Here is a 60,948-nt window from a genome sequence, read left to right as displayed (position 1 = left end):
GAAGCCTTTACTCTGTTTCGTCTCAGTATTGACTCGAGCAAACTCCCACTGAATTCAGATGGAAGTCTGCCAAAGTAAGCAGTGAAGTAAACCCTTAGTCAGGACCTCAGGAAGTACTTTATGATTATCATTACCACTATTTAAAGAGGAAGTGTGGGTGAGTAGCTCTCTCCCCCAGCAGGATACTGAAAAGATCTGGGTTCTATTCCCAGCTCCTCTAACCTGATGTGTGACCTTTGGCAAGTCCCTTCTTCTCAGTATTGTCTATTTAGACTGTTGGCTTTTTGGGGCACAGAATGTCTATGCAGCACCCAGCACGCTAGGGCTCTGATCTCAACAGAGACCTGTAAGTGCTACCACTCTTCAAGTTAATAATTACTATTTGAATTTAGTGCCACAATGTGCATGGCTTTCTACGGAGCGGAAATCAAACATATACTGATGTTTTTATTGTTGGGCCTTATAGGTTGCAGAAGTCTGTACATTTCAGCATGGCCAATGCCAATTGTTCAGATCATGGCTTTAAAATCATGACATAGATTTAAACACACACACACACATACATTCTGGGTTCTTTTTATTTGCCTTCTGTTTTTGAGCCTTCGAGCTTGTGTTGCGTTTTCAAGCTTTTCTCTGTAACGACTAGGGCTAGCTATGTCCTTTTAAAATATAAAATCAAATTAAAAAAAAATTAAAGCTGGGATTCTGACATATTCACATGAAGTTGAGTCTGGGGGGGGGAAAAATACACCCACCAAATATTACAAGGCTCTCAATGAAACCCAGAGATTTTATTATTTCTAAATCACATCCTGGAGAGAAGGAGGAACGTACAAATATGTTTATGCTTTGCCAAGGCACATTCCTCAGAGCCGCTATGAACAATAAAACGCAGAGGGGGCCGTAAAAAAGATATCAGACGTACCCGATGGCGCTCAGACTATTTCATATTTTGTCATTCTAACTTTCGAACACAAAATAAATAAATTAAAAGGCAAATTGACAAAGTGCACCGAAGGGAAGGCAGATTGCAATGGATAGCTTTCGAAACACAAAGGGGAGATTATGGCACTATGCAAAATGCATTACTGTGTGCCTTTTGGCCAGCCATACGCTTCATCTTCTTATATAAATAACGGAAATTTATGGCAATTTCCCCCTCTCTCTGTGCTGTATTTTGTTGAAGGAGGCAGCGGCAAAGCCTGCCTCTTTGTATATCCTGGAGAACTCCAGGAATAGATACAGAAGGTGATTCAAAGTTTACTGACCTTCCTAAACGCAAGAGAACAGGTTTTTCATTGCAACGTGCTGGATCGTTAGAGCTGGATCTTTCTTCCTTTGCATTCTTTCTATTTTCAGTGTACAAAGAAAGAAATAAGAAAAATTCTTTTCCTGGACTTGGAGACATCCCAGGGTCAATGTCTGGGCTTGTTCTACCAGTGACTTGGTTAAGAGCTACCCCCACCTAAAATAAACAGAAAACACATTTTCAAAAGCTTAGGGAAAGGTGCAAGATTTGGTGCTTGCATTTGCACACAGGATTCTGCTATGGCATTTTCCTAGTGTCTAGGAGAACATTTTAAAAGGAAAAGGGGTTTGCCTGTAAACCAGAAAAACATGCATATGCAGGATTTACTTCTGAGATGGATTTCCCGCGTTTAATAAATAATAATAATAAATGTATAAAATGTCTCACCTATGTCCCTTCTTGTTCATTATTAATAGAAACAGGCTGAAGCCACAGCTCTTAAATCTGAATCTGGATGTCAAACACAAAGGTCTGCTCTACACTGGTGGGGGGATCGATCTAAGTTACGCAACTTCAGCTACGTGAGTAACGTTACTGAAGTCGACATACTTAGATCTACTTAGCGTAGTGTCTTCACCGTGGTAAGTCGACAGCTGACACACTCCCGTCGACTCTGCCTGCACCTCTCACCCCGGTGGAGTACCAGAGTAGACAGGAGAGCGCTCAGCAGTCAATTTATCGCGTCTAGACGAGATGCGATAAATTGATCCCCGCTGGATGGATCGCTGCCCGTCGATCCAGCGGGTAGTGTAGACAAGCCCTTCAGGCCGTGTGTAGAGTACAGACACTGCATGCCCAGCTAACATAGCTAAACAGGTGGTGAAACATGGCTTAGGGGTGTAGAGTACAGAAACTCCTCACTTAAAGTCATCCCTGTTAATGTTGTTTCGTTGTTACGTTGCTGATCAATTAGGGAACATGCTCGTTTAAAGTTGTGCAATGCTCCTTTCTAATGTTGTTCGGCAGCCTCCTGCTGTGTCCACTGCTTGCAGGAAGAGCAGCCCGTTGCAGCTAGCTGGTGGGGGCTTGTAACCTGGATGGACCGGCAGCCCCCCTATCAGCTTCCTCTATCGTCTCCCCGCTCCCCTAAGTTCCCTGTGCTGCAGCTGCCCAGCAGGCTATCAATCGGCAATTCAGCTGTCCCTCCCCCCACTGCCATATGCTGCTCCTGTCCTCTGCCTTGGAGCTGCTCCCTGCTCCCAGAGACTTCTGCTTCCTGTGCAGGGGGAAAGGGGTGGGGTAATGTCAGGGTGTCCCCCTCCCCCCCGCTCCTGCACCCCTCTTACCCCTTCTCCATATAGAGCAGGGAGAGGACACGGACGGAGAGAGACAGAGACAGCTTGGGGAGCAGCTGCTGTCTCAACTTCCTGATCCACTTAAAAAGACAATGCACTTAAGAGTCGGTCAGCTTACTTAAAGGGTCGGTGTGCATCTCTCTCTCTCTCTTCTACACACAAGGTGTGTGTCTGTCCCTGTCTGCTATGCTGTCTCACCTCCTTTGTGTTCGTACTGCCTTGTGTGAGAGGCTACATTAACAATGTGTTAACCCTTGAGGGCTCAGCCGAGTGCTAGTTCATCATTTAGCAGTAAGGCATTCCCTGGGAAATATCCCACCCTCTTCCACCGTCTAACTTCACCACCTCAACCAAGCTTCACAATCATCATAGCTGTGAACAGTATTAAATTGTTTGTTTAAAACATATCCTGTGTGTATATCTATATAATATAGAGTTTTTTGTCTGGTGAAAAATCCTAACCACCCCCTATTTACTTTAATTCTTATGGGAAAATTGGATTCTTAACATTGTTTTGCTTAAAGATGCATTTTTCAGGAACAAAACTACAACGTTAAGCGAGGAGTTACTGTACTGTGTTCTACATGCCTGACTCCCCAGGGTAAGTACTCTACAGACCCAGGCAGTCCTCACACATCTACACTGCTGTTTTTATCAGTGTCATGTTCCACTGCCTCCCTGCTGGGGAGCTTTACCCACTGCAGCCCCACTGCCAGAGCCTTTCCCTGCTGCTTCCCCACTTCCAGAGCCTTTCATGGTGCTGTGTAGCTACACGTGTAGTCCCTGTACTCTACACACGGTCGTAAGTGTAGCCCTAGCCTACAGTTCAAAGATCTTTGGGCCTAGGGGTTTGATTTCAACCTATATCTAGATCCCGTGAATAACTCATAATTTCATTGCGTATAAGGCCAGAAGGGACCATTTGATTATCAAGTCTGACCTCCTGTATATCGCAGGCCATTAAATATCACACAGTTACCCCTATATTGAGCCCAGTGACTTTAGGTAGACCAAAGCGTTTCAGTCCTCAGGATACTAAACTTGAGTGTGCCATAGGCAGAGAACAGGAGACATCAACGTGCCACCAATGCTCAATGACCCTGACATGGTAGGGAGTTGCTTAGGTCAGACATGCTCAGATGATGCCAGCTGGCGAACCGCGCCCCACCCTGCAGAGAAAGGTGGAAAAAAACAAACCCAAGGCACTTGCCAATCTGACTAGGGGTGGGGGAGGAATTCAGTGTCCTCAGTTTCCACTGAGCTCAATAGGGGCTGAGGGTGTTCAGATTCTCATAGGATGTCCTCAAGGATCTGGGGCTTATAGTGGATTGCAAACTGAATATGAGACAAAAATGTGATGCAAAAAAGACTAGTATCATTCTGAGGTGTATTAACAGGACAGTCATGTGTAAGACAGGAGATAATTGTCCCACTCTTCTCAAGCTCCCAATGTGACACCGTGGCCAAAAGAGCTAATGCAATCCTGGGCTGCATAAACAAGGGAATGTCAAGGAGGCGCAGAGAGGTTATTTGATATCTGTATTTGGAACTGATGGTATGACTGCTGCTGGAATCCCCTGCCCCCTTCTGAGGACCACAATTCAAGAAGTAGAGGGTTCAAAGAAGAGTGACGAGAATGGTTAAAAGATTAGAAAACCTGCCTTAGTGATAGACTCAAGGAGCTCAATCTATTTAGCCTGAAAAAGTAAAGGTTAAGGGGTGACTTGACCACAGTCTATAAGTACCTACTTGGGGAACAAATATTTAATAATGGGCTCTTCAGTCTAGCACAGAAAGGTGTGGACAAACTGGAAAGAGTCCAGAGGAGAGCAACAAAAATGCTAAAATGTTTAGAACACCTGACCTATGAGGCAAAGTTTAAAAAACTGGGCATATTTAGTCTTGAAAAAAGAAGACTGAGGAAAGACCTGATAACAGTCTTTAAATATATTAAGGGCTCTTATAAAGAGGATGGTGATCAATTGTTCTCCATGTCCACTGAAGGTAGGACAAGAAGTAATAGGCTTAATTTGCAGCTATTAGGAAAATCTTTCTAACTATAAGGATGGTGAAGCTCTCGAATAGGCTACCAAGTAAGACTGTGGAATCCCCACCGTCAGAGGTGTTAAAGAACAGGTTGGACAAACACCTGTCAGGGATGGTCCAAGTTTACTTGGCCCTGCCTCAGCTCCAGGGGCTGGACTTCATGAACTCTCAAGGTCCCTTCTAGTCCTACATTTCCATGATTCTGTGATTATTTTGCAGGACTGATTTATTAACAGATTGGGCCCCATCGCGGTAAGTGCTGGACAAACATTTCAAGTATTATTATCTCACATAATGTTATCTAAGTAGGAGGTTTTTTTGTAATGTGGCCCAACAGATAAGGCAGTGTGCTAGGACTCAGAAGTCCCAGTGCCTGTCTAATGTGACCTTGGACAAGCCACCTTATTTCTCTGTGCTTTCATTTCCTCTGTAAAATTAGGGGTGGCGATACTTAGTTCTCCTTTGAGATCTACAGATGAAGAACCCTTTAAAAGGACCCTGTTGTTGTTATTATTTCAATAACTGCACAGAATCTGGAATTTTCATTGTATGGGAAATTCTGAGAGTTTGACATTTAGTTTAGTCCCAAACTGGGCTGAAAAGATGAAATCTCAAAATTTGTCAAGAAATGAAATATTCTGGCGGTATTTCCTTTTGATCTTATTGAAACGTTTCACTTCGATAAGGTCAAAATATTTCATTTTGACTTTTACTATTTCCAGTATTATATTAATAGTAATATAGCATAAACATCAAAACAGTAAAGTCAAAATGAAATGGTCTGATCATTTTCTACTAAAAATGTCATCATAATTGACACATTCCAGCAAAATGTTTCAATTACATCAACTCAGCATTTTCCTATGGAAAACTGCTCGGTCAGAAAATTTTCTGCCAGCTCCTGGTATCAGTGCTCAACCCGCCAAAGCCAAAATGTGGAATGCACTGTGTGGCAAAGTCCCAAAATGAGGGAGACACCCAAGAAGTGATTCATGCAAGACTCTGACCACACTGCAGTGCAAATCTCTCTTATGGTAATTTCAGTTTCTGGATTCCTCATTTCTATGGCCTGTGTTAGGCAAGAGGCCAGTCTAGACGATCACGATGGTCCCATGTAAAATCTATTATGTCAACTTTTTTTTTACCAATAGAAGGGAGATGGCATCGGCAGGGAAGATTTATAACCTCAAAGTTAGCTGTGTGCTGCCCCTTTAAATGAAACTTCAGAGAGGCAAGATCGGAGCATTACAACTAACACACCTCAGCACCAATAATTACATTAATTTGGATACATATTTTGTCACTGTATTGAGGTTAGGAATGTTAAAAGAACCTAAGGCCTTTTCTATATGGGAAAGTTTTATCCAAAAAAAATAAGGTGTGCATTGGTGATATAGTGAAACCATTGTAAACATTTTACGAAAATTCTTAATTCAGTTTAAGAGTGGCTGATATTAAATCCACTGGGAATAGGTTAAAGTTAAACTGAAATCAACCACTCTTAAACCAGAAGGGTAGTGTCCATGCAGGGGCTGCACCAGTTTAACTCAATCAATTAAAAAAAAACAGGAAAATTAAACCAGTAAAACTTTCCCATGTAGACAAGGCCTAAGGGAGTTAGGTGCTGAACTGTCATGGACAAGTACAGCCTAAATATTTTTGCCCTTAATTAAGGCCAAGCTTCTCTGCCACTAGCAATTCCTGATTTTTTTTTTGAGGCGGGGAGGTGTGTGTGGGGGTGTCAATAGAGGATCCTGTAGACCTTATACATTGAGCTAGTTCCTCAGCTGTTGGAAATCCGTGTGGCTCCACTGATGCTGATTTATGCTAGCTGAAGAGCTGGGGTAAATTTTCAAAGGCACTTAAAGGACATAAGAGCCTAAATCGTATTTTTAAAAGTGGCTTAGGCACTAAGCCTATGTCTTATTGGTAGTCAGTGAGATGTAGGCTGCTCCCAAGTCACATAGGTACTTGAAAATTTGACCCTTAGTCACTTAGGGCAAATTTTTCAGAGGTGCCTAAGTCCCATTTTCAAAAGTGACTTAGGAGCCTAAGTCATTTAGGGCCAGATTTTTTAAGGCATGTAGGCTCTTAAATACGCAGGTTGGTGCCTAAAAACCTTTAATAAGTGCCTTAGATCTTTTGAAAATTTCACCCCTGGCCTATGAACTCTGCAAGTTTTGCCTACATAAGATATGCAAGGTCGGCTCCCAGTTCCACCCACCCCACAAGCTAAAGACATCCTGGAGGGACTTCAGAGAAGAGAAACAAAAGCTGATGAAAGGTCTGCCAAACATGGCCTTGCTAAGAGGGAAGGCTGAGTGACAGAGTTGGGCATGTTCAGACTAGAGCAAAGATAACAGAGCAGAGACATGATGGCTGACTGCAAATATGCAAACGGTTGCTACAAAGAGGACAGCGACCAATTATTCTCATTAGGAAATGGGGAGAGAGCAAGGAGCGGGGCTTATGATGCAGCAGGGAAAAATTAAGCTAAACATTAGGAGAAAGTTTATCATGCTAAGAACAGTTAGGACAATGGAACAGGCTGCCAAGAGCGGCTGGGGGGGTTGCTTTTACTGGAGATGCTCGCGGCTAGAGACCCATTTGTTGAGGATGGCTTAGGAATAATGAAGTGATTCCTGTCATGATGGGATAAGCTGATCACTAAGGGGTCTTTTTCAACCCAAAATGGCTCAGCAGTTCTCTGTTCATGACTAAGAACTACTTGCATGACTAAAGACTACAGGAGAGGTAGTGTGGCCGATGGGATAGGGGCACTGAGGTTTGATTCCTAGTTCTGCCTCTCGTATGCCTTTGAGCAGATCAATTCTTGTCTCCATTCCCCTTCCCTTGTCTATTTAAACTACACTCTTCCGAGCTGGGACTGTCTCTTATTTGGTATCCTACTGTCTCTTTGTTCCGTGTTCGTACGCGACTTAGCATGCTGGGGACCTGGCCCAGGACTGAGGCACCTAAGTTCTACTGTAATACACCTAATAAATACTCCTAGGCTATTTAGTATGCCAAGTGGTCTGTGATGGGATGTTAGATGGGGTGGGATCTGAGTTACTACATAGAATTCTTTCCTGGGTGCTGGCTGGTGAGTCTTGCCCACATGCTCAGTGTTTAACTGATCGCCATATTTGGGGTTGGGAAGGAATTTTCCTCCAGGGCAGATTGGCAGAGGCCCTGGAGGTTTTTCACCTTTCTCTGCAGCATGGGGCACGGGTCACTTGCTGGAGGATTCTCTGCAGCTTGAGCTCTTCAAACCACAATTTGAGGACTTCAATAACTCAGACATGGGTTAGGGGGTTGTTATAGAAGTGGATGGGTGAGATTCTGTGTCCTGCATTGTGCAGGAGGTCAAACTAGATAATCATAATAGTCCCTTCTGACCTTAAAGTCTATGAGTCTATGAGTCTATTTAACAATGTCTAGCACAATGAGGTCCTGCCCCATGACTGGGGCTCCTTGGTACCATAGTACCCCTAATAAATAAAGTACAGCACCTAGAGCAGTGTGTTTCTGGTCCATGACTGCAATACAAATAAATAATAATAGAGGGGCCCTGATCTTAGCTGGGGAGTCTAGCTGTTATCACAGAACATATTAGGGTTGGAAGAGACCTCCGGAGGTCATCTGGTCCAATCCCCTGCTCAAAGCAGGACGAACACCAACTACATCATCCCATGTTACTGTAATACATGCACAAGGAGATCCTACTACTTTCCCTGCTGAAGAACTGAGGTTTGCAATGATGGGGTCTATGGTTTTCCATGCAGCTGGGCAGGGATAGAAATCAGACACAGACCCAAGCCCCATCCAAATTCAAACTTCTCCAGTAATGACTTCCACAATTCTGTTTCAGTACAATCTCTATTGCTAATGACAGGTTTGCATTGAGAGTATGTTATGGCCATTTAGATTGTCTGATACAGCACCAGGAAGGATTAGGACTTTCAGGGACCACTGGGGCTGATCAACATTTTTTCAACTAAACAGATTTTTAATAAAAAAAACAAAACAGAGTCTTGACTACATTAATTTTTGGGGGAAAAGTGTTTGCTTTCTGCAGGTAGTTTTTGTTTTTCATCCAAAAAATGAATACCCCAAAACTGAAATATTTCAATTTGGAAGTGCCTGTGGGAAATGTTGTTTGATTGCCTCAGGACCCCATTTTCCTCTGTGAGCGGGGTTCCTGGCCAGACTATGGCTCTCCTGAATCACCACCAGGGTCTCCCATGATGCACTGCTTCCCCTTTCCCAAAGGGGAGACTATGGTGTATCATGGGGAACTTGGCCCCTAGAAGAGAATAAGACACTATTTCAGAACTGAAATATTTCAATTTTCAGCCTAAATATTTTGGCATTTGAAGTTCTGCTGAAAATCAAAATTTTCTGCAGGAAAATGAAATGTAGAACCATCTCTACCCACAATAATCTTAGACTTTACATAGGGAGGCAGTGTTTCCTAGCAGATAGAGTGTGGGCTAGGGCTCAGAAAACACAGATTCTGTTCCTGTCTCTGCCACTAGCCTGGTGGGTGACCTTGGGCAAGTCACTTTCCCTCTCTGTGCCTCAGTTTCCCTATATGTAAAATGGGAACAATGATACTGACCTCCTTTATGAAATGCTTTGAGAGCTAATGATGCAAAGTGCTGTCTAAGAGGCAGCTATTATTATTATTAGGGAGTCCTTTAAAACACCACAGAGAGGAACCGAACTCTGGTACATTACAGCTAACGTGCATAGAACAAAACTCCATTTCCAGGAGTAGAATAAAAGTCCTCAAATCATCTCAAGGCATTTGTAATATGTTCATTTCCAACCCGGTCACAGCAACACCTCTGCTCTGAGGGAGGGGCTTTTTCCTGAGATGGGCAGGACTTTGCTATAAGACATTTCGCTTTAGCTTGCTGTTATTTTCTTCTCATTCTGAACTACTAGCACACCCCAGTGACCATGAAACAGACAACCGGCTGGCTTGAGGCTCATAATATGGGAAACAAAGCAGTTAAGGGCTGGGAAGAAAGTGCTTACAGAGGCGACTGTAACCAATCTAGACCAATGTGAGAATGGTCCCTCTAGCTAACACACAGTTCCTAATGAGGACAGGAAGTGCTAACAACGTGAGCGGGAGTAAAGCTGAGATGACAATCCAGCATGCCAATTGGTGATGTTTCTTGCTCTAATCGCCCTCATAAAATGTATTTAAGCAACCAGGCTGAGACTTTCTGATGTTTTATTTATTTATTATTGTTTCTGGCCTTATAACTCTTCTCTTAAAAAGGCCAGTGTCGTGTGAATGAAGCATATGCAGAGATAGGGAAAGGGGCTGTGGTGGGATCATTGCATTAATTCATGCCTCAGTTGGATGTTGTACTGAAAGTTTCAAGTTGGACTCTAACTGTGCCGCAAAGGAGAGCAGCTGGGTTTTCAAAGGTGCTAGGAGAGGTAGGGGCACCAATCTAAGCCCATTTAAAATTCCCACTTGTTTAGTTTGTTCACTCTGCTTCTGTGTACTACCCCTTGCTCCACCCTGTGTCTCTCTTATCCATTTAGGCAGGAATAGGGTGACCAGATGCCCTGATTTTATAGGGACAGTCCCGATTTTGGGGCCTTTTTCTTATATAGGCTCTTATTACCCCCCACCTCCTGTCCCGCTTTTTCACGTTTGCTGTCTGGTCAACCTAGGCAGAAACTGTCTATTGCTCCGTTCAGTGCCTAGCACAGTGGTTAGTCCTTAGGCACTAATGCAGTAAACACGATTAATAACCTTTCTAGTTTAGCTGCAAGTTATTATTTATACAAATGACTGATTTTCTTTCTTCCTCTCTGAACATATAATACACATTGGCATAGAATGATATACAATACAAAAAACCCACAACAAACTCTACATTAAAAGAGCATCATTTTGATTGCAAAGTCAAGTGCTCCAAAGTTAGTAAATGCAAATTTTGTGAGACAAAGAAAAGGCTCTTCTGTAACCTGAGGGTTCCGCCTCTGGGAATTTCAAAGCCCTGCTGCAAACCATGGACACATCCTAGCTGAGCTTCTCCGTTACGCAACCTAAATATAGGGGTTGCTATCAGCTTCCCTTGTAACGATATAACTGCAAGGTGGAAGGATGGATACACCTCTCTCTCCCTACAGCAGTCTTATAACTCATATTTAATTAGACCCAGAGCACGATGTCTTTGTATTCAAGGTACCTATCCGCGGTAAGGACAACCTGGACAACATGGAAGTGATGCTGGTGGGCGGGTGGGAGAACCCATCTAGAGGAGATGGCAGGTGTAATGTTTGCTCCTTGTAGGCAGGATGTAGTACCTTTTGCTCTTTGCGCAAGAATATGGAAAAAGCCACATTGTTTCGGAATAAGCTTTGCTAAATATATGCAAAAGTGTACATATTTTACATGTTACCTAGCTACTGTTGTGTGGTTGCCGTGATTGGGTTCTGGTGGCTTCTAAAACACAGTGAGCACCTCTTGAGGGCTCACAAATTATCTAAAGGATAATATCCTATTATTACACACTACAGATGGCTCGTCCATCTATCTATTGACCTGTACCACATCGCTATGGTGTTTCTAAGGTGCCTATCACTTTGGCATTTGTCTTTCGTTTCCTCCCCCTGCAGATTTTGGCAGATTCTTGTCATCCTGGCTTACAAAGTTATAGGCTAGATGGTGGTGAACTCTCTGGTTTGTGTTATGCAGGAGAGTCAGGCTGGATGATCATAATGATCTCTTCTGCCTCCCTCCTGGACCAACAGCCTAGCAAATTTGGAGCCTTTTAATTCAGTCATTTCCAGGGGTTGTTCACGTGAGGTAAAAGACTATTTTGTTGCACAATCCTGAGCTCATAAATATCTGAGTAACTTCCCTCAAACTTCCATATTAATTTGCCTCTGGGTTGCACTGACCCCTGCGAAATTTCCGCCCAAAGGGAAAATGTGTTTCCTCCAAGATGTGAGCATGTGGAAACAGAGGCCTGTGCTGCAAGTATCACCCAAACGAGAGCAGAGTTTGCTACTATGAAAGCTGGAGACCACACAGCAAGCTTTGCCATCTGCTTGCTTGCGTGTGGGTATGCTTAAAGCTTGGGTCAGCGTGAGCCTGAACCTTTTGGTCGTCACGTGCACTGGTACCAATGGAGCACAGAGCAGGTGCGATAGGCCACCAAAGAGCGCAGCCTGGTTGTCATTGACACTATCAGCACTCGACGCAATTCCAGCAGTGACTCATAGACTTAAGGTCAGAAGGGACCATTATGATCATCTAGTCAGGCCAATGCAGGCCACAATGCAGGCCACAGAATCTCACCCACCCACTCCTGTAACAAACCCCTAACCTATATCTGTGTTACTGAAGTCCTCAAATCGTGGTTTGAAGACCTCAAGCTACAGAGAATCCACCAGCAAGTGACCTGTGCCCCACTCTGCAGAGGAAGGTGAAAAACCTCCAGGGCCTCTGCCAATCTGCCCTGGAGGAAAATTCCTTCCTGACCTCAAATATGGCGATCAATTAAACCCTGAGCATGTGGGCAAGACTCACCAGCCAGCACCCAGGAAAGAATTCTGTGTACTAATTCAGATCCCACCCCATCTAACATCCCATCAGTGCACGTGGAAATGACGCACACACTCACTGGAAGGCCCCTGCCCATGGCCAAAGTGGTGTGAATTTCTCCTCTGTTCTATAAAGTCTATAGGAAGATAGGACTGGAAGGGACCACCTGGGTCATTGAGTCCAGTCCCCATTACCAGAGACAATCCTGTCTTAGGACCCCACTCATACACTTATCAAGCTCCATCTTAAAACTAGTTAGGCTGTTTGCCCCCCATGACTCCGATGGGGAGGCTGTTCCAGCATCTCCCTCCTCTGATGATTAGAAACCTTCTCATTTTTAGCCTAAATTTACCCCGGCCAATTTATTACCATTTGTTCTGGTGCCATTGATGTTCTTTAGCTTGAAGAGGGCTTCTTGGTCCCTGACATTTACGCCTCTGATGTATTTATAGGTAGCAATGACATCTGCTCACACTCCTTTTTATTTTTATTTATTTATTTATGTATTTTGCTGGGAAAACAAAGCCCAGATCTTTTAGTCTCCTCCTGTAAGATCGGCTCTCCATTCCCCTAGCAGCCCTTTGTTGCACCTGTCCTGACTCCCAGGCTGAATTCATCTTTCTTGAACATGGTTGACCAGAATTCCACATGGTATTCCAGATGAGGTCTTACTAGATGAGGCCTTGTAGAAGGGCATTAATACTTTCCTAGCTCTATTGGAAATACCTCACAAAATACACTCTGGGATAACATAGCTTAGTGGTTTGTGCACTAGCCTACTACAAGCCAGAGCTGTAAGTTCAATTCTTGAAGGGGGCCATTTAGGGAACTGGGGTAAAAATCCATCTGGGGATTGGTCCTGCTTTGAGCAGGGGGTTGGACTAGATAACCTCCTGAGGTCCCTACCAACCCTGATATTCTTTGACTGTTTCTAACATTTGCCTTTTATTTATTTTATTTTTAACACAGCCACATCCCATTGGTGGCTCACGGTCACCTTGTGATTTTGCTCCTAGGCTATTTAACATTTTTAATAATGACCTGGAATAAAATAGAAAATCATCCCTGGCAAAGGTGGCAGATGACACCAAAATTGGAGGAGTGGTAAATAACGAAGAGGACAGGTCACTGAGACAGAGTGATCTGGATCACTTGGTAAGCTGGGCACAAGCAACCAATATGTGTTTTAAAATGGCTAAATGTAAATGACTGCATCTGGGAACAAAGAATGTAAGTCACATTCGTATGCTGGGGGACTCTATTCTGGGAAGCAATGGCTCTGAAAAAGATTTGAGGGCTGTGGCAGATAATTAGCTGAACATGACCTCCTAGTGTGATGCTGTGGCTGAAAGTGCTAATGCAATCTGTGGTGCAATCAGGGGAATCAGACAGGAGCAGGAAGGTTATTTTACCTCTATATTTGGGACTGGTATGACCACTACTGTAATCCTATGTCCAGTTCTGGCGCACACAATTCAAGAAAGATGTTGATAAATTGGAGAGAGTTCAGAGAAGAGCCACAAGAATAATTAAAGGATTAGACAACATGCCTCACAGTGAGAGACTCAAGGAGCTCAAACTATGTAGCTTAACAAAGAGAAGGTTAAGAGGAGACTTGATTACAGCCCATAAGTAGCTACATGAGAAACAAATATTTATTAATGGGCTCATCAATCTAGCAGAGGAGGGTATAACACCATCCAGTGGCTGGAAGTTGAACCTAGACAAATTCCAACCGGAAATAAGGCATAAAGTTTAAACAGTGAGAGTAATTAACCGTTGGATCAAAATCAAGATTGGATGTTTTTCTGAAAGATCTGCTCTAGGAAGTTTTTTGGGGAAACTCTATGGCCTGTGCCACACAGGAAATCAGACAAGGGCCTGGTCTACACTACGCTGTTAAACCGATTTTAACAGCGTTAAATCGATTTAACGCTGCACCCGTCCACACCACACTGCTCTTTATATCGATTTAAAGGCTCTTTAAATCGATTTCTGTACTCCTACAAAACGAGAGGAGTAACGCTAAAATCAATATTACTATATCGGATTAGGGTTAGTGTGGACGCAAATCGACGTTATTGGCCTCATTATTTTACAGTAGCTACCCACAGTGCACCGCTCCAGAAATCGACGCTAGCCTCGGACCATGGACGCACACCACCGAAATAATGTGCCTAGTGTGGACGCGGACAATCGGCTTTATAATATCTGTTTTATAAAATCGGTTTAAGCTAATTCGAATTTATCCTGCAGTGTAGACGTAGCCAAGGTGATCACAATGGTCCCTTCTGGCCTTGGAATCTATGAATTTATGACTGATCATGCCATGCTCAGCACCACAGTGTCTGAGCACCCCATGGCCTAGTGTAAATGGAAGTCAGTTTTACAAACACCTTGCACTTGTGTAAATGGTGAGACATGGTGCAGGGCAATGCCAGATCAGGGCCTATCCCTCTGTCGACCCAGGTTCTCAGATTGGCATCCACTGCTGTTGCATCTGAGAATATTTATCCATCCATTCATCCCCCTACTCATGCCTGTATCTCACATGTGTGATAAACATAATGAGGGGGCTACACATAACCTATATTTTGTGTGTTTACACAAAAAGAGAGAGACTCCCACAATTTTTGTCTCCTTGTGCTAACTGTAAGCTGTATCTATCCTTCCCAGTCTATGCTGCCTCTTATATTGAAGTAGGAAGCTCAATTTACAGCAAAAATTGCATTTAGGTGAAATGAGAGAAATCCTGAGTGATACTAAAAGTCCCCAGAAAGACCAATTTTTTTCAGTGCAGACTCATTTACCCAATGAGGGGAAAAAAATGAAGAGAACCTTGTCAGTTCCTCATCGCATTTTCCACCAGCCTCTTCTGACACCTCCATACACCCACTAGACAATCAGAACATCATGTTGGACATTGCACATCTTCCTTCTTCCAATCCACCGGGGGACTGAAGACTTTTTGATGTTCCTCATTCTTCTTTCCGGCAGATCTCAAATCGAATTGTGCTATATACTTGGAGTTGTGGAGGCACCTTAATCAAAATTGAAGATGACATAAAAAACGATGGTTGAGGCACAAAATTTGTATGTGTGTGCGCATGTGTATGTGTAGCGTTATGAATCACACCATGCAATGCTCTCTTTAAACTTTTGGACTGTGGCTTTTAAAGTTCTTTGTGTGAGACTTAACAGCCCCTTCTACTATTCCATGCACAATCACTCTTTCTCTGATGCCTCACCTATGCTCCTGTAAAAATCGGCAACACCATCACATGATCCTCCTTCAAGTCCCTCTATAAAACTCACCTCTGCAGTGATGCATATAAAAACCTCACAATAAGGGTAGGCAGCTGGTGTGCTGCAACCACTATCGATTGTGCTGACCTTAATACCTTGGGATCCTCCTAAGTCTGATGTATCCACATGTTATTCCCCATCTTACTCTGAGCTTGTCTACAAAGGGGAAACTGCCCAAAATGGCTGTTCTGGAATAGCTGCCCATGTGAACCCTCTCTTTTGGAATGAAAGTGACTTTTATTCTGAAATAGAGAGTCCACCGGGAGAGGTATCCTGGAATAGATTTTCCACAGTATCCTATTGCGGTCAATTTCCTCCCCAAAAACAAGCTGTTAGGCCCCAATCCTGCAAACACTTTGGTTATGTCTACACCAGGAGGCCTTTACTAGGCTAGGAATACCAGCATACGATACAGGCAAAGTGCTCCTAGTGGGGAAGCAGCTATAACCAACAAGGTTGTGTTTTGTACACTGTAGTAAAACTGCCCACCATGAGTGTAACAAGCTCTACCAGAAAAGGTCAGCTTCATGAGGGGGTTCTGTTGGCACCTTTATTGCTCTGGGGCCACTCCTCTTCATGCCCCTGACTGACAGAGCTATGTCAGCAGAAGTCTGTAGTGTAGATCCGGCCTGCACTGCCATGAGTAACCCCATTAAAACTACAGCACTCATGGTAGTAAGTTAAATACTTGTGAAAGGCCTGGTCTATGCTGCAGAAGTTGTACCAGCATAACAGCATACGAGAGGGGTGTAATTTTTTATGGGTATAGTTATACAGATATAAGCCCTTGTGTAGATGCAGTTAGAATCATAGAAGATCAGAGTTGGAAGAGACCTCAGGAGGTCATCTAGTCCAACCCCCTGCTCAAAGCAGGACCAACACCCACTAAATCATCCCAGCCAGGGCCAGGCCGCCCAGAGGATTCCAGGGGCCTGGGGCCATCGGCGGCAGGCGGCTCCGGTGGACCTCCTGCAGGCGTGCCTGTGGAGGGTCCGCTGGTCCCGCGGCTCCAGTGGAGCATCCGCAGGCATGCCTGCGGGAGGTCCACCAGAGCCGCGGGACCGGCAAGCGGCAGGGGGCCCCCCGCGTGGCGAAATGTCTAGAGCTGACCCTGTTCAGAGGCGGGGGGCCCTTCCGTTCTGGGACCTGCTGCTGAAGTGCCCCGAAGACCCACGGCGGGGGCCTCCCACCGGCGAATTACCGCCGAAGCGGGACTCGCTGCCGAAGTGCAGCTCGCTCTTCGGCGGTAATTCGGTGGTGGGGGGCCCCCGCCGCGGGTCTTCGGGGCACTTCGGCGGCAGGGTCCCTGAATGGAAGGGCCCCCCGCCGCCGAATTACCGCTGAAGACCGGGTTGCACTTCGGCGGCAGGTCCCACTTTGGCGGTAATGCGATGGCGGGGGGTCCTTCCGTCCCGGAGCGGAAGGACTCCCCCGCCAGCGAAGACTGGGAGCTGAAGAAGCTCTGGGGCCCAGGCCCCGCAAGAGTTCTCTGAGGCCCCCGAGCGAGTGAAGGACCCCGCTCCAGGGGCACCGAAAAACTCTCGTGGGGGCCCCTGCGGAGCCCGGGGCCTTGGGCAAATTGCCCCTCTTGCCCCCCCCTCTGGGTGCCCCTGGCCAGGGCTTTGTCAAGCCGGGCCTTAAAAACCTCTAAGGATGGAGATTCCACTACCTCCCTAGGTAACCCATTTATCTCAGTATAAAGATGCCTTATACCATGGTAGCTTGTTTTGCCTCCCAAAACAGAATATAGCTTATTCTGTCCACATTAGGAGGGGACGTGGTCTCTTTAACTCTACAAGGAGCCAAACTTTTACCTTATATCTGCAAACACTTAGGCTTGGGTTATGTCTACACTATGAGTACTGCTGCAGTTGTGGCCCTGTAGTGCCATAGCGTAGATGCTTCCTACTGTGACAAATAGGTTTTTCCATCAATGCAGGGAATCCACCTCCCCAAGTGGTGGTAGCTCGCTCTGTGGAAGAATTCTTCCATTGACCTAGCAGCACTTATGTCAGGGGTTAGGTCAGTTTACCAACAGCGCTGTTTTGCCTTGTAAATATTATCTTATATTGCGAAACATCAATTGTCTATGCTAATCCATTATGGTTTCTTCCCTTCCCCCTCAATCACCACCCAACCCCATGTAAAATATTGAGTTTAATATTAAAAAGTATGGTGGTGGCTTATACAAACATTGCTACATGCGCTCTGTGTTTACGAGGGAAAGGCCCTTTTCCTCTAAGTTTCAGGAGAGATGGCGATTTTAAGCTTCTATTAATTTGGCTGCAAGTTTATATTTAATTGCAAAACTGCCCATGTTTCTCTGGAAGCCAAGGACAATAGCGAACACACCCAGCTTCTTAACATCTGCCATTTTTAATATGTAATTGGCTAGGGATTAAGGTTGCAAAGGAAGGTCCCATTGAAAGTATTTGATAAAGATATTTCTTTCCTTCACAATACACCCCCCCACCCCTGCCACCCCATGTCTTTAGTTAGAGACAAACACAAACCTGGAATGTGGCTGCTCTTGGGATTATTAGAAATGTAAATATTTGGAATTCTCCTAAGAGTTTATGTTGATTGTGGACACTGGAAACTTGCTATTTCACTTTTCCTACACACACGCGCGCACACACACGCCCATGCAATGAACATACACTGTTTGTTTGCATTCAAGAAGGGTGGAGGCCGGAATTCAGATTTCACTGAGCTTGCTAAAACTCACAGTGGCCCTAAAATTTGATCATGATGAGCCACTGCGCAGGTAGATGGCAGATGTGGCTTGGCTCCTAATATAAAGTCCGCTTCTTGAAGAAATGAATGCTGCTACCTATTTGGATTGGCTGTGTCCAAAAAAACATGGAGACCACATGTGAAATAGAGCAGGTGCATCAGCATGGAGTAGGCCTGGCTGAGTAACTTCTCTGATTCAATTAATACAGCCCTGGAGTGCTTCAGACAGAAGCCCATATAGACTCTTGTTTTATTCACATATACAAAGCCTCTTCCCCCCGCCCCTTCCCTTTCTAGTGCAAGCTTTCCTAGGTGCCATCTGCATCCAGATTTCAGTTGACAAACAAGGGGAGAGCGCTGCTGAATGAATTAAAGGGACAGGACCTTGTAAATATTAATCAAGATGCTTTTTTTCTCTGTTTGGCTCTGCAGGAAGTAAGCAGATGGGGAATGGGACGGCCCTTTTACCCAGCTGAAGAGTGGGGATAATGTCCACCTAATGAATTCCACCAGCAGAACATTTTTACATAAAATCAATAGCTGGGTACGAGGTTTAAATATTTATTAGACCTTCAAGTGGTCAAAAAATGTCTAAAAGTGGAGGAAATGCACCCAAGTCTTTGCTAGTTTTGTGCAAATGTCCCAGATCTTGTGTAATGAAAGGGGGGTGGCTTAAAGATGGGACGAGGGCCCTTGGAGATTGAGAAAGAAGAATGAATGGAAGGATTGCATTCCATAATTAACAGTTGGAAATAAATTGGCTCACTTAAATTCTACTCAAGTTTCTAGTCATTCAGGTGTTTCACTAATTCACTGATGTCTTGTGTGGTTCTTTCCAGCAGATAGTTTTGTAATAAATCATTACACACAGATTTTTCCACTAGGGGAAAAAGTGCATTTCATTTTGCACTCTGCCTTTGGTAAAAAACAAAAACAAAAACTCAAACCCTGTTTTAGAGAATGGTTTCTTCAGAGAATTTTCTTCTCCATAACTAATAAGAAAGGCAGAACATAAGAACATTTTAAGCAAAAGTCTTATCTGTTAATTTAATATAACAAAATGAAATGAATTATTTTAATGCCAATTAACTTGTAGCTGTCCCTTATTAATAGTAATTCAGATTAATATTTCTTGGAAGCAGGAACACTGGGCTCTGTGTTACGTGCTTGGAATATCAACTGGAGAAGAAAACGCCACTTTGAGTCACGAGTTGAGCTCTTTCCTTTTTTTCCTTCTTCATCTGGGCCCTTGTTTTTTCAGTCAAAACTCAAAAAATACATCTTTTTAATGGGCGACTGTCTCTACAGGTTGCTAGCTTAAAAAGACAAGAGGATCATATTAAAAAGGCTTAAAAACTATCCCATAAAAATTAGATTTCATGATTTATCCAAAGCCTTCAGTTTCGGGGTCATTATATTGATGTATAGATAGATAACCACCTTTAGAAGACTGCTAACAATCAAAAAGTGTAACATAGTCTCTACATGCCTAGTATCTTCTTATTTCAATTAAGATAGGCCAATAGATCAAAATACAATTAAATTAAAACTATTCTGCAGAATCCACCTTCCTATAAGGTCTGGCTGATGAAGCCAGAGTATAATTAATAATAAATTTTCTTACCCACTTATTCTTCCAAAGAAGACTTAGCTTGGGAGAGAAGAAAGAACACCCAGACATCTGAAATTAAATGTTATTGCTGGAGAAGGTGAAGGGGGGGAATTAACCAAGGTAGTTGACCATGGCTTTAAGAGAAAGAAAAGAAAGAAAGAAAAAAAAGACATTGAAAGACATAGACATAGATTGAAAAGTTGCCTTATAGGTATCAGTAAAATCACTTTGGGATTTCTATTAAGTAGTGTCCACCTGATCTCTGCAGAAAGTTTGTTGCGTTTCATTGCTAAACTCTCTATCACACACACACAAGCATGTTCATCCATTTTCATTGCAAAATTAATTTCAAACTTCATCGGCTAAATGAAGATGAAACGGTGTATTATGGTTGGATACAGGAGAAGGGAGGGGGAAGAAGGGGAGGGAGGGATGCTCTATTTAAAAAAACAAACAAACAACAAACCCACAGCAAGAAGATGCATGCAAGCGAACTTGGGAGTGTGAGAATAAAAAGAGATTTACCTTGAGCATCCCAGCAGATATTCCAGGAGGGTCTGGTGGGGTGGGGGGGAGGGATGAAGTCATGTCCATTTCTCGCAGCCCAGAGAGAGATCTGCTGTAGAAACTGTTTCCTATCATCCCTCTTGTGTGTTTGCCCAGAGAGAGACTGAAAGTTACAAATTGCTGCCATTAACTCATCAAACAGTGCCTCTCCCAGTGAACCTTGGCCATTGGCCAAGAGCCGGCCACGTGATCCCTCCTGCCAATGTATCGAATTTCAGCTGGCTTTTCCCCGGGCTCCTGGCCAGGGAAGTGCCCCATTTGACATGGTGCAAGGCGGCCCGGGGCGCGGGACAAGGGGGCTAGCGCGGGTGGGGGCCGGGAGCATGAGAGGAGGATGAACTCTCAGCCAGAGCTGGGCTGGGGGGGAGAGAGCAGGGCTGGCTATGCAGGGACCTGCCCGGGGGAGCAGAGACTCCAGCATTCGCAGCAGAGGCCGCGCAACATCAGCTGCGCTGGGGAAGATCGCTGCGTGCCGGGAAGGGAGCTCCCAATTGCAGGGCCCCACCCGCCGCATACCCCCTCCCCGGCCGGCCAGCCCCGTCCTTTCCCCGCTCCCTCTTGTTATCCCGCGGCTGGGCCCAGGCCCCTTTACGCCCCCAGCCAACCTCCAGGCGCCTCTTTCTCCCCAGGTTATAACTCATCCTGCTGCAGTCCCTACCTCCGCAGCTCTCCTGACCCCGACTTTCCCGGGGGGGGCCTGCCCCCCTCCTCCTCCGCCTACCCAGCTTGCCTTATTGGACCCCGCTCCGGGGGTCGGGGAGTGGATCGGTACCATGCCTGTAGCCAGGACCCCCCCAGCTGTAACTCTCTGGTGGTGCCAGAAGATAGAGGGAACCTCTCTCAGGATGTTTACGGTGACACGAAAACTTTTGAGTGGATGAGAGTCAAAAGGAACCTTCCCAGAACAGGTGAGTCTGAGATAGAGGCCAGTGTATTTAACTGGGGGTGGCAGTAACGTCACTAGGTAATAAAAGTGCAAGATATTCAGGTGTCTCCCCCCCACCCCCCCATAGGCGCATGCCTGTCTCTAAGCAGATCTATTTGCCTTAAATTCTCTCTCCGTCATGATGTTTGTTATGATTACCTACAGTCCTTCTCCCGATCTGATCGTGACTTTCAGAACTTTTTTTTCCAATTAAAATCGTCCTGTGTCTAAGATTACTGTTTTCTTTAAAAAAAAAAAATCATGCAGGGGGAAACGAAACTTTTATTTTTTAGAAAACACGAGTTAAGAGGAAGCTGACAAGTTTGTCTATCATTGGCCAGAATGGTCCCCAAATCAGTGTCTGATCTCATAGATAGCTATAATCGTAAACATATATCAGATATGTATTTGATCTGTAATATATATATACACCTATTCATATGTAGTTTGAAATAAATTTTGACCACGGGGATTCGGAATGTGTGTTTTTGAATTGGGTTCCCGTTTCCTTGAAAAATGAACCGTTTTTCAATATCTTAAAATGAAATTAACAGGAATCTACCTTTTGTCTCGTTTTAATTCAGGCGCGACAATAACACCTGTAAAAGTAATTTAGCCCCAAATAAAAGAGATGACACAGCCTCCTACTTTGGTATAATATTAGCAGGTTGGTAATTAGCAAGTCTTATTTTTAGTTCTGTGCGCTGGGAATTTAGCTTCAAAATTATTCTACAAAAAAAAATCTGATCTTGACAACGCGCAGTGCATTGCAAAATTCAAAGGGTAGCAGTTATATTCGTTCAGATTACTCCCCAGAGGAAAGTACATGTTTTATCTTTTTCAAACGGAGAGGCGGAAAAACTTTCTCCAAATATTAAGCCTTGTAATGAAACCATTTTCGGAACTCATCGCTAAAATCAGGGTCTTAATAGATAATTAAAAGTTTCTTGTTTACTTCCAGCTATATCTGGCTCCTTTCATCATAAATATCTTCCAAGAGATTTATCGCTGACATGTTGCTAAATATTGTATAACTTGAGGGATTTTTTTAAAAAAAAATCAAACTTCCTTTAAAATTACCATAGTAGAACCATCTATGCAAACAGATTTGCATTTGCTTCAACCGTTTTCCTGGAAAGTTTATTCCAAGCTTTTGCAAATTTCTGGGTGACGGTTTTTGTTTTTTGTTTTTGTTTAAGCTAAATGTTGTTACACAGTATCTCTAACTCACTGGCTGTGAAATGCTGTATTTTCTCAAGTGAGAGGGGTGGCAAATGCACATTTCATCCTGGTTTTAACCTCGACAAAGGAGATCGTTTGAGGTTTCCAAAGGAATTGATATTTTCAAAGGCAATCCAGAGGAACAACCCGAGATTTTAATGTTTTTTTTGTTAATAATCAAACCGAGTTCACTGCCTCCAAGGTATTTCCTCCGCCGTTCGTGTTTAAAGTTCTTTTGACAGCAATAGACAATGTGATTTTCCAGTTTTTTGGAGTCTGAGTGAAGGGGAACAGATTTTACGCTTTGCAGATAGTGCACCAACTGATGTTTGCGTCTCTCCTGTAACTTTTCTGGTGGTGTCCGTGCAGTTATCTCTGCTGATGATCTGGGTCTATAAACGGCTTCCGTCTTCCGAGCACAGGGGAAAAGTTCTTCAAATAACCAAGAAAGCGGCCGCGTGGGGTTAATATATATATATATTTTTAAGGACCAGCTAAAAGCTTTCTCTTTGTTTCGTGCCTTGTCTCATTGTTTCACCTTCAAGAGGGGAAGGAGAGGAGTCGGTTAACTGTCATTCACCGAAAGCAAAAATATAACAAGCTGAGGAAAGTTCTTTTTATTTTGCGGATCCTGGCTATATATATAAACAAGGATGCATATATATAGCCAGTATCCGCAAAATTTGTATATATATATAAACAAGGATGCATTTGAACATTTGCAAAACGAAGGAAAAAGGCAAATAAAAGGCAAATGCTTTCAGATGTTTTTAGTGGGATTCACATACATTGAAAATATTTTTTTTCACGTATGCCCATTTTTGAGCTAGATACAAAGGCGGAGGGGGGGCTATTCTTTATGCTAAAGTCTAACAAGAAGTGTGTGTGCGAGAGAGAAGGTGAAAATTAGAAAGACACAGGAATGGAAGATGAGAGACGGAGAGAGAGATTTGTTCTTTGAGTCGAAAGTTAAGATTATGCTGCTATGTAAACGCAAAAATTTAGACGTCAGACTCAAGTCTGCAGAAACAGATGATCTGCTAAATCTCTGACTCAGCGCTGCTAAAAACAGATGCAGATGATCTCCCAAAGTGCATCGCTTTAATAGCAGGGTTAAGAAAGCAAGCAAGCTGTAAATGGAGATGCGAACTTCTGCTGCGGCCTGGAGCACGAGACTGTATCCCCTCAGGGACGGGGGGGGACCCAGTGGGGCTCTAACAGGGCAGTTGGCCACTCCAAGGGAAGAGTTGAAAGTGAAACTTCCTGGGGGTAAGTTATGGCACCAGAGAAGCGAATGGCTTGTAGGGTAGGCAAACCTGGTGCGTAGGGACCGAGGCAGAGAGTTGAATCTGCTGCACTTTCCCCCCGCGGCTTCTCCACCCCTCTCTGCCCTGACTGTCTGTGAAACCGTCGTGATGGGCATTAGTGTCACTGCAAAGTGAAAAGAGCTGTTAAGGGTTATCCCCCCCCCCCCCCACACACACACACGTGTTTCCCTCAATCTGACTGTTTCCGGGGAGAGAGAGAGAGAGAGACAGACAGACAGACCCGGCCCCTTTCTACCCATCTCTGGCAAGTTTCCCATTATAACCACCTTTCCATTCCACTTCCTTTCCATCAGGGATGGTCTAGACAGTATTTGGTCCTGCCATGAGGGCAGGGGACTGGACTCGATGACCTCTCGAGGTCCCTTCCAGTCCTAGAGTCTAAAACTTTTCTAAAACTTTAACCCTTGGGCTCCCGCATCCTGCGCGTGTCCCGCCGCCGCCAGGACCATTGGGTCAGCCTGATTATCGAAACCTGAAAACCCCAGAGCCCCAGAACAGGGCATCGTACCGCAAGACGGGGTGTAAAGTGCGCGTCTCTGACTTTTATTCTCTGCGCCTTCAAAAATCCCAGGGCCGCCCGGTGCCTTTCTAGGAACTACAGAGCGCAAAGGACTGAAGCCCACGAGAGTTTAATCAGTTTGTTACTTGTGTTTTCTATAATGAATATATACAGAATGCATGGATATAGGCACGTACACACGCACATATTTTATAACACACACATCTATGTACACATAGATGTATAATTAATATATATTCCAAAATATACGCATATTACAATACATATGCATTCTGCAAAATAATCCTATATACATACATATCACTGTTTTTCACTACATATATTGCAAGAGGCACGTACATATATACCTATTGCTAAGCACACTCATATTGCAATATATGCAGTGGAAAAAAGAGGCACCTGTATATGATGATTTTGCAGAATAAATGCAATTGGAGTATATTTTGCAACAGGGATCTATGCATATGATAAAGAAAGATAATGGAAAGTCTGTGTGTGGGTGTTGGGGGGGATATTACTCACGAAAAAGGTGTGTTTTATTGGGAGGGGTTAAGAAAGAAAGAAAAAGTTAGCTGGAAAGGGAGCCTCCTAGTTACTAACCTCATGTGTTTTAATAACCATCTCCTCTCCCCCCCCCCTTTGTCTCCAGTGAAATCAGGAGACTGTGGCTTTGCTGGGGAGACACACGCAGTCTCCCCCAGGACAAACTTCAGCACCAAGCAGCTGACCGAACTGGAGAAAGAATTCCACTTCAACAAGTACCTGACCCGGGCCAGGCGGGTTGAGATCGCCTGTGCCTTGCAGCTCAACGAAACCCAGGTGAAGATCTGGTTCCAGAACCGCAGGATGAAGCAGAAGAAGAGGGAGAGGGCGAGTTTCCCTGAGGGATCAGCTGGCTGCAATGGACCGGAGTCCTCCTCTGACAAATCAGACATCACCTCCCCGGCTACCTCTCCTAGCAGAAGCAACGAGGCTACCACGCCTCCAATCTGACCGAGGTTCTCGCTTTGTTAGAACTTCTGATCTTGGGCAGAGAAACAGCAGAGAGACTTTCCCACCGGTAAAGATCCACTCAGCCCGTGGCATTCATCTTGCTGGGGAAGAGAGAAGGGGGCAGTGCTCCTGGCAAACTTTGCAATGGACTTGGGGATGAAAGCACATCCCAAAAACATGAGCAGAGACTTCCAAACTCACCACCATTACCACCACCAATAGCAAAGGTGCCAGCATTGTGCGGTTAAATCCGTGTCCTTCCAATAGATGCAGGTGTATATTAATGAATGCCGTGCTTAAAAAAAAAAAGCCACTTTCCCCTCAAAATTCGTAGCGCAGAGGTGAATAGGTCAATTTTCCCCCCAAAACATGAACTTTTTACAAAAAATGCAGCCAACGAAAGGTTTTCACTCACTCTCAATTCTTTCTGAGTAGTTGTGACATTTTTTCCACTAAAAGTTTCAATTACATTTTTATTCACGATATATGTCTACTTTTTCCACAAAAAAGTTTCTACAACACCTTTAGTCACAAAAAGATTACATTCATTTTTTCCACCAAAAGGCTCATTTTTCACGGAACGGTTCGATGACCTTTTTTTGCTAGAAGTGTTGACAAATTTTATGTTGACAAATTATTTCCTCCCCAAAAGTTTTGACATGTGCTTTATTCACAATGAGGTTGGATGAAAAAAATTTCCACAAAAATTCTTGACAACGTTGTTTTCGATGAATTATTTTCACGAAAAGTTTCACCATTTTTTTTTCACCGAATGGTTCAGTGACATGTTTTCCACAAACAGTTCTGACAACAATTTGGGGAATGATTTTTTATATTTTAGCTCTAATTCCAAATGTTCCTATTTCACTGAGCCCTTTTAGGAGGAATTAGAGCAATTATCTCCTGGGAGTAATTATTTTAGAGATATGTAATACTGTTACATACCATTTTGGTGAAATTTCTAGGGAGAATAATGTTCTTCAGAAGGATTTTTAAGACCAGGACATTTTTTTCCTGAACTCAGCATTCTGGCCACAGACAGCCATTCTGGCCAAGGCTGGTTATCACATTTTCTTGACTGCCATCTCTACTCTTGTGTCCACACATCTAAATGATACCCTAGTGGGTGAGTTAACCTTCCCTCTGATGTGATACTAAAGGGGCAAGAAGAATCTGGTCTCAAGCCCACTGAAGTCAGTGGAAAGAATCTCGTGGTCTTTAATGCACTTTGGATCTAATCCATCTGAAACAAGTTATATGCAGTATAATCAGTCGGCTGACACAGATATTTGATCAAGCAAATATGATGTTTCCCCCATCTTTTAAATGTGCTTTCCTAGGCCAAATGCACCTTCAGCACAAATGGATAGGAGAGGAAATGTGAGTTCAAAATCAGGCTTAGAAATACAAGAGACATGGTAATTGTGCTATAAATAACCCCTTCAGTCAGTAAAAGCTTAGAAGTGTATTATTTATTTTCACATTTCCGAGGTTCTTCATTAACATTTAAATCTCCTAACAGCTGGGAAGAAACGCACTCTTCATATTAAAAGTCGATTTAATTTATAGCAAGGAGTAGTTGAGTGAAAGCAACAAAGAAAATACGAAAATCAGGGGGGGTTGTCGCAGAACTTTGACAGGACAGCGGTGATGGGATGGAGAGTGGGGAATAGTTGCCTTTTAAAACCTTAATAAAGAATTAAATGGAGGCCAACATTTTGTCAAGAACAATCAATAATAAGCATTATAATAACCTTAGGTAACGTTAGAGCCACTTATGCTGAGACAAAGTTTGCACACAGTGCCTCACTTTGGAGAAATAATTGGTTAGTTTTCATCACCACGTTTTTTTATTAATTATTATTGCTATTAATGTTTTACTATCAAAATATATTTGAGAAATGCCTTTTGTGCATGGAGAATACTGGTTTATTTTCACTCAGATCATATATTACAAGAGGCTAACCCAATGAAAGGACTTAGGTGGCTGAAAAGTACATTTGATTAAAAAATATACACGGCATTCTTCAACAGCCGCCGGATTTATACCCAATGTTCTGCTAACCAAACTTCCTTGCCACTCATCACTGAAAGGATTAATGGGGTGGTGGTGGGGTTTCAGCACCTCTAAATAATACACCCATCCGTGGAATTTCAGGCAGGACAACCCCCAGAAACTGTTGCCTTTTTAATCCAATCTTGAAATTTGCAGTTCACTTCATTTTGCTGGCAAAAAAAGAAAACACACATGAAACGATAGCTAGGAAACCAAATATGCTAATTTGTCACCAATGCTATTATTTTGTCTTTCCCTGTTGCAAAATTCTAATCACACTTTGGAAATGAGCTGTGAGTTGTTCACTAAAGTACTCATGGTGAATTAGGGTTGCCGCTGTGTTTTTAAATGATTTTTCCTCGCACTGCTATGTAACTAAATTTTTATCTTCTTGCCTGTTTAAAAATTCTCCTAATTTGTTATTTTAAATTACTCCATGCGGAAAGAAAAGGTAAAGTCAGACATTTTGGTGAAACCGTAAAATGTCTAGAATCAACACAGGAAAGAAAGAAGAAGTTTAATTTAAAATGTTTGGAGATTGCAAGGTGTCGTTATGACCACAATCTAAAACTGGCACATTGTCCTTTAAACCAAAGATGTATAGTGAATCCAGCTAAATTCATGGAACATGAGACTTCTTTTGACACTGGAGAATATTTAAAAGGCATGTGAAAATGAAAGGAGCTATTGCAAAATGTCTACCTCTTATTTGCCAGGACTATCAGAATGTATGCAGTGTTGTTGTAGCAGTGTCGGGCCCTGGTATTAGAGAGACAAGGTGGGTGAAGTAATATTTTTGTTTTGGAGCAACTTCTGTTGGTGAGAGAGACATGCTTTTGAGCTATGGAGCTCTTCTTCAGGACCTCTGTGTAGCTCGAAAGCTTGTCTCTCTCGCCAGCAGAAGTTGGTCCAGTAAAAGATATTCCCTGACCCGCCTTGTCCCTCAGGACTGTCGGAAGGCAGATATGGATTTATTTATTGATTTATTTATTTTCTTTCAATATGAAGTGGGATGTGTGTTGTGGTGGGGAGGGAAAATGGACATGTGAAAGGATAACATTAAAAATGGTCTTGGTTTGATTCTATTTGTGTTACCTTATTGTTGTTCTTTCTTTTATTCATCATCTATGTTAAGATGGCACCTCGGCTCCCGTGAGTTGGAATCTCTACGTTACAGTGTGACTGGGCGCATTACACGCATATTGTAATAGACAGTTCCGGCCTCAAAGTCCTTGCAATATTGCATTGTGAATCTAACTTTCTCCCCTGCCTGGAAAATGGATCGCTCTGGAGCAAATTTGCTCCAAAGAAGCAAAACTCGTACAGCATTTTGGAAAACACAAGTGGGGATCTGCAAAGATATCATTCACATTTCAATAAAAAAAATTGACGAAATTTCAAAGTTAAAAATATATACACCAATCAGCTTGAAATAAAACCCCTGACCTCTTTTCGCTGTAAGTAAATAGGTTGCAAGTGTGAGATATTTCATACCTGCTGTAGGGATAAATTCCTTGAGGCATGGCCTGCGGCTTCCAAACTTGTATCAGTTCATGCACCACCTTCTTAAAATTGTTGTGACGTGAATTGCTGGAACATCAAGTTTAGGAGAGGAGAGGGGAGGGATAGCTCAGAGGCGTGACCATTTGCCTGCTAAACCTAGGGTTATGAGCTCAATCCTTGAGGGGGGCCACTTAGGAATCTGGGGCAAAATCAGTACTTGGTCCTGCTGGTGAAGGCAGGGGCTGGACTTGATGACCTTTCAGGTCCCTTCCAGTTCTATGAAGTAGGTATATCTCCATATATTCGGGAGGAGGGATAGCTCGGGGGCTTGAGCATTGGCCTGCTAAACCCAGGGTTGTGAGTTCAATTCTTAAGGGGGCCATTTAGGGATCTGGGGCAAAAATCTGTCTGGGGATTGGTCCTGCTTTGAGCAGGGGAGTTGGACTAGATGACTGCCTGAGGTCCCTTCCAATTCTATGTAGCACAAGTGGTACATGTACTACAGCTGGGAAATCCCTGGTCTAGACTCATAGATTCCAAGCCCAGAAGGGGCCATTATGATCATCTCATCTGATTTCTTGCTCAGCACACGCCAGAGAATTTCACAGAGTGATTCCTTCACTAGGTCCCATAATGTACAGTTGAACCAACAGCTTGCAAATGATTGTCCACAATGTACAGTCACATGGTTGTAGGTGAGGTCTTTAGGTGTACATCACCTCTAACTTCTGGAATCCTAAGGGTACATCTACACTGCAGCTGGAAGTGTGATTTCCATCTTGGGTAGATGTAGGTGCACTTGTTTTAACTGAGCTAACATGCTAAAAATAGTAGTGTATCCCAGGATGGCAAGAGCATTGGCACAGGCTAGTCACCAGAGTACAATCCCATCTGAGTCCCTCGGTCCATCCTCAGGAGGCTAGCCCTTGCTGCCATAGCTCCACTGCTATTTTTAGTGTGCGGACTTAATCAAAGCTAGCACATGTACATCAGCCCGAGCTGGAAGATACAGGTCCAGCTTCAGTATACGTGTGGCCCATGGCTCATGCTCATGTCTGCATAAGGCAGTGAAATATTGGCAGCCACAAGCCTGCCCACCCCATCACAAAACGGGCTTAAAAATCATGAAATTTAAAGCAATAATAATAAATTTGGGGGATCCCTTTAGTTCCCTTCTTGTTTCTGAGCCTTTCGGTGTCACATTTTCTGGCTTTTTCCTGCCACCATAAGGCCAGAAACTTGCTATTTTCTAAAAATGATAGCTGAGAGGCTCACACAAATCCCATGATTCCAGGAGCTGGGGCTTTAAGAAAAAACATCAAACTCATAACGAAATCACCAGATTTTGGCAACACTGTGTATGAGGTACAAGCAAGTTTGGGGAATCCCTTAATAAGAAGGTCCTTTGCTGAATCAATTTCTTTTGTCTTAGCATTGTACACCCCAGATTGTGTCTACTGCATTTGGGCCTGTTAGAACATTTCATATTTTCTCTGTGTTGTACAGGCTTTATTCTAAAATTACAGCTGTCTTACAGAAAATCCATACAGGCCTACTCTTCCTTTCACCTCTGACTTTTTGACCTCTTCCTTGCCTGAGGACAGAGTTGACCCGGTCATTGACTAACCCTGAGTCAATAAGTCTGCCTTCATTAGCATAAAACATGAATCTAGTGGCAGCTTGACAAATTATAACTTCAAGCTAAAGATCTGCCAACTAGCTAACTCCTGTAACGACTATTTATCATTGGAAATGGTAAATCATAGGAATCTAGATGATTCAATTATTTGGGCAGAAAGAAAGAAAGAAAGAATTCTTCTTTGCGACAGGATGGTTAAAGACAAAGCCTTGCCCCAAAACATGAAAATGATCATGAAGCAAGGATTCTGTTCTCCCCCTTCCCAGATCTATCTTTCTGTCTTTCTTTCCTCTGTGTTTGTCTCTTTCTTTTACTCATTCCCTCTTTGTCCTTCCATCTCATTTTTCTTTTTCTTTGTCATCCTCTCTTTGCATATCTCGCCTTCTCTTTGTCTCTTTCATCCTTTTCTGCTTTCTCTTTGTCTTTATTTCTCTTTTTATCTGTCTCATTCTTTCTTTCTATTCATCATTCTCTCTCCTACTCTCCTCTCCTCTCCTTTCTTTCTTTCCAGCTCCCATCCTCAGACACTCCCATTTTTCCAGCTTTTTCATCCTCCTCCTCACCAAACTTCTCCTTTTCCCCAGAGTGCTGCTTTGCTGATCCACAGCCCTGGCTGAGGAATTGACATAGAAGGGAACAGAAGCTTTTTCCAGCCGGATCGGGGCCCACAGAGGGTCTAATCCATACCTCCAGGTATGAGCCAAGCTGCCTTTGCCGCTGCTGAACTGTTGAAATTGATGTCAGCAGCATTCACTGATGTGGCATCCTGCAGCTCCTCCACAGTTCATGCAATCCTTGGTCACTGAGCTGAGGATAAAGCATTATCACCCATTGCACGCTCCAGAACAAGTCTCCTCTCTGGCTTTGTTCATTTTCCAAAGGGAACTAGAAGTTTAACAAAACTGCAGGCTGGAGACAGAGGGGTCCACATAGGAGAACCAGTCTGATTCCTGCTTTGCTTTGTATATGGTGTGCAGACAATAGGCCACAATCCTGGCCTAGCTCCTTGTGATGCTACTGACGTCAAGGGGGTTGTGAAAGATCTAAAACCAGGAGGGAAAGACACACTCACCCAGAGAAGGGGAGGACACTAAAGAGCAAGAAAGCATCTAACAGAAAAAAGCTTACAAGTGAAAAAGAGAAATCAAAGATCAAATCTTGTGTGGATTAAGCCAGGTTCAATTTCCTGCTCTGTAGGGATCAGTTCTATTGTCCCATGCGCTGGTATAAATATACAATAGCCCTCATTGATTCCACTGCAGTTATTCCAGTTTGACACCAGTACAAACCAGAGTAGAGTATGCCTTTAAAAATTAAGGCTAATCTCAAAGGCTGATTGCAGAATTGTAAAATGCCTGACATTTCTCTCCCTTCTGCTGTTTCAATAAATATGTCCTTTAAACCAGCCTTGAAATAAACACCTGGCCCTAAAATTACCCATTAACTCCAGGGCAAATAGCTTGTCCTGATCTCAGAAACACTGGCTTCCAGTGGTGCAAATTTCTCTATCATAAATCTCAGTTTGGGGCCAGATTCTCCACAGCCATAGCTCGACTGAAGTCAATGGGGCCAGGTCCCCAGATGGTGTAAATCAATGTAGCTCCACTGGAAACAGATCCCCAGCTGGTGTAAATGGGCGGTAGCTCCACTGGAGGCAAGGGGGACAGATTCCCAGCTGGCAGAAAGCAGCCGTAGCGCCACTGCAGTCAATGGAACGACATCGTTCCAGCAAAGAATAAGGTCCTTTATTTCTCAGGCAGTTGTGCTGACAGACACAATCCCCTCCCAAATTCCCGAGCAAGAACATTTCACCCTTTAATTACATTTTATTGTTTCAAATGAAAAGAAAGGAAGGAAGAAAGCAAGAAAAAAAGGCAAAGTTAACATGAAACACCACACAAGCACTCATTTAAAAATATACACTGCACTGAGATTTATGACTGAGGATGCTTCCTATAAATCAAGCCAGACTTTCTTTCCTCTGCTCTATGCAGCAATGTAAACACCTGCATCTGATTATTTTTAGTTTAAACAGAAAAACAGGTGCAGACACCTCGGTTTTCAAAACAAAGACAATAAGAAATTTAAATAGATACCCATGTAAGAATATATGGTTGTGTACGTGTGAATGTGTGTGTATGTGCATATTAGCCACTAATTTAAATATTATCAGTGACTATTACCATAAATACTCATATAGACTTAAAAGAAAAATTCTTATGTATATTTCCATTATTATTTCTATTACCATAGTGCCTAGGAGCCTATCGATCTATCTATCTAATCATTATAAAATATATAAGCTCAAATTTATCTCTGGTGAAATTCTGTGAAAGTCAAGGAAGTCTGAAGAATTATATACATATAGAGAGATAGATAGATGGATGTGTATGGGGATAGATAGACAGACAGATAGATTTTACCTAAGTGTGCTGTGGGCATTAAAAGTAATTTTGCTATGCTCAGCTCAGGGCTGGTGGTGTTCGGTGCATTGCCGCATTGATAGAATGGATCACTATGGTGGTTAAGGAGTAAAAGTGAGACACAAGCTCAATCCCCAACTCTGCCAAAGACTTCCTCTCTGGCCTTGGGAAAATCATTTAATTGCTTCTGTACAATGGGGCTAATTGTATTTTCCTAACCTCACTCTGTGTGTGTGTGTGTGTATAGATTAATATGCTGATGACTGTGAGGTCTGTAGATGTCATGGCAATGGGGCGCCGGATAGGTACCTGCGGGTTTGTCTGCACAACACGGGCACAGCCCCTGTAGCTCTGCTGCTGTTACCCTGCAGTGTAGGTGCAAACTACAGCATTGGAAGAGGTTTCCCTGTCGCTTTAGGATTCTCCAAGTGACCTACACCCTGTGTCTACACCAGTGGGTTAGTTCACCATAGCTGTGCCACTCAGGGGTGTCGATTTTTCACATCAACCTAGTTTTAAATGTTGAGTGGGCCTAGGACAGGGGGAGGGATCACTCAGTGGTTTGAGCATTGGCCTGCTAAACCCAGAGTTGTGCATTCAGTCCTTGAGGGGGCCACTTAGGGATCTGGGGCAAAAATCTGTCTGGGGATTGGTCCTGCTTTGAGCATGAGCTCCAAGGCAGCTCCTCCCCCACGAGCAGGTGTTCAGCAGGGGGCCCTGGGAGGGAGGAGGCAGGATCAAGGGCAAGGCATGCTCAGGAGAGGGGGCAGAACAGGGCAGGAAGAGGCAGGGTGGGGCCTGGGGCAGAGCAGGGGTCAAGCACCCCCCAGCACATTCAAACGTCAGCACCTCTGGAACCACTTATTTTTTTGGCCTCGCATCGTTTCATTATAAACTTGTGGGTCGAGCCTCTGCTGCAGTTGGCCTCGGAATACAACTGCCCTTCCCCAGCTGAAGGAACCTTTCACCCCCTACCCCTCCATCTGCTCACATCCCCCATCTCCATGGAAGAGCCTGAGATAGTTCTCTCCCACAAAGAGCCCATGTAGGTGTTTACTTAGTCTGAATCACCACAGCATCTGAGCACCTCACACTCATTCATGGATTTTACCCTCACAACACACTTCTAGGTGTCTTGTCCAAGGTCACAGAGGGAGCCCAGCTGATCTGGGAGTTGAAACTAGGCGTTCTGAACTCCTGGTCCATGGTCCACGTAATGCTGAATGAGCGCTTGGATATCATGCCTGGCTCAGCTATTCTATTCTGCACAGGGTCTTATACTGTGTTCATCACCATAGCCTCTGACTTTCATGTCTGGCCCAAGGTCACGCACAACCTCTGCAGCTGAGCCAGGAACCAAGCTGAGATCTCCTCATGCCAGCGCCCTAGCCACCAGCCTTCCGGCTCCTAGACTTCTGATCTCCACTGGCTTCCGTGAAACGACTCGTGATTTACACCAGCACAAGGGAGATGAGAATCAGGCCCGAAGTGCCCTCTCCGCAGGAGAGACCCCAAGCAAGTTGGCTCGCATTTTCATTTTGTCTAAGTGTGTCAGTGGGGGCGGGCGGGGATAACGAAAGGTCCTTGCTTCAGCGGATTGTGAGGAAGAGATCAATAGAAAGAGACGGATTGGAGACACATTTCTATCACTCTGTATTGCTGGCTCAGCACTCCTTTCATTCCCTGCCAGGCCCAGGGAAGGCAGGTGCAGCCAACAGCTCCCTGCCTTTCCAATTCAAACAGGTTTCTAATCCCTCCACTGGAGGGTAAACAGCATTGAGTCACGCCTGGGATTAACCACACAAATATCTCTAATGTATTCAAATGCACTTCTTCAATACCACATTATAAACAGGGGTTACTAATGAGGAACAGCTAGGGCTATGGGGAATCATAATGACTTCATCGTGTGCTAAAAAGCAAGCGGCCTTTTCCTTTAAAGGATTTCTTTCTTTCTTTCTTTCTTTCTTTCGTTCCATGCCAAGATCAGGGAATGGGAACATCTCATGTAAACTAGGTAGTTGGGTGGGGGAGGAGAGAGAAGAGATGTTTTTTATTGTAAAAGATGACATTTTTATTGTCTCTTGTATTGTGCTATTTCATTTTTTATTATAATCCAGCTCCAGCTTTATTTTAGCTGCAAACAGAAGTGAAATTATTTTCCAAAGAGATCTCTTTTTTTTTTTTGCATAGCTAAATTGTCTTTTTAAACACTCTATTAGAAAAATATTGCTTAGCAGCTGGGATGCAGGCGCAGAGAGGGGGATAGGTGTGAATGTGGGATGGGGCGGGAGGCAAGCAATAAAAAAATAAAAGGGACCTATAAAGATTAATTATCTAATTAACTGAAACATAAAAATATAGAGAGGGATAAATAAATGCCTTGCCAAAATTTGATTGGGAAATTTGACACTCTTAGTTAGGGCTGTTGAAAACTGGACAACATTCTCGCTTCATTCGCCCTGGTGTAAATCAGGAGTAACTAGACTATAAACAGTGGGCCTGATTCTGGAGTAAATCTGGATTAATTTCCCAGTGTAAACCAGGAGTAACCCAAGTGGCATCTGTGCAGCTGGTTCTGATTTCACACCAGCGTAAATCAGGATCAGCTCCACTGCTGTCAGTGGGGCTAGTTCCCATATAATTTACATCAGTGTAAATCAAAAGTAACACCACTGGAGTCAGTAGCACTGACTCGGATCTCACGTGCACCTGTGTAAATCAGCAGTAGCTCCACTGCAGCCGGTAGGACAAATTCCCCTTTTACACCGATGTAAATCAGGAGTAACTCCACTGGAGTTACTCAGCCTGATTGTGCTCTCACACCGACGTAAATCAGGAGTAACTACTGACATTCTCATTTTGCCTCATTCTTCTTTCTCATTTTGCCTCTTTGCGCTATTTGCCAGGAGTAACGGGGTTTTAAAGTGGAAAAATGTAACTGATACTCATCTAAAGGTTGTTTGCAGTGGTGGTGTAGCTGTGTCAGTCCCAGGGCATGAGAGAGACAAGGTGGGTGAGGTAATATCTTTTATTGGATCAATTTCTGTTGGTGAAAGAGACATGCTTTTGAGCTGCACAAGAGTTATTCAGGGCACTTCAAAGCCCCTTTACACGTCCAGAGTCATGCAAAGTGGCCTTCTTGTAAATGCGAATCAAGTGTAAAGTAAGAGGAGAATCTAGCTCAGGGGTAGGCAACCTATGGCACATGTACCAACGGCAGCACGCGAGCTGATTTTCAGTGGCACTCACACTGCCCGGGTCCTGGCCATCGGTCCGGGGGGGCTCTGCATTTTAATTTCATTTTAAATGAAGCTTCTTAAACATTTTTAAAACCTTATTTACTTTACATACAACAATAGTTTAGTTCTATATTATAGACTTATAGAAAGAGACCTTCTAAAAACGTTAAAATGTATGACTGGCACACGAAACCTTAAATCAGAGTGAATAAATGAAGACTCGGCACAGCACTTCTGAAAGGTTGTCACCCCTGATCTAGCTCCTTGTTCTAAGCAGGGCCGGCTCCAGGGGTTTGGCAGCCCCAAGCAGCCAAAAAATAATAAAAAAAAAAAAAGCCGCGATCGCGATCTGCAGCAATTCAGCGGGAGGTCCTTCGCGGCAGTGAGGGACCCTCCGCCGAATTGCCGCCGAATACATGAAAGTGTCGCCCCTCTCCGGAGTTGCCGCCCCAAGCACCTGCTTGATAAGCTGGTGCCTGGAGCCGGCCCTGGTTCTAAGGGACAAATTGTGAACCCCTTGCGAGAACATGGTGATCTTTCACGAGAAATCCTTGATTTGATTAACTTTCCCCCCTGGTTCCGCCTTCGAGAACTGCCGACCAGCAGATCCTGGGATTCTCCACTGTATTTGTTATTGACACAGTTTGTGTGAAGTTCCTGCCTGCGTTCGGGACTGTGTGCCAGTAAAATGGGGGTGATACCTTTGTAGCAAGGCGGCATGGCCTCCCTCAGAGACTGATGGCCATTCATTCCCACAACATTCCTATTTTATATGTGTGCTGTGGCGGATTAATGATTTTGCCGTCCCTAGGCCCTGAAATAATTGCCGCCCCCGGCCCCATATAAGCTTGTTTTAGTGTTTTTACAAATTCGTTTGAACTAAAATGAATCTAAATATCATTAAAATAATTGAAACATTTACAAGTTTTATTATAAATAAAATTACAAGTACAGCGGACCCTCACTTGAACGCGCATCTGTATAGTGCGATTTTGCTTATAGTGTGGGACCACACATGGATCCAAAACTGAGAACTGCTTAATTTCTTCCTTCCGGTCATATTATTAACATTTAGGATTCTCAGAAGTATGTTTACTAAATGGCATCGCGCCATCATTGGTGGTTTCAATACGTGCAATGATTGGTAGAATCATGGCGTCACTGATGCCGCGAATACAAAAATGCAGCTATTATAAATTTGCCGCCCCTGCAAATTTTCCGCCCTAGGCCTAGGCCTTGTCAGCCTAGGCGATAATACGCCACTGGCTGTGCAGCTTAAAAGCCATTTTTGATTTGATCAACTCAAGGATGGTGGTGATAAACTCCTTAATGTCACTTCTATGGGCCAGAAAGGCTTGGTCTGTACTATGAAGTTATGCCAGCCTAGCTATGTCGGCAAGAGGTGTGAAAACCTGCACCCAGCCCACAGCTACGCTGACGAAAACCACAGTGTAGACACGGCTATGCTGACAGAGGTTAATGTCATTTGAGGAGGTTGTTCTATGTTGGCAGAGCTTCTGTCAGCATCCGCTATGGAGTGCTATGCTGGCATAAGGTCTGTAGCGTAGTTTTGGCCAAAGCAGCTTCATCTTCCTATGTGGAAACTGGGGTGCTTTGGGGTTCACCCTGATCTGTATGGGGTTCATTTACCACCTACCTTGCAATTGTGGATGCTAAAATGCTATGTTGTCATGACTCACAGCTCTGATCTCAACAGCCAGCATACAAGTATGCAGGTCACCCCCTGGCTTCCACCATCCAGTTGCTCTTTGCAGGGGGACCTCGACAACCCTTCCAGCCCCAGTTGTCTTCTAGAAGAGTCTTTCTGCAGTGCTCAGCCTGCCCGCAGCCCTGTAGCACTCTCAACACCTGACAAGTTCGCTGCTCCTTTAAAGAGACAGTACACAGCAGCCTGTTACCTTAACTGGGGTTAACACACCCTTCCCATCAGTCACAGCACTTACTGGTTTTATAGTAAAAGTAAAACACATTTATTAACAAAGAGACATAGGTTTAGGTGATCTCAAGTAGAAGGAATAGGAGTGTAAATGGTTACAAACAAACGTGAAAATACGCTACTAAACCTGAAACTCAACTTAACAAACTCAAGTCTTTTGTTCGACGGTTCCTCTCTATAGCCCTTCTTCCAGCATGCCTGGCTCGCCCTTACCCAGGATCCAATCACAGAGCACAAAGCATTTGGTTTTCTTTGTCTCCGCAAGTGAAGGGTAATTTCGGGATTCTCTCCCCCTCTCTTTATAACCCCCTGAAATGTATTCTTCTGCAGTGTATCCGCAGGTACAGTTCTTTTCCTCTGCTGGGTGTGAACGCCAAACTGTCTCCTGCAATCTCCATCACAAATGATTAGGCAACTGTCCTTGGCCACACCTCGCCTGAGGTGTCAGCTCCTTTCCTTTGTCTGGAAAAAGCTGTTCATCAACGTCCCCATACGTGCCCGGTTTACACAAGCAAGATTTAGTCACATATTTCCAGCACTTCTATAAAATTTGTTGTAGGTTAACAGTCCATATGTCATGCAAGAACATAGGCGACACCTCCATGGGTGCTTCGGGGCTGGAGCACTTATAGGGAAAAATTAGTGGGTGCTCTGCACTCACCGGAAGCCAACCTCCCTCCCCCCCACACCTCCGCCTCCTCCCCTGAGTGTGCCATGTCCCTGCACCTCCGCCTACCTCCCAGCGCTTGCTGCTGCCAAACAGCTGTAGCAAGTTCCAGGAGGGAAGGGGAGGGGAGCGGGAATGTGGCGCACTCAGGGGAGGAGGCAGGGAAAAGGCGGGGCCAGAGCAGGGATTTGGTGAAGGAGTTGGAATGGGGGTAGGAGGGAGCGGGGCAGGGGTGGAGTTGGGGTGGGGTGGGGGTAGAGGGGGGTTGAGCACCCACTGGCACCAGTAGAAGTCGGTGCCTTTGTGCAAGCATATTAATGATTATGGAGTTATCCATTTCCAATGCCTTTTCGATAAATATCATGACAACACTGTGCGAGGTGCACTGAGTGTGTCAGGCCTGACCAGAGTGGCTGACACAGCTGTGAACTACCAATAGGCCTCTGTATCCCAGACACTCCATGGTGCAGGGGCTGAAGAGGGTTTGGCCACAGAGTACACTGCACTCCAGCTAGTCTGGTTTCTGGATGGTTCCATGGGCACTGTGGAAACCAAAGCATCAGTTAGAGCAGCCTCTGGGGCTGCTCTGTCTTACACCAGAGGCCAAAGTGGTCCCAGGATCTCAGAGGATTGAAGCCAATGGGCCTGATTTAAGCTGCACTGGCACAATCAGAATCAAAGCCATAATCTTCAGGTCATGGGTAAAGAGTTTGGGGAGAGTATTTGCCACTTGCAATGAATGCCGTGCACGCTAGACACATAAATCACGTGAGGATGGGAACTGTCTATGATTTCTTGACTGTAGGCTGCATGTAACTAACCACACAATGCCACTCTCAAACACTGACTATTGCAACCAAAAATACCACATGGACTTTGCTATGGGTGAATATTTGGGCATTCAAGACAAACACTTGGGCTGAGATTCTGAAAGAGATATGGCTGTCCAGCTCTTATTAACATGAATTGAAGTTCACATTCATGAATTCATCCTCATGAGAAACCCATGAGATACTATTGTCCTCCTTTGGGAAACTGAGGCACAAAGCAGTGACACGACTGGCCCAATATCACACAGCAAGTCTGCACAAGTCAGGCTCCAAACTTAATCACAGGATTGGGTTAAAAATCATGACATTTTATTTAAAAATAATACAGGTGGAGGTTCTTCTTCTTTGCCTTGAGTATGTACCGGGATCATGTTTTCAAGCTTGTCCCCGCACCCATAAGGACGAGACATTTGTTTTTTTATGTAACAGCTGAGATTCTCAGGTAATCACTCCAGAAGCTGGGGCTTTAAGAAAAAGATCAGCTATTGTGAAATTCATGATAAAATGGTGAGAGCTGGCAACACAAGAGTTTCTGCAGAGCTGGGAGCTGAATGCAGATTTTCTGCCCCATAATCATCAGGCTAAATGGCCTGTGACCAGATCATCAGGCTAAAGTTGATCTAGAAAAGAAATTTCAGTTCTGTGGGAAATTCTGATATTTTGAATTTGGTTTTAGTTCCAATCTGGAATGAAGATCTGAAATTTCAACATTTCCTGTGGAATGAAGATTCTGAAAATGTTTGATTCCAGATCATTGAACCATTTCATTTCAATAATGATGAAACAATAAAAAACTATATAATAAGATTCCAGAATTATCAACTCCATGTGGCACTCTAAAGCCTAGAATGTCTGTTGAATCAGTGTGACAGCTGAGAGCTACATTTGTTCAGAATATCACCAGATTCAATCATCATTGGGATTCACAGTCTGCTACTGTTGAATTTTAAGTTCTCATCCATTTTTTACTTTTTTACATGAACGAATTTACGAACTCTACCCAAGTGACACCTACTAGTATAGTGTAAAATATTCAATAATAGTATATAACATATTAAATACAATATATAAATCTGTGATTCAAATTGTTACTTTAATACAATATTAAAGTTGAAACAACAGCATCAACGTGAAATGATTTTATCATATTGAATAGGAACTTTGACATTATCGAAAATGTCATCAAAATGAGCACATTGCTGTTAAATGTTTCAAGTTTATCAAAGCTGCCTTGTTCAGTGGAAAAATATTCCGCTGAAAAAATTTCAACCTGCTACGAGACCGTCCTTTCTCCGACAGCAGACCTCCTTCAAAATACATTATCCATAAACGCTTGGATCTCAGCGTGCTTTGCAAACATGAATTAATTTAGCCTCATAGACTCATAGACTTAAGTTCAGAAGGGACCATCATGGTCATGTACTCTGACCTCCTGCACAATGCAGGCCACAGAATCTCACCCACTCACTCCTGTAACAACCCCCTAACCTATGTCTGAATTACTGAAGTCCTCAAATCGTGGTTTAAAGACCTCAGGGTGCAGAGAATCCTCCAGCAAGTGACCCTGTGAGGTTGTTCAACATCACTGTCCTCACAGAGGCATAGAGTATGTGTCTACACGAACACTTGGAATCATTGTTGACTAGAGATTGGTTGACTATTTTCTGGCCGGTCACTAGAGGCCAGTCATCAGAGGTTAGGATTGGCAATTTTTCTTGGACATATTCCTGGAGGTTTCATCACAGGACATAGTCTTTAATTAAACACTAATCTTTAATTCCTGGAGACTCCAGGACAAATCTTGAAGGGTTGGCAACACTACCAGAGGCCAAGGACCCTCACAAGCAAGGTGGGTGGGACAGGGAAAGGAGTTTGTCAAAGCTGGAGGATATGAGGCGGTGAGCATCTGAGCTGGCAAGTGGGCCAAGCCCAATTGCAACAAAGCAAGTGATAAAGCTTGCACAATCCAGGGCTATCACGGTGTGGCTCTCTGTCCTCGCCTAGTGACCACCTTGCATAGGTTAGGAGTCTGTAGCTACCGTTTAGCTAACAGAACTGATTTCAGAGAGCTCCTGCTTCTGGCTCCAGAGTTCCCTCTCCATAGCTTCCCCAGGGGTGATGTTGCAGTAAGCAGTGGGAATAGAAGTGGTTTTGTTGAAAGGAGGTGGGACCGGCAATGTTCTGGGCCTTCAGTCTCGGCTCAGGCCTGAGAGCTGGGGCTTCCCGCTTAGACCCAGACAAAACTTATTTTTAATGAAAAATGCAGATTCAGCAGCACCAAACCGTTTCCCACATTTCTCTTGGTTTTGCCAAGCTGGTCATTTCGGTGGAAGGGGGAGAGGGAGGGAGGGATTCCCCTCCCTACATTGAAACATTTCAACATGTTTGAAATGAAACATTTGCATTTGAGGTTTGAAATGACTTTGTTTCAAAATCTCCTTTAGTTTCACGGGGGGGGGGGAAATACTTTTAAAAAGTCAAAATTGAAATAAAACATTTCATTGGACCTGATTGGGGTGAGGGCCTTTTCAATTCACCTAAAATTTCAAACATTTTTATTTTCAGTCCAACTTTTGAAGTGTCAAAATTGCCAACAAACCCAAAAGCTCCATTCCTGACTTCTAATCCCAGCTCAGGAATTGACCTCCTGTGTCCCTCGGGCAAGTCACTCACCTTATTTTTAAAGAGGGATAGGAATATTTGCCTTGCAGAGGTGTTCTACTCCATTGACATCAGTGGCACCAGAGTAGTCAGGGATTTGGTGCACATAAAAGCCTTTGAAGATGGCAAATATTACATTGAGCGCAATCCTGTGAGGTGTGGCGTAACCCCTGAGTGGTGCCGAACGTTGTTACTGATGCCAAATGCTGCTGATTTCCACCCTGGATATCCTCAGAGCCACACAAAATCTGGAAATATTATCGGCTGGCATTTTCAGACAGACCTCTGGGAGCTAGGTACCCAACCACTATTGATGGTCATAGGGTGAAATCCTGTCCCTATTTAAGTCAGTGGGAGTTTTGTAGATGAATTCAGTGGGGTTGGATTTTCACCCACCGATTTTAAGGCCAGAAGGGAGCATTATGACACCCTGCGTAACACAGGCCAGAGAATTTCGCCCAGGGATTCTTGCATCAAACCTGTAACTAGAGCTGGGCGCAAAATGATTTTCACATCCCATGTAAGCATCTGAGATTTTTTAAAATGTCCTGTTCTGCATGAGGACAAAACTGAGAGCTTTTGCATGAAAAACCAGAGAAAGAAAAGCTGCTGTCCCCAGAGAGCCAAGTGCCTGGTAGTCAGAACAACTTATCGAGCAAGCAGAAGACCCAAGTTCAAATCCCTCCTCTGTCCGATTCAGAACTGGGCTTTGAACATAGCTGTGACGGGGCACGACTCACCACTGTGGCACCTCCTGCTGGCTGTCCGGGGAATTAGCACTGCACTCTCTTCTGGTGGAGTCTCCCCCGCTGTCACCTCTGTTCATGGACCCATGTCACTCCTAGGACCACAGCATCCTTTTTAGTGAATCTGTCCTCTGATGTGCCACACTCTATGTCCCCCCACTTCTAGGGGGACCTGCAGGCCACTGTCCGGCCAACTCCCTTCAATGGCAAACTGCAGTCCACTGTCTAGCCACTTCCTTCAGTGGCTCCAGCACCCTCTTTGTCCTTGCATCAAGGCCTCAGCCTGCAGATCCCTGCAGCCTACCAGGAGCTGCCTTTAGCCCTCTGGGTCTCTTCCTGCAGCACTGCTCGGTCCAGGGTGCTTGCTGCCCTCCGCCTGCATAGACTCCCTAGGGCTGCTTTTAACCCGTATTCTGCCAGTGTGGGGCAGACGCCCCATCACACTCTCCTACATCTCAGCTGAATGTCCTAGTCACTGAACTATTGGCTATTCAGGGTAGCACATTCCCTTTGCTTTTGAACAGAAATTCCAAGCAGGACTTGAGAAAGTTTAATCAAAATGGCCCCTTTCCTGAGAAAAAAATTAAGTTTAGACAAAAAGTCATTTTGGTGGAAAATTCCCACCCAGTATTACCCATAACTTCTTGATGAGCTATGCTGTATCTTTTAGAGAGACCCCAGCCTGGATTTAAAGACTCCAGGTGGAAGAGAATCCACCATGTCCATTGGTCAGTTGTTAGGCCCCCGCCAATATAAGGATGTCTCCTGGCCATTTTCTCCCAGGACGTGCAAAATTCCTGGAGCTGGAAATGTAGCGGTAAGTGGTCACTACCCACAGATCCAGTGAGAAGGCAGGTTTTATAGATCAGTCAGGGAGGATCTACATGGCCTGAAGAGCTCAGAGGGCAGTTTCTCATGTCAGTGTGCTTGACTTCTACGTGCAAATATGTACACATTGAATCCCTGCTTCCAGGGCTGTGCCATTTTTCGTTGGGAAACAGAAATACATTATGCAGCTCACCTGTCACAGCCCAAATAGCCAGATCAAATTCCTCTAATGCCGCCTCACATTTTTGTGGGCGTGTGTTTTGTTTTAAAAATTCGGCCCTCAATCATTCCCAAAAAGTGTTCCTCCCCACCAGCTAATCAATCCCACCCTTTAAAGGGACATCTGGCAGCCCCCCCCCCCCCCACTGAGCCCACAACTTTATAGCGTACATTCGAGGCGGTTTTGACTCATATTAAAGCAATAGGCTCTTTTTAATCTGTTGCTTCTATATGGAAATGGGATAATTAAAAGCACTTGTGCGGTGTATATCTTCCCCGCATGCTTATTCATCCAGATGTTTCGCAGTTGTGCATTTCCTAAATATGCCATTCCGCCCTGTTTGACTTGGTATTATTAAATCATCTACACATTTTCAAGCAGCAGCCCGAGCTTAAAGTCTTTGCAAATTTCCACACATGGGGTCCCCGACTCTCAATGCCAAAGTCTCGATTCACTTAGCAATTTATTTATCACGGTGCCATAAAAGCACCCTCCACATTTAAGCCTGCATGAAAGGGAGGCTGCATTGAGAATGGACCTCTCAGCAATTTGTTTAGAGGAGAAGTGAAGCATTGCGTGTCACTCTGAGCTGGATCTTGGGTTCTTTGCAGACAACAGGAGTATTGAGTGTGCAAAGGAGCCGGCGTCGAGGAGACTCGGGTTGACATCTGGGTGCACAAGACCCAAGATCTTCTGAAGTGGGTGTCTAAAGGGATTAGTTTGGGGAGCAAGGCAGATGCTCGTGTCAATTGGGAGCTGCCGGATCCTTGGTACATTTGAAAATCTGATGGGCCCAGGTGCCTGCATAAGGAGCTAGGGTTGAGATTTTTAAGGGTGCTTAAGGGAGTGAGATGCCCCAATCTTTCTGTGGAATAGTGGGATGCTTAAGGGAGCTAGGCACCTAATCACTTGACAATCCTACTAAGTGCCTATCTGCATCTTTCTAAACCTATAACCCTGTTCCTAAATAACTGAGGAGGATAAACCCCCTTAATTTTTGATCCATGCCCCCCTCCATAATATCTGACTGCCTTACAATCTTTTGACCATCCCCTGGGAGGTAGGGAAGCCAATTCCAGTTTACAGACGGAAACTGAGGCACGCAGCAACTAAATAATTTGCCCAACATCACACAGGAAGACTGTAGCAGATCAGGGAAGCCAACCTAAGTCTCCCAAATGCTTGGGAGAAGTGTCTTAACCACTGGGTCATGCTTCCACTTTGCCAACTTTTTCCACTGGCCTTGTGATCTTAACTGGGTCACATAAGTGTTTTTGACCATTTCACCCAGGGAATGCCGTCGATCATCTCAGCATAGTAGTCTACATTTAAGCCACCTTTTTTGAAACTCTTGGCCTTGGTTTCCAGCTAAGGTAAAACTTAGATGGGTCATCGTGTTAAAAAAAAAAAAAAAAAAAAAAAGGAACAGGGTAAAAGTAACATCTATGACATGATGATTTATCTTATACCCTGAAAAGATGAGCGTGAACCAGAATTCCAGCTCCTTGTATGTTAGTGCAATGCTCATCCAGTTCCTAGTTCTCCTATTGCCACTGAGTTTGGCCCATGGAAGCATCAAGTAAGGACTGCAAGATTTGGCCCTTTGATATTATTCATTATCTGGCCAGTGCACAGGGCTGTGTGAGTATAAAACAAAACAGTCTCTCACCCTGCTGAGTTTATACTTTGCCTGTGTAATTCTTCTAGAAACATCTCAACAAAATCTGCAAACAGTCCAGAAAAAGAGTGAAGTGAAGTAAGGCCCCATCCCGCAATGTCTTTGATGTCAGGTGGAGCCGTTCTAGGGTGACCAGATATCCCTATTTTATAGGGACAGTCCTGACTTTTGGGTCTTTTTCTTATATAGGCTCCTATTACCCCCCCTACCCCTGTCCTGATTTTTCACACTTGCTGTCTGGTCACCCTAAGCCGCTCAGCACATTCCCGGAGGCAGCTAGGATGTCCCAGGATTGGACCCACAAAGCAGGAGGAAGCTGGGGCTGAGAGTGAGGGAGAACATCTGGGATATGTAAGGAACTTGAGAGGCAGCTGGGTTTCTTTACTCGTGTCTTATAAAGTCCACGTTTTCCAGATCAGCTTTCCGCCCCTAAATCCTGAGCGTGCCATCTGCAGCGCCCCACCCTGAAGGGATCAGAGGGAAATGAAAAAGTTCCTTAAGCCCACCAGGCACAGATGTGCAGAGCCTGGGAGCTTTGAGAAGAAGCACTTGCATGACTTGGATATTGTTTTACTGCTTCTATGGTGAGAAAAATCACCTCCTCCGTTCCACTGCACACTTCAATTTCCCTGGGTCTTAATCATTACATTTATGGTGCCTGTGTAAATACAAGGAAACAGCAATGGAAATCAAGCAAATCCTGCAAGGAGATATTTCTCCAGGGATTTACTATCAATTCTCTTCCTCCAAACCTGCGAAAGATGCATAGGAGGGGAAAAAAAGATTTAATTGAATACAAGGGCTGTTAAACCCAGTGCTCTGGCCAAATTCTAATTCCAGTAATTACATTCTGCCTGATTAAAATTTCTCCTTCATTTTCAATTGCTTTTGGTATCCCTCTTTGTTTCCTGTTATACCATGTTGTGTGGCATTTCTGTGCAATGTTACATAGTTTCTGGGTTCTACCCCAGAGACAGCTGCATTTCTGTGGCAAATGAAGTAGATGATGGACAGAGATTCCTTGCTATCTGATTACTAGAAGCATTATAATAAGATCTAGTTCCTCTATACCACTTTGTGTCTGTAGATCTCAAAGCTCTGTACAAAGGAAAGCAGTATCATTATCCCCATTTTACAGATAGTGTAACTGAGGCACAGTATCATCCAACAAACCAGGGACAGAGCTGGGATTAGAACCCAGGTCACCTTAGTGTTAATGCAGCGCTCTACTCACTAGGCAACAATGCTCTCTTCAAAGCAATTGGACTGTATAGCACTTCCCTACCTCACAGGGCTGTTGTGAGGCTGAATATGTTAAAGTGCTCACATACTGAGGGTGTGGGGGGGGTTGAATCAGTGCCTTAGATAATTTAAACCCTACCATTTTGTATGTATAGTTGGGATTATGTTTCCCAGTGTGCATTGCTTTTCATTACCTCTTGGTTATCTCAAGAAAGAGATCTTGGAATCGTTGTGGATAGTTCTTTGAAAACATCTGTTCAATGTGCCTCAGGAATCGCAAAGCTAATCAAATGCTTGGAACCATTAGGAAAGGGGTAGATAAGACAGTAAATATCATAATACCACTATATAAATTCATGGTATGCCCACACCTTGAATTCTTTGTGCAGATCTGGTCGCCATCTCTGAAAAAATATATATTAGAATGGGAAAAGATACACAGAAGGGCAACAAAAATGATTAGGAGTATGGAACATCTTGCATACGAGGAGAGATTAAAAAGACTGGGACTGTTCATCTTGGAAAGAGACAAGTAAGGGAGGATATGACAGGGGTCTATACAATCATGATTGGCTTGGAAAAACTGAAAAAGGAAGCGTTATTTACCTCTTCCCATAGCACAGAACGAGGAGTCACTTGATGAAATTATTAGGCAGCAGGTTTCAAACAAACAAAAGGAAGCACTTCTTCCCACAATGCACAGTCAACCTGTGGAACTCCTTGCCAGGGGATGTTGTGAAGGACAAAAGAATAACTGGGTTCAAAAAAGAACCAGATAAGTTCCTGGAGGACAGGTCTATCAATGGCTATTAGCCAAGATGGGCAGGGACACAAATTCATGCTCTGAGTGCCCATAAACCTCTGACTGCCAGAAGCTGGGACTGGACAGCGGGGAATGGATCATTCAATAAGTGTCCTGTTCTGTTCATTCTGTCTGAAGCATCTGGCACTGGCCACTGTCGGAAGACAGGACACTGGGCTGGATGGACCATCGATCTAACTCAGCAGGGCCATGCTGATGTTCTGATAGGTAGGTCCCGTACACAGCTTTCTTAGCTCTATGTGGGGGTGTTTGTTTCATTGGACATAGGAGAGAACTCCCAGCACCCCCACTTTGGCCCTGGGAGGAGGATCAGAGAAGGAGATGAAGAATTTATATGGACAAATTCTGCTCTCATCATCCCCAGGTAAATCTGAAGTGACTCCAGTTAAGTCAAATGGAGATCGCCCCTTACAAAGGCAATCAGAGTCAGCCCCTTATAGCCTATATATGCATCCTGTAACTTGAACACCATGGTATGAGCATGTAATGGCCACTCTGTTAACGGCGACACAGGAACGGAAAGCTGGAGCTGCTCCAGCTTGAGCTAAAACGCTGCAACCAGCAGGGTAGCTACTCATAGCCTCTGTGGATCCCCCTTCCATCCCTTCATTAGTTAATAGCATTTCTGTTCCTTCTGCATAAGCTACAGTCTCACTCCCCAAACAGCACAGAGAGCCAGCATCTCCTGTCCAGGGGTAGGGTGACCAGATGTCCTGATTTTGGGGTCTTCTTCTTATATAGGCTTCTATTACCTCCCACCTCCTGTCCTGATTTTTCACATTTGCTGTCTGGTCACCCTATCCAGGGAATTCAACCCTGGGGGTTGCCCATTTCTGGAGCTGCCTCCCCTGTTAGTCTCAGGATTGTGGTTTAACACACCAGTAGACCTCACCCCCAGGCACCCTCCATTCCCTCTGACCTCACGGGAATTGGGGGAAGCTCTTTGCGCTCCTTGAACACAAAGGCCCAGTGAGAAATTTACAAGGGACTGCAGTGGGAGCAGGGCATTACTGGGCCTGATCCTGCAGGGTGCTGATGAGAGCGGGAAGACATTTTTCAACCAAATATTTTATCCGGTAGAAAAGGCAGATTTGGTGACACTGAATTTGTGGCAATTTCACTGAATTTTCCATCGAGGGGTGAAAATACTAAAAAAGAAAAAGAAAAAAATGAGGAAGAAAGGGGAAGATTTCAGTTTTTCAACTGGAAATGGCTTTTGGGGTAGAAGATTTCCATTGAGTTTATTGTAAATGAAATTTTAAAACATTTACAAAATTGTCAGCAGTGAAATGCAACGTTTCATTCGACCCAAAACACATTCCCCCAGCACAACGTTCTGATTCTCTGAAAATTCAGTTTGACCTGAATTGAAATCCCCCTCATTTTCCAGAACTTCCAGGGAGCCAAAAAATCCATGATTAGCCCAACTCTAGTGGTCAGTGCTCTCAGCTCTTACTCACATCAATGGGCCCCATTCCCAGATGCGTGACCAGGGCATGAATCAGGGGCTTTAGTGGGAAAAGAGCACAGCTGTGCAGCTTCAGCAAAGCGACCCAGTTCCACAGCTGGGAGCAGTAACAGATCTGCAGGGTCAGGCACAGCGGGGTGACATGCAATGTATGCAGCCCAGTGGGTGACATTAGGTGCTTGGGGACCAATCTGGCAAGGCGCTATGTGTCTCCCACAAGCTACTAGCATAACCCAGTGGTGAGCGTGTGTTATAGAGCGGCTCTGTGCCAGTCCACAAGGGTTAGGAGTTATTACAGGCCCTACTTACAGAGGTTTGACTCACGCTGTCACCATTCCTGCTTTTTAGCTCTGGGGTTCCCGCTAGATCCCCGCTGAGTCCTAGCCCGCTGCACTCCCACCTGGTTGAGTGGGAACTGGGATCAGTGGCAAAATCTTCATGCCAGGGTCCCAAAATGCTTTCTGCAACTCTCACCAAGTCAGAGGGACTAGTGGAGGGCACTGAGCAGAATGAAATCAGGCCAATTTCATCTCCCTAATTGCTTCAAAGGTGCTCTTCACTTTATTGGCACACTGCCTAAGAGAGGCTGTTATGGGGGCACTCGACATTTCCTGAATGTCCCTCTCCAAAGGCCGAACACCTCTTTCAACAGCAATTTATTTGCATGACTTCCTCCCCAGCATAGATAAGGGGCTGCCTTGCAGCGGGGGAGAGGAAAAGGAGGAGGGGGAGGTGGTATTGCATTTATGATCTGGTGGGAGGCAGATAAGAAACCTCTTGAGTGGCTGGGATGAAAGAAAGAGCAATTGATTTCCCCATCAAGTGTCTTCTTACATCGAATTCAAGTGGACCCTGCTGCAGGTAATAGAGAAAATTTGCTGAGCCTCCCAGAGCAACTAATCACTGAGAGAATGGAATAAAATTCAGGGCAACTGCATTTATCCTCACCCAGGGGATTTCTGGGGTCATGACGACAGCTGGGCAAAATTTTTCACACTAAACTGTTTGTGGTGAAAAATACAGATTCGATAACTCCAAAATGTTTCAAGAATTCGTGACAATTTCACCAAATGGTTTCTTTTGGGAAATCAATACGTAAAAATATTTGGAAAGATTGGAGATGCCCAGTTTGGGGCATTTTCCAAAGGAAAAGTTTCAAGTTTTCAGTTTGGAAATGACTTTGGGTTTCAAAATGTCCTTTAATACCATTTTTTTTAAAAAAATAAATATTTGGTTTTAAAAGCTCAAAATCCAATGTTTTGATTTTGTCAAACCAAAACATTTTCTTCAACACGACATCACTTTTTTTTAATTCAATGGAAATTTCAAAAATTCTGTCCAAACTGAACTGAAGCATTTTCAATCTTTTGAAATTGCCAGCGAATCAAAAAAACTCAATTTTCATCCTCCTCCCCCCCAGTAGGGCATAAACATTCTCACCTTAGTCTATAGCTAATTAGGAAGAAGTCCAGTAGATGGGAGTAGGATCTCAGGATAGATAAGACTGGGTTTAGAACCCCTTGCTTAGACAATTTATACCAACATTTTTCCTCCCCCACTTCCTATATTTCAGTCAAGACCAGCCTCCCCAACAGATAAGTGTTCAGTTTCTTGGCTGAATTAGAACCTGTTATCTATGAACCACAGTCTATGTACTTTTGGGTATCCAATATTTATCTCCTTAGACACAGACTCTGCTGAATAAGCCATCGTTAAGGAGCCAAGTCCAGATTTCCAAAGGTATATAGGCACCTAATTCCCTTTGAGAACCTGGTCCTAAAAAATTAACAGGGACTTCTGGGCTACTGTGGTTTGTAACCAGTGCTTGTAGGGAGAAGTTACCCCAAAATATTGGCTCTTGGTTCCTGACACCCTGTAGACGCACAGACTCATCCCTGCAGTGCCTCCTGCTGGTTGTCCTTGGGAATTAGCTCACAGCCAGCCAGGAGCACCCTCTGCAGGCCAGTGATCCACCTGTCCTCTTGGCCCCCCATGTCCCTTCCTGGTCCCCTTTTAACTGGGATGCTGCCCCCTGGCAGTACCCCCACAATTCTGGGTCTCTCCTCCCTGGGGAACTCCCAAACCACTATGCCTCAGTTTTGGCTATGGCCCAGTCTCCATCTAGCCCCCATTCACTGGGGCAGTCTGCAGTATCAGCCACTCATCATAGGCAAAGGGGTTTGGACCTGCTGCCTTTGCCTACCCCTTGGGCTGCCCCTTTGCAACCCCAGTACCCAGTTGACCTTACCCTAGGCCTGCAGCCTGGGGGGTTTCCAGGCCAGAGCTCCCCAGCTCCTCTTGCCTTCCCCCAGCCCTGCTCCACCTTAAGTACCCAGGTACACTCCCTAGCAGCCAGGCCCTTCTCCCTCTAAAGGTAGAGAGAGACTGACTAGGCTTCTGGCTCACTGCCTCTTATAGGGGCCAGCTGGGCCTGATTGGGACCTGGCCACAGCTGAGCATGCTTTCCCCCAATCAGCCCAGGCTTCTTGCCTCAGCCACAGCCCTCTCCTGGGCTGTTTTAAGCCCCAAAGGGCAGGAGCGGGGGACCACTCCACTACACACCCTTATTAATAAATATTTTTATTAAAACCTCTAATGAGCTTAAGGCCCCATTGTGTCAGGTACTCTACAAACACAGAAAAGAAATATCATCCCTGGCCTGGAAGGGTTTCAGTCTAATGTTTCATAGATTTTAAGGCCAGAGGGGACATCAATGATCAGCAGGTCTGGCCTCAGTTTCCCCTCTTGCCATTTTTCTATTTAGATCGTAAACTCTTTGGGGGCAGGGTCCAATGTTTGTCTCTCACTCCATGTCTGTGCAGCATCTGGCCCAATGGAGCCCTCATTTTGATCAGGGCCTCTATCTGTTACTGTTCAGCCCTGCCAATTCTTGCAAATTTATAATGAGTCTTGTGATATGTGGAGATTTGCTTAAAGCCCCAGGTCCTAGAGACACATGAGCATGGAGAATCTCAGCTTTCATTTTGAAAGCTTCTAGCCCTTCCGGTTTCAGAAACAAGCTTGAAAACATGATCGCCAAGTGCTCAAAACACAGAAAGCTGATAAAAACAACCTGTTATTCTTGTTAAAAAATCTCATGATTTTAAAACTTTTTTTTTAACATTTGGAGTTGGCAATACTGTGTAGCAATAACAATGATGAATATTATCTAGCCCTTTCTTTCTTTAGATCTCAAACCACTGAGAACATAAGAAGGGCCATACTGGATCAGACTGAAAGTCAATCTAGCCCAGTATCTCGTCTTCCAACAGTGGCCAATGCCAGATGCCCCAGAGGGAATTAACAGAACAGGGAATCATCAAGTGATCCATCCTCTGGCGCCCATTCCCAGCCTCTGGCAAACAAAGACTAGGGACACCATTCCTGCCAATCCAGACTAATAGCCATTGATGGACCTATCCTCCATGAACTTATCTAGTTCTTTTTTGAATCCTGTTATAGTCTTGGCCTTAACATCCTCTGGCAAGGAGTTCCACAGGTTAACTGTGGGTTGTTTGAAGAAATACTTCCTTTTCTTCATTTTAAACCTGCTGCCTATTCATTTCATTTGATGACCCCTAGTTTTTGTGTCATGAGAAGAGTAAATAACACTTCCTTATTTACTGTCTCCACAGCAGTCATGATTTTATAGACTTCAATCATATCCCCCCTTAGTCATCTCTTTTCCAAGTTGAAAAGTCCCTGTCTTATTACTCTTACCTCATATGGAAGCTGTTCCATACCCCTAATCATTTTTGTTGCCCTTTTCTGTACCTTTTCCAATTCCAGTATATCTTTTTTGAGATGGGGTGAGCACATCTGCATGCAGTATTCAAGATTTGGACATACCATGGATTTATATAGAGGTAAAATGATATTTTCTGTCATATTATCTATCCCTTTCTTAATGATTCCCAACATTCTGTTCGCTTTTTTGACTGTCGCTGCACATTGAGTGGATGTTTTCAGAGAACTCTCCACAACTCCAAGATCTCTTTCTTGAGTGGTAATAGCTAATTTAGACCCCATAATTTTCCATGTATAGTTGGGATTATGTTTTCCAATGGGCATTATTTTGCATTAATCAACACTGAAGTTCATCTCCCATTTTGTTGCCCAGGAACCCGGTTTTGTACAAAGGAGGTCCATATCATTATCCCCATTTTACCAATGGGCAAACTGAGGCACAGACCTGCCAAATGACTGGCCCAAGTTCACTTAGCAGGAGAAGTGGCAGAGCCAGGACTAGAAAGAAACCAAATGGACAAGTGGCTCACTGCAACCTTTGTCAAGCAGCTATTTGATGTAACATTAGTACAATAACATTTAAGCTATCCTAGGAAAGGTGCAAACCTTTCAGAGCTGGGAATCCACTGACTGAGGCCAGATTGTTTCCTTGCCTCTAACACAAGAAGGGGAGCATGACAGTGAAAGTGACATTTACACCAGCCACATCAGTTCGTGTCTTTATGTTTAAATCCTCCACTGCCTTGGGATTAATCTACCTTTAAAATGTGTGTTGCAGCCCATAACATTCACTGAGGACATTTCAAAGAGCACAAGGACTTCTGGGGCATCTGCTGCCTGAAGCTGCCGTTTATATGGTGCTGCTGTGCTCATTTGGCTTCTCCTTCTCAATCCAACTCCTCCCTCGCAGTGCTAAGAAATTATTTCAGCGGAGACCCTACAAAAAACGTTAGCTGTACCATTCGCTGCATCAGTTGTGAAATACTCCTTGTTTGGTTCTTTATGATGCAGATAGAAGACCTGAAATGTTTTTGGTTTTTACGTTTTTTTAAAATTATTTTATTTACTTTTTTAACCTTTTACAGTCTTATTTTCCCTGTGTTAAGGGTCTACTGAGGAATTGTCTCAGACTCAGAGAGGCCTATCATCAGCTCTCAGGCCTTTTACTAAGCAATGTGTGTAGGTGGAAGCAGACAATTCACACACATTTATAACTTGTTAAGGTCAGAAGGGCTCATTAGATGTCCTAGACTGACCTCCTGGCCAGAGATTTTCACCCACTTACTCCTTCATTGAGCCCAATAACTTCTTTCTGGCTAAAGCATCTCTTCCAGAAAGGTGTCCAATCTTGATTTGAAGCCATCAAGCAATGGAGAATCCATCACTTCCCTTGGGAGTTTGTTCGAATGGTCAGTCACCCTCTCTGCTAAAAAACATGTTTTTTTTTCTAATTTGAAGGTGTCTGGCTTTAGTTTCCAGCCATTCATTCTTGTTATGCCTTTTTGTGCTAGGTTAAAGAGCCCTAGAGTACCTAGTAGTCTCTCCCTGTGGAAACACTTATGCACTGTAATTGGATTCTTTAACAACGACTTCCCTGCTCCCAAGTGTTTATCAGGTGTTTGTTTTAAATCGGCAAAGTTCTAAACTGTGTGGCCACTGCTGCACCTCTCACTCTATAGTGATGGCATAATTCCTACAGGTCACCAGTCATCCATAGGGTGATGTACAGCTAGGATGGGATTTTTGTTGGTAAATGTCAGTAAGCACTGATTTCACATCCACACACCAATGAAAAATATTTCCATAGCTAATAATTGACATTTACATATAGGCAATGTAAGAAAAATGCTGTGTGAGAACTTCTGGGGTCCCACCCTGATGTGCATCAAACGTGTTGTAATGCTGGTGTTAGAGGAGCTGGAGCAGGGGTAGCATTTATGTAGCATTAACTTTTTAAATTTCAGCATCTACTGTCATTAAATAATGATTGTTGTCTCCCTTCCCCCCCAGTTTTTTCCCCCCTGCCGCTATGAAAATTCAAATAACTAAAAATTGGTGGGGGGGAATGCTTAAAAATAAACATTGATATTATCTATTGAAATTATATATATATAAAAATCGCCAATCCTGCGTACTGAGGACAATGTTGGAATTGCGAGTTATCACTTTAAAGGGGCAGCGGACAGTTCCCTGGTTCTGCTTGCAGGCTAGGGGACTCTGGAGGAAAGCGTGAGAGCAGGGCCGCCTGGGGGGGGGCAAGTGGGGCAATTTGCCCCAGGCCCCGGACCCCACAGAGTTTTTTGGGGCCTCTGGAGCAGGGTCATTCACTTGCTCCGGGGACCTTGGAAAACTCTCGTGGGGCCCAGGGTCCGGGAGTCTGGGGCAATTTGGCGGTGGGGGGTCCTTCTGCTCTGGGACCCATTGCCGAAGTGCCAGGTCTTCGGTGGCAATTCGGTGGTGGAGGCCCCCCACCGCGGGTCTTCAGGGCAGTTCGGTGGTGGGTCCCGGAGCGGAAGGACCCTCTGCCGCTGAATTACCGCTGAAGCGGGGACCTCCACTGCCGAAGACCCCAGGCTGCCTGAATCCTCTGGGCGGCCCTAGGTGAGAGTGGAATCGGTCATAGAGTCATTGCAGAGTTTAAGGCCAGAAAGGATTATCAGATCATCTAGTCTGACCTTCTCTATGTCACAGATCACCTGCACCACCCAGCACCCACACACTATATCCAGCAACAGAAATGAGACCCACAGACTTTTACGTGCCATGAGCAGAAATGTGGAGGGACCAAGGTGCTAAAGACCCCTGTAATGTCAGGAAAATGATTAAATGGGATATACCCAGATAACTCCAGCAAGTGACCAGCAGCTGCAAAGGACGGCAAAAAAACAAAAAACCTGAGGACCCTGCCAATCTGACCAGGGAGAAAATTCCTTCCTGTCCTCCAGTATGGTGATCAGTTAGACCAGGGTGGGGAATCTTTGCGAGCCATGCACAGGGAGGGATTTGGGATGCAGGAGGGGGCTCCAGCCTGGGGCAGGGCTTAGGGGTGCAGATGAGGGTGCGGGGTCTGGGAGGGAGTTAGGGTGCGGGAGGGGGTTCTGACCTGGGGCTGAGTGTTTGGGGTGTGGGCTTCGGCAGAGCAGCGCTTACATCAGGTGGCTCCCGGTCAGCAGTGCAGTGGGGCTAAGGCAGGCTTCCTGCCTGCCGGGGCTCCGCACTGTTCCCGGAAGCGGCCAGCATGTCCAGCCCCTAGGCAGAGGGGCCAGGGGATTCTGTGCGATGCACACTGCCCATGCTTGCAGGCGCCATCTCTGCAGCTGTCATTGGCAGTGATTCCCGGCCAATGGGAGTTGCGGGCCAGCACTGGGAGTGGGGGCAGCGTGTGGAGCTTCCCCGATCACCCCTGCTTCTAGGGGCCTCAGGGACATGCCAGTTGCTTCTGGGAGCTGCGTGGAGCCGACCGGACTTTTTAGGCTTGGCAACCTCAGTTTCCCCCTGCAGCAGGGCGAGCCGGCACTCACGGCTCTAGCCCCTGGGGCGGCGCCGAGGCTCAGGGCTTCCGGCCAATGGCGTGGTGACTCGCTGTGGGCTGGATTAAATGAAGCAGCAAGCCAGATCAGCACATGGGCTGTAGGTGGGGTGACCAGATCTCCCGATTTTATAGGGACAGTCCTGATATTTGGGGCTGTGTCTTATATAGGCACCTATTACCCACCACCCCCTGTCCCGATTTTTCACACTTCCTACCTGGTCACCCTAGCTGTAGATTCCTCACTCCTGAGTTAGATCCTGAGAATGTGAACAAGAACCAGCCAACCAAACCTTGAGAGAGAGAATGCTCGGTGCCACCTCAAAGCCCTGGCCCTCCCTCCGCAGTTTCTCATCTCCAGCCCTGGCCATCCCTGATGCTTCAGAGGAAAGAGATAAAAAATTCTCCCAAAATACAATGAGAGGGGCAGGGAAATCCCTTCCTGACCCCTGGGAAGAACTTTGACATAACTTACATTGCTCAGGGGTGTGGAAAAGCCACCTCCTCCCCAGAGCGACGTAAGTTGCAATGACCTAAGCACCGGTGCGGACAGCGCTGTTGGTGGGAGATGCTTTGGAGGCTTTGCCATGTGACTGCTCTCAGCGGGGTGAGGCTAACCTCAACTCGCACCCAGATGCCCTTCCACCTTGCCATGAAGACACACCCAAAAAGGCCCCCAAATCCACTGTTTCCCCCTCCCAAGCACCAGGCCACCCAGAAGCTGCGCTGGAGATAAAATGTGACACAAATAAAGGGCAGCAGGCTAGGTATGGGGCCCTCGAGATGAGCACTCAGAGTGTGCCAGAGCACTCAGAGTGTGCCATTGACAAGCTCTTGAGGGCAGCTCTCCGTTAAACTGAAGAGTGCTCAGTTCACTCAAGTAACCAGCTTCCCCCCAGCCTGGGAAACAGCTGGTGTTTGTGGAAGAGACTGAATAATGTAGAGATCAAACACTTCACAGTCCTACACACTGGTGGGCCAGTCTTGCTCCTGCAGAAAGCAAGGGCAGTTTTGTCATCAGTGGCTTTGACAGGAGAAGGAGAAATCCCTAGGGAAGTGGAACAAAACTATCCCAGGGTGCTGCAGAGCTGAACTAAGGCAAATCGGGGCCCCAGGTACAACCCATGTGGGGCCCCCATTCCTATGTTTTGGCCCTAACCTTGTGTCACAGCCCCACCCCTTGTAGGGGTAGCAGCAGGTTTCAGAGCTAAGATGAATGAGCCAGTTCACGCCTCTTGAAGCTATTGTTTCAGGCTGTCTGCAAACTCTGGCAGGCATCGGTCACTCTCAGGTCATGTTTTCAAGCTTTTCTTTGCATCCATGAGAGCTAGAAATATACATATAAAAGCTGAGATACTATTCTCATATGTTTCCAGGAGCTATGGCCCAAGACATGGATCTACAGTGCCTTTGTCTTAATCCATTGACTTCACATGTCTAAATCACAGGGAGAAAGTGCGGTCTATTGCTAAGTTTGGGGAGCAGGTATCAAGACTGCCTTGTTCTCACCTTGGTTCCACCATTGACTCAAGTTGCATCTTGGGGCAAACTCCTTCTCTTTGTGCCTCAGTTTCTTCATATGAAAAGGGAAATAGCATTTTCTCTCCCTTCCAAGGATGTTGTGGTAGTGTTGAGAATTAAACAACAGTCCTGTGGGGAAGAGATCTCAAGCAGATTGTACGCTGTAGGGGGCAGGGACTGTCTCTCACTATTTGTCTGTACAGTGTCCAGCACAATGGGGGCATGATCATAGTTGAGACCTCTATATGCTACCACAGTACAGATGGTTATGATTATTGTTATGGCAGATGGTGCTATTACACATAATCTCCCAAATTCTCTTTCTTAGCATGTGAGTGAGTTTGGAAGAAATGCATGTGTTCTTAGTTTTCAGTTTCATAAAGGTTCTGGGTTGAAGGAGCTGCACAAGCAGCAGGAGAATTTTCTCTTTGCTTTGGTGTTTGATTAGAGTCCATTCTTGAGGCAGAGTTGCTCCCTAGTAACCAGGCACTGGTGTTGGGCTGAGAATCCCAGAAGAAGAGATGCTGCTGTTTGACTATCTCTGTTCCAGGACTGCTATGTGTGTGTAAATAAACTTATACTTAGGATATATCTGGGCTCTACGTCACTGCTTTTTCCTTCACTGGGAAGCCAACATATAAAGCCTTGACACCAGATACCACTAGGCAAAGAGGAACGGAGCATCAGTATTAAACAATATTAACAATAATAATAGAGAATAAACCCAGCCTCCAAAGGAAGCAATCAGAAAAAGGCGAGACCCAAGGAGAAAACCCCAGCATGAAAAGCCAGACCCCAGCCCTGACAGCATTATATTTCCATCTCCACCAAATCCCAGATGTTCCAGGACAGTTTACAGGATCAGCAATTTTGTGCAAAATAAACGCGCTGCCGGCCACAAAGCACCATGCTCAGCAGTTCTTGAGAGGAGCTTTGTTTGCTAAGGGCTGCTCTGCAAAGAGCATCCTGCGTGAGGGGATGTTCTCCCAGCTCAGGAAAAGAAGGGCTCCTCGGGAGTGGCTCTGAGGTGCCTGTTTCGGGGTTGGTTGTTGCTTTCCAGTTGATGCCCAGGCTGAGAAGAACAAGAGGGAGAAGGGAGGGCATTGGGGCTGCTAATGCATCTCTTCTCTTTATACCCCACAAGAGGACTTCCCACATTTCAGATCTGATGTGCTTCCTCATGAAACTTGTGTACACTCCGCCCCCGGCCACTACAGGTGTCATTTTGTCCCCCTCTAGTGGGGGACTGGTTTTATGTTCATGGCCTACACCAAGAAATTAAAGTAATAACCTACAATTCCAACACAATTTTCAAATACTCCACAGCTGGGCCACAGACAGAGGTGGAGGAGCCTGCTACCGCCTTGTGCTAACAGAGCCGAGTGTTTTAGCTCAGGACGGAGAGGCTCACGTGTTGAACTCTAGGCAGCCCAGGTTCAATCGCTGATGATGATGACCCAGCCAGTGTTACAATTGTAGGAGCTCTGCTGCAGCTGGTTACCCTCTGTAGCATGGCGACTGGACCAGTATGATGCTTGGAACAGGGAAAGAGGGTCAGGTTTCAGGGGGTATCAAAAGGGCTTTGAGTCCAAACTGCTCGCTCCCAAACTGGAGACCCTCTGTCTGTAAACCTCACCACACAGCACGCTTAACCTAGATCTCTTTCCTACAACTCATCCCTGACTGCTGATGCAACACCCTCCCCTGGCACAGGCATGTAGGAGCTGCTAGTACCAAATCAGACCAGAGAGAGATAGAATGCACTCAGCCCATTGGCCAGTAGCCAATATTTGAGTCTCCAGAGGGCTGAGCTGGGAGCTTTAAGTCACCTTTGCTATTCTGGAGCCAGGCAGCTCCTGCCAGACAAGTGTAAGTTAGAGCAGCTCCTGGGCTGCTTTAGCTCACACTCTGCTTCTGTGACCTCTGATGGTCCCCAGGGAGCAGAGAATAAGTGACCACACTCCCAATCTGCCCCCTATACCAGAGGCTGGGAGAAGGACCAATGCAGCGCCCTTACACCAGCCCCATACTGACTGAGGAGCTCCCCTATGCAGGTGGAATTTTCAGGGCGGTGGAGGCATTTATGCCCAGTTTTGAGGCCCCTTTACAGCACAGGGCAGCTTAGTGTGACTGAGGGCATGTCTACACTTAGGGTGATCAGACAGCAAATGTGAAAAATCGGGACGGGGGTGGGGGATAATAGGAGCCTATATAAGAAAAAAACCCAAAAATCGGGACTGTCCCTATAAAATCGGGACAACTGGTCACCCTATCTACACTGCTGCTGGAAAGTGCAATTCCAAGCTGAAGGGGACATATCTGTGCTAGCTCTGATCAGAGGTAATGTGCTAAAAATAGAAGTGTAGTTGTAATAGTGGCTAGCAGGATCGCAGGCAGGATCGTACCCAAGCCAGCTAGCCCCTCCTGCAGCTCCCGTCACCACGGCTACAAATCTGTTTTTAGCAGCCTAGTTCAATCAGAGCTAGCGTGAGGATGTCTACAACGGTTCTCCACAGCTCCTGTAGACATACCCTGAGAATCAGGCACAAGGCGGAGCTGCTGCTGCCCATGGGACACCTGTTCTGAGGATAAATGGAGGCCTCCACTCTGCAGGGCCATCAATGAATGCGGCGCCTTCCACGGTGCTCTGAATTCACTTTTAAAAGGGGAAAGAGAAAACAAGAGCACAGATCCAGGAGGGAGAGACAAATCAAAATGACGACCGTGTTCC

General features: G+C 44.9%; 1 protein-coding gene and 1 long non-coding RNA gene across 3 annotated transcripts; one reads left to right on the top strand and one right to left on the bottom strand.

The window, feature by feature from the left end:
• Nucleotides 1–564: 564 nt before the first annotated feature.
• On the bottom strand, nucleotides 565–21,201 carry LOC127035757 (uncharacterized). 2 transcript variants are annotated; one of them, XR_007769924.1, is made up of 5 exons: nucleotides 21,109–21,201; nucleotides 20,409–20,553; nucleotides 15,068–15,270; nucleotides 1,269–1,349; nucleotides 565–659 (listed from the first exon to the last, which is right to left on the bottom strand). It is a non-coding gene; the product is annotated as an uncharacterized LOC127035757 (long non-coding RNA). The 2 variants fall into 2 exon arrangements; XR_007769923.1 differs by having other exon boundaries at nucleotides 565–1,349.
• On the top strand, nucleotides 20,748–28,555 carry LOC127035705 (homeobox protein Hox-A1-like). Its single transcript, XM_050925974.1, has 2 exons — nucleotides 20,748–21,358; nucleotides 25,094–28,555. The coding sequence occupies exons 1-2, from the start codon at nucleotides 20,785–20,787 to the stop codon at nucleotides 25,435–25,437; spliced, it is 918 nt and encodes a 305-aa protein (XP_050781931.1). The 5' UTR covers nucleotides 20,748–20,784; the 3' UTR covers nucleotides 25,438–28,555.
• Nucleotides 28,556–60,948: the final 32,393 nt, after the last annotated feature.

The sequence above is a fragment of the Gopherus flavomarginatus genome, chromosome 16, assembly GCF_025201925.1.
Source record: "Gopherus flavomarginatus isolate rGopFla2 chromosome 16, rGopFla2.mat.asm, whole genome shotgun sequence".
In the NCBI taxonomy this organism is placed as follows: Eukaryota; Metazoa; Chordata; order Testudines; family Testudinidae; genus Gopherus; species Gopherus flavomarginatus.
The sequence above is the reverse complement of the archived record's forward strand: the minus strand, read 5'-3'. Positions and strand labels throughout refer to the sequence as shown.

Excerpts from the sequence above, each read along its gene's own strand:
- LOC127035705 (XM_050925974.1), top strand. The coding sequence starts at position 20,785 with ATGAACTCTCAGCCAGAGCTGGGCTGGGGGGGAGAGAGCAGGGCTGGC. Across the intron at positions 21,359-25,093 it reads AAGGAACCTTCCCAGAACAG|TGAAATCAGGAGACTGTGGC; the intron begins GTGAGTCTGAGA and ends CTTTGTCTCCAG.